Source organism: Peromyscus maniculatus, chromosome 6 (genome assembly GCF_049852395.1).
Source record: "Peromyscus maniculatus bairdii isolate BWxNUB_F1_BW_parent chromosome 6, HU_Pman_BW_mat_3.1, whole genome shotgun sequence".
NCBI lineage: Eukaryota > Metazoa > Chordata > Mammalia > Rodentia > Cricetidae > Peromyscus > Peromyscus maniculatus.
The window spans coordinates 68,548,793-68,618,609 of record NC_134857.1 but is presented as its reverse complement, the minus strand read 5'-3'; the positions used below and the strand labels follow the sequence as shown (position 1 = coordinate 68,618,609).

Here is a 69,817-nt window from a genome sequence, read left to right as displayed (position 1 = left end):
CATTTGACAAATGTTCGCTGGGTGCCTCCCTGTGTAAGGTAGTAAGGGATCAAAAAAAAAAAAAAATGGTCTGGGGATGTGTCATAAGTGAAGAGCAAAAACAGGGACATTGATTACTGCTCAGAAAATATAGGGAGAAATTCTAGCACATGTCTGTAAGTCCAGCACATGGGAGGCCATGGCAAAAGATGAAGAGTTTAAGGCCATCCTGGCTACAAGCTAGGGGAGAGAGAGAGAGAGAGAGAGAGAGAGAGAGAGAGAGAGAGAGAGAGAGAAAGAGAGAGAGAGAGAGAGAGAGAGAGAGAGCAGAATCAGGATGGCTTTGTCATAGGTGTGTGAGCCGGGTTGTGCCCGGAGGATGAGGGTGTCACAGAGCACACAGAGGGTGGGAGAAAGCAGGTAGTATGAGAGACCATGTTTAATGACGCAGGTCCCAAGATTTCAGATATCTAGGTACCCATTAGCCCATTGTGAGCCACTCCGTCATGTGACTGCTTGATGCTAAGGTGGTCCTTGGCTCCGTGAATGACCTTATCCAGACTAAAGGAGGTGACAAGAGCCGCTGAGACTAGCTCCATCTGAACAGAAGGCTGGCTCCTGAGACAGCCCCAGGAAGAGGACCAGTGGCATGCAGGGAAGTCCTTGCTGCGTGAGGTAGTGTGGGGCAGTGGGTAGCTGACTGCTTCACCTCACCCACCCCCTTGTCGACATCTTAGACTAGGGTTCATAGTGACCGTTAAGTGAGATGAGGGGACCTTGCAAAGTGCCTGGCATATGGGAGGAATACTTCAAATGACTCAGAAAAAGAGTGTCTCCTGAGGTGAAGGTTTGTGAGGAAGAAATGACTCCTAGAGGCCTGGTGTCTGGCTGTAGTTGTTAGTGGCTGTCTGGGCAGAAGAGGGTCAGACTTACTTACTAGTACAGGAGACCCTGGGACTAGGAACGGGAATGAGGGAGGTGAGGGCGAGGCGTGCAGAGCAAGCGGTTGGTGGTGCGCATCTGGGGTCTCCGCACTGGAGGGTGGAGGCCGGAAGAGCCTAAGTTCAGAGTCGTCCTCTGTGCTGGTTAGTTTTTATCAGCTTGACACAGATCCGGTTAGCTGGGAAGAGGGAACTTCCATTTAGAAAACGCCTCCATCAGACTGGCCTGTAGGTCGGTCTGTGCAGCATTATCTTAGTTAATGATTGATGTTGGAGGTCCCCGTCCGTCCGCTGTGGGCTCTGCCACCCCGGGGCAGGTGCCGTGGTAGAAAGCAGACCGGGCAAGTCATGGGGAGCAAGCCAGTGAGCAGCACTTCTCCGTGGTCTCTGCTTCAGTTCCTGCCTCCAGGTTCCTGCCTTGAGTTCTTGTCCTGACTTCTCTCAGTGAAGGACTGTGATGTGGATGTGTAAACCAAAAAAACTCTTTCCTCCCCAAGTTGCTTTTGGTCATGGTGTTTAGCAAAGCAACAGAAAGTAAAGTGGTGTATTGTGGTGATTTGAATAAGAATGGCCGCCGTGGGTTCATACAGGTGTGGCCTTGTTGGAGGAAGTGTGTCACTGGCCCAGGCTTGTTCTCTCTCTGCTTGTGAATTAGGAGGTAGTGCTCAGCTACTCCAACACCATGTCTGCCTGCTGCCTTGCTCTCTGCCACGGTGGTATTGGACTAAGCCTCAACAACTGTAAGCAAGCTCCCAACTAAATGCTTTCTTTTGTAAGAATTGCCTTGGTCATGGTGTCTCTGCACAGCAACAGGACGGTGATTAAGAAAGACAAGGCCAGCTGAGGGCTGTATGGGACCCTATCTAAAAAAACAACAAACAAAACCCATGGAAACTACCAGAAAAGACCATAAATGGCCAATCATGGTATGAAGAAGGAATTTCTCTTTGGGGTGGATGATTAAAAAACATGATTCTTTAGATGCAGAGTGTGGGCAGGTGTCATGTTCCCTTGTTCCATTCCTCTATCAAGTGGCTGATGCAGGGCTGACCACGTAGTGGCTGTTTGTAAAAGTCTGTATAATGGCTGGCTGGCTGGAGCAGGAAGGGGATGCTTTTATTTGGTGTCCCAAAGCCCATGGACAGTGAAGCCTCGGAGTGGTGGGCGGTGCTCTGTTGTAACAGAAGGCAAAGGTGGCTGGATCAACTCCCTGTAGCTGTCTGTAGCCAAGAGTGGCTTTTCAGAGTCTCCCGACCATGAGAGGTTTACTCAGTGGCCCCTGACTTCTGTCCTATAGCAAAGATCCACTATACGATGGGAAGAAAATGAAGTTCCCCAAAGAACACGGCGAGAGAAGCTATCTATGGTCACGCTATATGAAGAAATTAGAAAGGCTGTAAGGCGTGTGCCCTGAGGCAGGGTTGGCAAGGCAGCCCTCCCCCAGGGAGCCACTCCTGCGGCTCATTCTGCCCCTTCGGTGTAGATTAGGGTTCTATGTCTTCTTATTCCCATTCCTCATGCCAGGTCCGTGTTTTCCTTTTGAGAGCTGGAGAACTTTAATTTCAGGGGTTCTGAGAAGAACCCTAGGCGTTTGGCTCCTCCAGCCCCCCCCCCCGCCCCCGCCCCCGCCCCCGCCGCCGCTGGTTGTGGTGTCCTCACAGTGGAATGGAGCGAAAGACCTTCTGTGGGAAGAGAAAAGCAGGGCTCAGAGTCGGGATATAAATAAGGCTTCTTCTTGGGGCAGCCCTGGACCCTGGACCCTGGACCCTGGCAACCCTGGGTCAGCCTGGTTTCTTCTTCTGCTGCTTTGTGCTGCCACCTAGTGTTCCAAAAGTGAAACAGCGTTCTTAGGGAGGGACCACATTCCAATATTCCACACATTCGTTCACTCACATGCTCATTCACACTTATTAATTTTTTGAGAGGGATCTCATATAGTTTAGGCTGCCCTAGAGCTTACTTTGTAGTTAGCGATGACCTTAAACTCCTGTCTCTCTGCTAAGTATTGGGATTACAGGCTTATTCTGTCATGCCCAACTCCATTCATTATTTTATTTACCAAATCACTCAACTTTTCAGAAAAAAAAAAATAAAACTTCCCTCTGATCTGGTGGGACATTTCATGGCTCCAGATGTCTGGCTGTTTATGGTGTTTAAACAATTGTTGTCCGGCTGTTCTTGATAGCTCTGTGTAAAGAGGGCCCAGCCTGTCCTCAGAATGTCCCGACCTCCCGTGCTATGATCCATGCTCATTTCCTCCAGAAGTGGAGACAAGGGGTTCCGGGATCCCATCCAGTCCAGGGCACAGGCTTCTGGGCATGAGTGTACACTGAGAAGACATTGGGTAGGAGGAGGGCGCAGGGTGAGATCACATGAGTTTATCCTCTTGGTACTGTAGTTCACACAGTGATTTTGTTTGATTTCCTATCTATATCTATCACTTTATTTATTGTTGTTTGCCTGTTTGAGGCAGGGTCTCAGAATGACCTGGAACTAATGATGTAGCCCAAGCTGGCCTTAAGCTCTTGGCTATCCTCCCTCAGCTTCCTAAGTGCTGCATGCAGGTGTACACCAGAGCACCATGTCAGGGTATTTCATTTTTTTTAAAGGTTTATTTATTGTGTATGCAGTATGTCTGCAGGCCAGAAGAGGGCACCAGATCTCATTATAATGGTTGTGAGCCACCATGTGGGTGCTGGGAATTGAACTCAGGACCTCTGGAAGAACAGCCAGTGCTCTTAACCTCTGAGGCACCTCTCCAGCTGGCATTTCATTACTTACAGTGCCTAACTAAGCCTCATATGGGATGAATACCCCTCATAGGCAGAACAGGGGAGTCACCATCGCTGACTCACTAGAGAGCTCCACGCTGACAGGACCATAGTGGAGGAAGGGGCCGACGGTGTCATCCCGAAACGGAACATCACAAACTGGTCTCTCCAGAGGTGCAAGAGGTGGCCAGAGAACCGAGGCTGGCTTTTTGTTGTGGGACAGTTGAACTGCCTTCTGTGGCTCAAATGCTCCTCCGGGTGGCCATGAGCATCGTCCCCTGTAAGTGCGTGTGTGACCCAAGGAGGCAGTGACTGGGAAGCAGCCCCTTGACCGCATTGACACGGGATTCCAGGAAGGCAGACGACACACTGGGACTGAGGGGAAGGAAACAAAACCCACCCACTTCCATTTACTAACACCCTTTCTAAGAGTTTCCAAAACGCGTTGGCTTCCTGGGCATTGTTCTAACATTTTTATGTTTAATTCTTTCCACGCTGTGAAGTCCTTGTAGATTCCAAGGGCCTAAGGACCCCGTGGAGTCCTACAAGAAGTCATGGCGGAGCTAGGAATTTTATTCAGGGACTCAGAACAGAAGCGTCTGAGTTAAGTTAGGCAAGAATTAGGGCCTGAAGCAATGGCTCAGAGGTTAAGAACATTGCCTGGTCTTCCAGAGGACCCAGGTTTGGTTCCCAGGACCCACAACTGTCTGTAACTTCAATTCTAGGGGATCTGACACCCTCTGCGGGTCACCACAAGCACCGGACCCACAAGTGGTGCACAGACATATGTGCAGGAAAAACATTCATAAGATTTTTTTTTTTTAATGCATGTATGTATGCCTGCATGTATGCCTGCGCACCAGAAGAGGGCACCATATCTCATTATGGATTGTTTGGCGCCACCATGTGGTTGTTCAGGGAATTGAAGTCAGGACCTCTGGAAGAACAGCTTTAATCTCTTAACCTCTGAGCCATCTCTCCAGCCCCACATGTATAAGGTTTTAACACATAAAATTTAAAATGCGGTAGAATTAAAATTAAAAACCACAGGCAAGAGCTATTAACATCAGAGCCTAGGAGAAAAAGTATCCCCTCTTTTTTAGGGGTACCTCTGATGTATTCAAACACCCTGGGAAATAGCACCCCAGCTCCCCTTATGGAGCCCAGATGCGGATGTTAACAGGTTAATGGGAACTGGCAAACCTCTCCTTGAATAATTAAAATCTGTCAATATAAAAAAAGGTAGACATTACACACGGCTACATTTTTATTCTGTGTTTTGTGGGGGTTTGAATCCAGGACTTTGTGTACATTCATCGCTGGACTGTGCGTGCCCCAGGCCACCTCCAGTAAGCTCTGGATACTGTAGTTGGGAAGAGAATATTCTGGATTCAATTGTACTGAGTAGTGCCTGCCCTCTGAGAAGGCAGGAGACTACAGAGAGAAAGAACATTTACCAATTGCCCCAGAGAGGAGGAAAGATGGATGGGGGAGGCAGGAAGCACTAAGGGACTTTAACGGGCGGTTTCTGGGAAGGGGGCATCTGGACTGGACTTTTATTTAACTAACAGGACTGGTGAGGCAGCGCATCAGTTAAGAGCACCTGTTTCTCCTGCGCAGGACCAGGGTTTGGTTCCCAGCACCCATGTGACGACTTACAAACATCTGTAATTCCGGTTCTGGGGAGTTTGACACCCTCTTCTTGCCTGTGGACATTGCGTATATGTGGCACACAGACATGCATGCAGGGAAACACCAATACACATAAAAATAAATGAATCTTTTTTTTTTTTTTTAAATTGTAACATTAGGGGCCATGCGTGGTGATGCATACCTTTAATTCTGCCTTTAATCCCAGAACTCAGGAGGCAGAGGCAAGTGGATCTTGATGAGTTCAAGGCCATCCGGGTCTACATAGCAAGACCCTGTCTCAAAGAACAAAACAAAACTATAACATTTGTTTATTTACGTACTGTGTGTGTGCACACCCATATGCCACTTCATGCATGTAGCAATGAGAGGACAACTTGAGGGAGCCAGGTCTCCACCTCCACCATGGGTTCCAGGGACAGAACACAGGTTATCAGGCGTGTGGGATTTCAACAGATTGGTCTGACGGTGGGAGCTGGGTAGAGGAAGGAACGCCTTAAACAAGGGGACAGTGTTGAGAACAGAGGAGGACAGTGTGTTTGGTAAAGATGCATTTTCAGCTAAATGGACTTCAAATTCACAAAGACACTGTAGGATGTGTGGCTGGATGTTTTTTCTTTAAGATTTATCTATTTATTTTATATACAATGTTCTGCCTGCATATATTCCTACAGGCCAGAAGAGGACGCCAGATCTCATTACAGATGGTTGTGAGCCACCATGTGGTTGCTGGGAATTGAACTCAGGATCTCTGGAAGAACAGCCAGTGTTCTTAACCTCTGAGCCATCTCTCCAGCCCTGGATGTTTTTTCTTTGGGGCTGGAACTGAACTCAGGGCTTTGCACATGCCAGGCAAGTACTCACCCCTGAGCTACACTGAAATTAGAGGTTGCCATTAGAAGATGGTAAACACTGTCAGGAGGTAAGACTGGAACACTCTGGTGTTAGACTAAAAGGTTAGAAACTCATTCAACAAGAGTCATTTAGGATGTGATGCTTTACATGAGGACGGCCCACATAGGCTCATTGGTTCCCAGTTTATGGAACTGGTTAGGAAGGATTAGGAGGTGTGGCTGTGTTGGAGGAGGTGTGTCACTGACTTTGAGTTTCAAAAGTCCACAATAGGCTCAGTCTGTCTGTCTGTCTGTCTCTATGTCTCTTTCTCTCTGCCTCCTGACTGGAGATCATTCCTGCCCGCTGCCATCTCCCCGCCGTGATGATCATGGACTGACCCTCTGAAACTGTAAGCAAGCCCCCAATTCAATGCTTTCTTTTATGAGCTGCCTTGGTCATGGTGTCTCCTCACACCAATAGAACAGTGACCAAGACAGACTTTTACTAACAAGGAGTGATGTTCATCTATTGTCACTTCTTTCTTTCTTTCTTTCTTTCTTTCTTTCTTTCTTTCTTTCTTTCTTTCTTTCTTTCTTTCTTTCTTTCTTTCTTTCTCTTTCTTTCCTCTCTTTCTATCTTTCTTTCTTTCCTTTCTTATGTGTGTGTGTGTGTGTGTGTGTGTGTGTGTGTGTGTGTGTGTGTGTATGTATGTATGTGGTGGAGGCCGGAGGTCAATGTTGGGAATCTTCATCACTCTCAACCTTATTTTTTGAGACAGGATCTACTAAAGAATCTGAAGACTGAGTTTCAGCTAGACTGGCCAGTGGACCTCAGAGATCCCCACACTCCCAGCCCTGGGTTACAGATACCTGCTGCCATACCTGGCTCTTATGTGAATGTTGGTTAACCAAAACTCAAGTTTTCAGAGCACTCTTTGCAATGAGCTATCACCCAGCCTGTTTCTAAATATGTGTGTGGGTATTTTTTAGATATTTCATTATATATGTGTGCTGGATAGGTTTATGTTAACTTGACACAAACTAAAGTCATCTGAGAGGAGAGAACCTCAGTTGAGAAAATGTCTCCTTCAGATTGGGTTGTAGGGCCAGGCAGTGGTGGCACATGACTTTAATCCCAGCACTCGGGAGGCAGAGGCAGGTGGATCTCTGTGAGTTCGAGGCCAGCCTGGTCTACAGAGCAAGATCCAGGACAGGCACCAAAACTATACAGAGAAACCCTGTCTCAAAAAGCCAGTAAATAAATAAATAAATAAATAAATAAATAAATAAATAAATAAATAAATAAATAAATAGGCTGGAGAGATGGCTTAGAGGTTAAGAGCACCAAGTGCTCTTCCAGAGGTCCTGAGTTCAATTCCCAGCACCCACATGGTGACTCACAACCATCTGTAATGAGATCTGGCACCCTCTTCTGTATACATAATAAATAAACCTTAAAAAAAAAGATTGGGTTGTAGGACTGGTTGGTGGTGGTGCACACCTTTAATCCCAGCACGAAGGAGGCAGAGGCAGGCAGATCTCTGTGAGTTTGAGGCTAGCCTGATCTACAGAGTGAGTTCCAGGACAGCCTGGGCTGTTACAAAGAGAAATCCTGTCTCAAAAAGAAAAAAAAAAGAGCTGTAGGGAAAGCCTATAACGCATTTTCTTAATTAGTGATTGGTTGGGGGAGGGTCCAGCCCATTGTGGGTGGTGCCACCCCTGGGCTGGTGGTCCTGGTTCTGTAAGAAAGCAGGCTGAGCAAGCCAAAGAGAGCAAGCCAGTAAGCAGTACCTCTCCATGGCCTCTGTATCAGCTCTTGCCACCAGGTTCCTGCCCTGACTTCCTTGATGAACAGTGATATGCAAATGCAAGCCAAATAAACCCTTTCCTCCCCAACTTGCTTTTTGGTCATGGTGTTTTGTTGCAGCAATAGAAACCCTAACTAAGGTAATATGTATGTGCATTTTTAGATGTGTGTGTGTGTGTGTGTGTGTGTGTGTGTGTGTGTGTGTGTGTGCTCACATGTGAGTTCAGTGCCTATAGAGGCCAGAAAAGGGAACCAGCTTGCCTGAAGTTAGAGTTACAGGAGGTCGTGAACTATCCAATGGGGGTGTTGGGAACTGAACTTGGGTCCTTGGGAACTGAACTTGAGTCCTCTGCAAGAGCAGTAAAAACTCTCAACCACCAAGTCACCTCCCCAAACCCCTGTTGTTGGTGGTGGTTTTTGTCTGTTCTCAGAGATGTCTCACTCTTTAGCCCAGGTTTGCCTCAAACTCATAGCAACCCTGCATCAGCTTCCCAAGTGCTAGAATTATAGGCATGATTCACCACATGAAGAGTGATGCTTAAAACCATGCTTCAAGGTCTTTTCAGTTTAAACATGGCTGTCTCAACAGTGAGAGGGGTGCCATGACGCTGCATATCAGTTGCAGTTGGTTTATTGCTTTTATTAGAAAAATCCTTTGGACCCCGGCATCAAGTGAGCTGAGAGAACACTTTGTTCAGTGTGGCCAAATATGAGAATGCACTGTGCCTTTTGAGAGATACTGACTTGCACTGAGGCATGGTGGATTCAGTTTTCTTCACAAGAACTTCAGAATGCACTCCAACAGGAAAGTCACATTATTTATTGAAAGAGCAAAGATCCATGCTCAAGCTCAGAGGCCAAAGATTTTTGTTTGTTTGTTTTGCATTTTTGTTTTGTTTTGTTTGAGACAGGGTTTCTCTGTGTAGCCTTGGCTATCCTAGAACTCACTCTGTAGACCAGACTGGCTTTGAACTCAGAGTTCCACCTATCTCTGTCTCCTGGGTGCTGGGACTAAAGGCATTCACTACCACACTCTGCTGAGGCCAAAGGTTTTATGAAGGGATCAAATGTCTGATGAAGAGAGTACTGTCTATTAACTAAATATAACTGAACACATACCTTTAATCCCAGCACTTAGGAGGCAGGAGCAAAGCCAAATTCTCTGAGTTTGAGGATAGCCTCGTCTACACAGAGCAGGATCTACATAGAAAAAGACCCTATCTCAAAAAAGACCAAAAAGGGGACACACACACACACACACACACACACACACACACACACCATCACCACTACCACCACCACCAACAACAACAACAAAGCAAAATCCACAAAACTGAGGAGCGTGGAGGTGGGGTGGGGTGGGGGGTGGGTGGGGGGAAGTGGGAAACAAACAAACAAACTATGCTTTAAATAGAAAGCTTACCGATAATTAAGAAAGTAAATTTTGGAATTTTCATGAGAAATGACAGTGAAGCTGACCTAAAGAGCTGTGGTGATGGGTAGGGGAGGGACAGACTTACAGAGATCATCCCAAAGAAAGAAGAGGTCCTGGAGAGATGGTTCAGTGGTTAAGAGCACTGGCTGTTCTTGCCAAGGACCTGGGTTCAATTCCTAGCACCCACATGGATAACCTGAATCCCAGGGGATCCAAAGCCCCCCTCTGATTTCCCTGGGCACAAGACACCCATGCAGTGGACGAGCACACTTGCGGACGAAACACTCATACCTCTGAAATTAACAGATGCAGAATCGTACTCATTCACACGACAGGAGAAACCCGAATCAGGAAGTGAGAAGGTGACAGATGTTTGTTACTGCTCTATGTTTTAAATTCACTGTTACCGTGCCTGATTGTCTGTATGTGCACTACATGTATTTCATGCCCGAAGAGGCCAGGAGACAGCGTTTGATTCCCTGGAACCGGAGCTGGAGTTGGAGGCACTTGTCAGCTCCCTGATGTGGGTGCTAGGAACCAAACCTGCATCCTGGGTCCTCTGCAAGAGCAGCAAGTGTTCTTAATCACTGAGATGACCGGTGTATGTGTGTGTGTGCGTGTGTGTGTGTGTGTGTGTGTGTGTGTGTGTGTGTGTGCAGGTCTAAGGATGAATCTGGAGTGAGTTCTCTCCCTCCACTTTACATGGGCTCCAGGAATCGGCCTTAGGTCATCAGGCTTGCCCAGCAAATGCTTTTACCTCTCACCCCTCCGGTCCCTAGTCTTTTAAATACCTTCTTGCCTACTTGCACACTTCTGTGCACACTCACATTTGGAGAGAGAGATAGACAGACATAATGTGAGCACCTAAGACCGTAGTGTGACCCTTAGCTCTAACACAGTTTAGGAGAAATTGATGCCTTCAGTGCTGGAGCTGCATGTCTGTGTTAAACACACTGTGAACCAGCCTGGGGCACAACCCCAGTGGCTGGACACACAAGTGTGGACCAGGTAGACAAGACACCTGCTAGAAGGCTACAGTTTTGTGCCCTCACCCTGGTGGCAAACAAGGACTTTTGGTACAGCCAAGCTCCCCTGTGCCACTTACCCCAGCACTTTCTGTCCCCTGTTTATTTGGAGACAGGGTCTCTGTATGTAGTCCTGGCTGTCCTGAAACTCGATCTGTAGACCAGGCTGGCCTCGAACTTGAAGAGATCTGCCTGCCTCTGCCTCCCGAGTGCTGGGACTAAAGGTGTGTGCCATTATGCTGAGCTCATTTTCCAGTTTTAAAGTAGTATCTGGAAATCCAGATTATTTGAAATATTTTTATTTACTTTTAATTATGCGGATGCCAGTTTGTGGGGGGTTGTGCATGAGTTCACAAGCTGCAGAGTTCAGATGAGGTCAGAGGTATTGGATCACCTAGAGCTGGAGTTACAGGTGGTTGTGGGCTGCTGGAAATGGGTTCTGGGAACTGAACTCAGGTCCTCTGGAAGAGCAGCATGATCTCTTAACTGCTGAGCCATGTTTCCAGCCCTTGAAATATAATTTTTAAATGTTAGCAACCAATTTAGATAGATTCCTTTTTAGACAGGGTCTCACTATATGGTCCTGGCTGGCCTAGAATTCACTTTGTAGATCAGGCTGGCCTCAAAATCTGCCTGCCTCTGCCTCCTGCGTGTTGGGATTGAAGGTGTCTGCCACCTTGCCCCACTGAATTCAGACTGCTTAAAACTGTGCCAACACACCGCAGCTCTCGTTAGTGTGCGCTCTCTCCAGGTCCTGGAGAGTGAGGACATAGAACAGCTTACTCTGTGAACACCCATATTCAGTACCAATTCCAGCCCTTCTAGATCCTTCCAGGACTTGAGCCCATTGGTAACCCCTCACTCTACTGGTACCAACTTAACTGCACTTGCACCTTCCTTCAGTCAAGCAGCAAAGCATGGCAGCTTTAACTCAGCACATGGGAGGGAGAGGCAGTGGGATCTCTGTGAGTTTAAGGCCAGCCTTACATGGTAAGTTCCAGGACAGCCAGGACTACATAGAGAGACCCTAGTTTCAAAATACAAACAAAAAGAATCCATTGTTCTATATGCCCTGTAGGCACCCTTTAATTGCTACTGTCCCAGTGAACCCCTCTCCTCAGAGATCAATACTGTATCTCCCATATTTTAGCATCTAACTAAACTGGAAGATGGGGCAGAATGGAGGTGGGCTGCATGAGCTCCTTGAAGGGCACTTTTTGTATTTTTTTTTTTTTTTTTTTTTTTTTTTTTTTTTTTTGAGACAGGGTTTCTCTGTGTACTCCTGGCTGTCCTGGATCTGGCTCTGTAGACCAGGCTGGCCTCGAACTCACAGAGATCTGCTTGGCTCTGCCTCCCGAGTGCTGGGATTAAAGGCATGTGCTACCGCCGCCAGACCCTTGAAGGACACTTTGAAGGTATTCTCAGTGATGCATTTCAGCTCAGCTCCTTGTCATCTGTGAAGATGGCGGTCTTAAGCCTGATCATGAGCAGCACATCCGGGGAGGGCTGTAGCCTATGTCAGCGGCTACCTGCATCCCCAGCTGGTGCCCCTCCTCTGTCCCAGCCCATACCCCCCCCCCCCCCCCCGCCGCCTTTTTAAAGATCTGTCTATGGGCTGAAGAGATGGCTCAGTTTAGAGTATTTGTTGCTCTTGCAGAGGACCTGGGTTCCAAACCCAGAACCTACATAGTGGCTCACAACCTTCTCCACGCTAGTTCCAGGAGATCCAACACCCTCTTTTGACCTCCGTGGGCACCAGGCACACACATGGCTACACATATATACTTCCAGGAAAAAACGTTACTACACATAAAGTTAAATAAATCTAATACAGAAAGGTTTGTGTGTGTGAGGATCTTCTGACACAATGTAGAAACGCTTTATAAACAAAATGCAAGGCTCTTCTTGTCTCTAATTAAACACTCATGCGATGGTACTGCCTCCTTTTCTCCCTCTTCCTGGGGAGTAAATCCCAGAACAATGCGCATGCTTGACAAGCTCCCTGCCCCTTGGCCACACCAACAGAGTCCTGAGAACCTTGACAAACACCACACTGTGTGAGTCTTTAAGGGTGGAGAGGGCAGCACATCGCATCAGCACCTGATTTTACACTCAGCATCTTGCACTGTTTGTGTTTTATTTACTTAAACTCTTCTCTGGCTACTAATTTGTTCTATGTTGAAGTATTGTGAATTGAACCCTGGACTGACACATACCGAGTAAGCATAGTTCTCTCTCTTTTCTCCCTAATGTATGGATGTTTCGCCTGCATGTATGTCTATACACCATGCGCATGCCCAGTGCCCTCAGAGGTCAGAAGATGTCAAATCTTCTGAAACTGGATTTACAGATGGCCGTGAGTCACCATGTGGGTCCTGGGGATTGAACCTGATACCCCAGAAGAGCAGTCAACGCTCTTAACCTCTAAGACATCTCTCCAACCCTCTTCTTTTCTCAACAAGACTTGCTATGTAGCCCTGACTGGCCTTAGCCTCAGTTTCCTGCTGAGATTACAGGCGTGTGCCACCTTGTCTAGCTCACTGTGATCCTTTGAGACAGAGTCTTGATAAACTTCCTAGACTGGCCATGATGGCTAATCTTTGTTGTCAACTTGACACACCTGGGAAGAAGAATCCTCAGTTGAAGAACTGACTCCATCATACTGGCCTGTGGCCACGTCTGGGGGTATTTTCTTCTTTGCTAATTGACTTAGGAGGCCCAGCTACTGTGTCATCACTAGGCAGGCTGGCCTGGACTGTATAAAACAGATAGTTGGTGGCTGGGGATAGAATGCTTGTCTCGAAAGAATGAGGCCATGAGTTCTATTCCCAGCAGCACAACAAGTAAACACATTAACTAAGTAAGTTAAAAAAAAATTTTTTTTCTGAGACAGAGTTTCTCTGTGTAACATTCTTGGCTGTCCTGGAAGTCCCTTTGTAGACCAGGCTGGACTCAACTCACCTGCCTCTGCCTCCTGAGGGCTGGGATTAAAGGCGTGAGCCACCACCATCCAGATAGTTATATTTAAAAAGAACAAAAGAAAGAAGGAAGGAAGGAAGGAAGGAAGGAAGGAAGGAAGGAAGGAAGGAAGGAAGGAAGGAAGGAAGGAGACAAAAAAAAAAGCAGTTAGGGGTTGGAGAGAGGACTCAGGATTAAAAGTGCTGCTCTTGTACAGGACCCTGGCGAAGGACCCTAGCACTCACATCAGGTGGCTCACAACTGCCTGTAACTTCAGTTCCAGGTCCAATGGCCCCTTCTGGCCACCTGTACACACGTGGTACACATAAGCACACACATATACTAAATAAATCTTATTTTTCAGGTTTATCTATTTTGTGTGTGAGTGTATTGTATGTCTGTACACCACTTTTGTGCCTGCTGCCCATGGAGGTCATAAAAGGGTGTCAGATCTCCTGGGACTGGAGTTGGGAGGGTTGTGAGCCACCATGTGGGTGCTGGGAACTGAACCCAGGTCCCCTGAAAGAACAAGTGTGCTTAACCATTGGGCAATCTCTCCAGTTCCTAACTAAATCTTTAGGACAGTATAAAAACGTAGCTGAAAGGGAGCCCGGGATCAAGCCAGGAAGCAGTGTTTCCCCCATGGTTTCTGCTTCAGTTCCTGTTTCTGGGTGCCTGCCTTGAGCTCCTATCCTAGCTTCTTCTGATAATGGATGTTAACGCGTAAGCTGAAATAAACCCTTTCCTGCCCAAGTTGCTTTTGGTTAGAATGTTTTATCACGACTTTAGAAAGCAACTAGAGCCCTGGCCTTGACCTCACTCTGCAGTCCAGGCCAGCCTTGGACTTGCAGTCCTTAGTTTCCCAGCGGTTTTTGTCACTGGGTCATTTTACCATCACCCTGTATACTTCACACTCGCAAAATGAACCGCCAGAAACCCAGGGTTTAACCCAGTGACCAGGATATTGTCAGTAGCCTGTATCCACTTGTGTCTTTTCCATCTCTGCCTCTCTCTCTCTCTCCAGAGTAACTATCAACACATCCCATGCTTATCGTTCCTCTGCTCTCCCAAAGCTTTTGTTATTTTGTTATCTTTGAACTGCAAGAGCTGGTTTCAGGTGTTCTCAGTGCTCTGAGGTTTCCTGGGTCACTGAGCTTGACCCCTCCAGTTACAAGCTGTGCGCTCCGTCCTCATTTCCCACGCGTGCTTCTTAGACCACGGACGCTGCCATCTTCCCAGGGTTCTGACTACACCTGTGCTCTCCCTTGAAGGCTCACCACCCCAACTAGACACAGTTCCTGAGCAGGGAGGAATAGTAAAAGTTCCTAATAGTAAAAGAGCCCTGGGTGGGGAGATGGGGGCTCCAGGCTGCCTCACTTGGACAGTTTTGGGATGCCGACATCTTAATCCTAAACTTGTGATCTGGTTACCCACCTGTCTACAGGGGTTTGTTAGCCATTGTAGTCTGGGGATGGCACTCCTGCTAGGCAAGTGCCCTGCCACTAAACTACCTCCAATCCACTGGAGGGACTGTGAGGACTCTCTAAATCATTATTCTTACTATCACAGGGCTTCTGCAGATTCAGGCCAATAGCTCTCAGGCTATTAGCACTATAGTCTTACTCTCCGAGGACAGGAAAATACAGTCGGGGGTGTCCAGCCTGTGGCCCATTAAGGCGGAGAGTATCTATGAATACTATCCAAGACAAAATCGTTTGTGGCTTTTTTTTTTTAAAGGCAAGAGTGTCATATATTCCGGGATAGCCCTGCACTCTGTATGTAGTCTGGCCTTGAACTTCTAATCCTCCTCACTCCAGCTCCCAAGTGCCAGATTACAAGCATCCGCCACTATATCTGGTTTATGCAATACCAGCTCGAATCCCGGGCTCTGTGCATGCTAGGGGAGAACTCTACCAAATGAGCTACACCTCCAGCCCCGCGATGGTTTGTTTTGTTTTTCGTTCTTTTTGTAACTCAACCGCGCAGGTCTTCGGCGGCGTGAACTTTGTAGGTAACAACAACTTTGACCATGACAGACGGCTGCATTCGCCTCTCAGCTGCTCCTGGAACGCCCAGGCAATGCCAGACCTTACGCAGCGCGGACAAGCTCTAAAACTGCAAGAGGGCTGAGGGGCGCAGAGTCTCTCCCTCTGGGAAGGAAGTCGGCTGCGGCGATCTACACATGCGCACCTTCTCCAAGCCCCGGAGAGACTGCAGACAGCAGCGCCTTAACTCGAATTTTCGCGAGCGCTCATTCTTCGAGCACGCATGCGTCCTGGGCAGGCAGCGGTTGGCCGATGCTCCCATCACTCACCGGGAGGGCCAATGGCATGAGCCTCGGTACCCACTTCCCACTGAGCGGCAGGCCGTGCCGGGCGTGGCTCGGAGGCCTTTGTTCCACGCGCGGCGGGGTTTCGAGAGCGGCTGCGGGGCGCGTTCTGGCGCCCGTGAGCCCGGGAGCGGCAGCCACGCGCTCGGTGACGCCCATGGGGCCCAACGTACGGAGATGGATGTCAGGGGGCTCGGCGGCCTGCCTTCTATTCCCTCCCCCTTTCTCCTTAGAACGGAAGTTTGCTTTGGAACCCGGAAGCACTTCGTGGCCCGCCGGCACACAGCTCGGGTTCCGTGGGGGCGGCGCCGGGCGAGCGCGTGACCCGGCGATCATCAGGTCTTCCCCCTCGGCAGGGTCACCCGGCGTGCCTTGTGCACGTGGCAGCCGATGTCCTGAGCAGGAGTGGTCGTGGGTCCTGTGAGGGGGGAGACGCGGAGGGGTGGGGCCGAGCTAGGGCGGCGCGAAGAGGTGCAAACCGCCGAGCCTCGCCCGCCGGTGACCCTCGCCCGCCGGCCGGCAGCAGCGCACCGATCACGGAACTGCGCCCGTCTGTGCGGAAAGAACTCCGGAGGCTGCGTACGCACAGCCAGGCTGGCTCTTCCTTTTGAGACCCCGAACTGTGAACCAGGGCAGGAGAGTGGACTTGCTCTTTGTCCGTGCAGAGACACAGTGATTGCGGGCTGCAGACGTTCAAGCCGGGTCACTGGCTGCGCTGGGAGCCGTTTTTAGAGCTTGAGGTGGCATGGCCCTGGGTCCCTTCCACTTCGGCTGTTCCTTAAATAAGTTTCCACACACTCACAAGGCTGGAAAAGTCAGCCCACAGGACCTAAGGGGGAGTCAGAACATGACTGGACAGGCTCCCGTGGCCTGAACCAGTGGCTGCCTCCTGCCTCCTAAACCTCTGACCCAAGCTAAGAAACCCAGACCTTAGTCCCATTTTATATGGCAGTACTTAAAGAGCCCGCCCTTCAGCTTAAAAAGGAGAGAAGTGGCAAAAAGTTACAACTTGGAGTATTTTTAATTTCCTTAAAAAAAAAAAATGTGGGGGCTGGAGAGATGGCTCAGAGGTTAAGAGCACTGGCTGCTTTTCCAGTAGGACCCGAGTTCAATTCCCAGATAATTCGATCTGGTGCCCTCTTCTGGCATGTAGGCAGAATACTGTATACATAATAAATAAAAAGTATTTTAAAAAATGTGTGTGCGTGTATGTGTGGTCTGAGGAGGGCCAGAAGTGGGTGATGGATTATTAGTGTTTGCTACCTGAATTTCGTTTTCTCCTCCTCCTTCAGTTTCTCTGCATAGCTTTGGTGCCTGTCCTGGATCTCACTCTGTAGCCCAGGCTGGCCTTGAACTCACAGAGATCTGTCTGACTCTGCCTCCCAAGGGCTGGGATTAAAGGCATGCACCACCGCCACCCCACCGTTTCATCTTCTTTACTTCTTGGACGGAGTCTCATGTATTCCTTGTTATCCTGAACTCACTATATAGCAGAGGATAAACCTGAACTTCTGAAGCCTCCGTCTCTTGCTGGGATTTCAGGTGTGTGGCACCACCCTTGACGTATTTTGGTGCTGAGGTTTGAGCCCAGGGCTTCCTGTATACTGGGTAAGATCTCTGAGCCACGTCACTGTCCCAAAGGCCTGATTTTGAAAGCTGCTACTTGACTTGCTGATGTGTTCCATTTTAAAAGGTTAAATGAACTTTGGCTTGGTGGATGTGATGGTTTGCAACTCAAGAGGACCTAGAATCATGCAGGAAAGGATCCTCAGGGCATACCTGTGGGATTGGTCTTCATTAGGATAACTGAAGTAGGACCCAGGATGATAAGAGGAGAAAGTGACCTGAAGACTAGTGTGCATCTCGGCTTTCTCACTGCACGTGCAAGGTGAGGATCTGCCTCACGCTCGGATCCTGCGAGCCCAAACCATGCCTTCCACAGCCACACGAAACTACTAGTCTAGTACTGGTTAGGACAGACTGGCCACAGTTTCTGAAATAGGCCTCTTCCAGTTTGATCAGTTGCTGTGAGATAACATGACTAAAAGCAACTTAGGAAGGAAAGGTTTGTTTGGTTTACATTCTGTGTCACAGACCATCACAGGAAAGAGAGCAGGAACCGAGGCAGAAACCAGGAGCAATGCTGACGACGGGCTCCTCTCCTGGCTTATGCTCAGCTCCTTACAAAGCCCAGGAGCACCTGCCTGAACTGTCCTCGGTGGACCGCGCCTTCCTACATTAATTACTATCAAGACAGCTGTCCCACAGACATGACCACAGGCCAAGATGATAAAAGCAATTCTTTTATTTTTTGTCTTTTTGAGACAGGGTTTCTCCGTGTAGTTTTGGTGCCTGTCCTGGAACTCGCTTTGTAGACCAGGCTGGCCTCGAACTCACAGAGATCCGCCTGCCTCTGCCTCCCGAGTGCTGGGATTAAAGGCGTGTGCTACCACTGCCCGGTGTAGTTTTTTCAATTCTTCAAAAACATTTTTTTTTTTGAGATTTTATTTTTGTGTGTATGTTTGCCTGAATGTACATAGTGCACCACGTGTGCCGTCCCCACAGAGGCCAGACGAGGGCGCTAGATCCCTTGGGACTGGAGTTACAGCCAGTTGTGAGCGGCCATGGCGGGTGCTGGGAATCGAACCCACCCAGTTTCTCTGGGACAGCAGCCAGTGTCTGCACCACTGCCCCTCTGCAGCTGGGACGGCCGCTTCCAGGTGACTCTAGGTTGTGTCAAGTTGAGAAACTGACCAGGCTCCATCTGCCATTCTGTACTACATATTTATGTGAAGCAGTATACTCAGCATTGACGATTATGAAATCAAGACACTAATTCTGAAAAATACTGAAGAGGGTCTACATTGTAAACTATCAAATATCCAGCTAAGAAATATATAAAAATAAATCCATCTCATTGATAGGAAAAATTCTTTTTTTTTTTTTTTTTTTTTTTGAGACATGGTCTCATTATGTAGCCTTGGCTGGACTGGATGCCTCAATCTTTATTAAAGAATTTTAGGGCTGGAGAGATGACTCAGGGGTCAAGAGCACTGGCTGCTCTTCAGAGGTCCTGAATTCAATTCCCAGCAACCACATGGGGGCTCACAACCATCTGTAATGAGATCTGGCGCCCTCTTCTGGTGTGCAGGCATACATGCAGAACACTCATACATAAAATATAAATACATAAAATTAAAAAAGGAATTTTATTTAAAAGAAGTTTCTTGGGCTGTTGAGATGGCACACAAATGCATCCGGGTGCCCTGCACCAAAGCTGGGTGCAGTTATGAGGGCCTGTAACCCCACACTGGGGAGGCAGAGGCAGGGGAACGCCTGGACTTGCTGGCGGGCCTGTATGACTGAAATGGCAAACTCCAGGTTCTGTGGAGAGGGACTTAGATAAACACTCACCACTGAACCCTGGTTCACATGTACCTGGCACACACACATACACAGCTACAGATTTGTGATTTCCAGTAAATGCTTGATTTGCATCGTTCATGTTCTGTACATGCAGGCCATGAATTCAGCGGAAGAAGTTTGTGAGAAAGTTTAAGAAGCCCTGTGAGTTGTCATGGTGCGTGTATTTAATCCCAGCAGAGGCAGACAGATCTCTGTAAATCTGAGCCAGCCTGGTCTACATAGTGAGTTCCAGAACAGCCAGGGCTATGCAGAGAGACCCTGTCTCAAACAGCCTTAAAGGAGAAAAAAAAAAGCCCCGTGACAGGCTCCTGACTAGACTGGCCTCTTGTCTCTAGTCTGGTAATCCTTCCAATGCGCTACTGTCCAAAGTTTTTTTGCTAGCAAAAGCTTTCTTCTTTTATCTTAGTATTTTGAGAGTGTCTTTTGTAGACCAGACTGCCCTCCAGTTCACCCTATAGTCCAGGCTGGCCTTGAACTCCTGATCCTCCTGCCTCTACTCCTGCCCTGCTTTAGTTTTGTTTGTTCCTTCTGAGACAGGGTCTTACTGTGTAACCCAGGCTGGCCTTGAACTCCCCATCCTCCTGTCTATGCCCCTCCAGCTCCTGGCCGACCTGACTCGTTCCTTCACTTAAACCCTTTCGATGACTTACACTGTGTAGACTGAAGCCGGCCTTGCTGAGGCAGGCCTTCCACACGGCCTCTGCCTCCCCTCAGCTCCAAGTGCTTTTCCTTTCTGGCTTTCACTGGTGGTTGACTTCCTTAAGGCCCCATATGCCCAAGAAATTCCTACGTGTCTGCAAAAGTTCAGTTCCAATAACTCCTCTAAGACACTCCCAGACCACTAGTTTGGATTGGGTGTGCCCGGTCTCTCGTCTCAGAAGCCCAGTTTCTGCTGGCTCTTCTGTCTCCTGTTCCTAGGAGAAATAGGAACCAACTGATTCGGTTCTGTTCTTGTGTAGACCTAGACTCCAAGGAAGAGCATGGACTAAGCCTGGAAGGGGGCTTGTGTGGCCCTTTGAAGGCCTTTCTACTTTATGTGGTAAGCTGTGGGGGACCATCAAGGGGTCAGTCAGATCATCAGCAGGGCCCAAGATGGGAGGCTACTTTGGAGAAGGGCAGGCAGAAGCGAAAGGAGAGAGACTGACTCTGTTAGCACTGTTGCATAAGAACAGCCAGCAAGTGTCAGGAGTAACAGCACACTCTGGACCGTGCCGAGTCCAGAGGGCTCCGTGTGTGTCACACTATCATGCTTCAGTCGGGGCTCCATGACTGAGGGGAAAGTCACTGCACTGGTCAGGACAGGACACTGGCAGCGCGGGTTTCATTTCTATTCACATAAAGCTCCCCCTGGTGCTATCAGCACCCTGAGGTGACTTAGCAATCCAGGCTCTTCTACATATGTATGTGTATGGATGTTTCCCCTGCATTCCTGCCTGTGCACCACTGGCATGCAGTGTCTGTAGAGGCCAGGAGAGGGCGTCAGACCCCCAACCCAGGCTGCTTTGATCCGCGCGGCACTTCACACTGACATGCCTGCTCTTCCACAAGGCTCAAGACAGGGAAACAGCACTTGGAGGGGCGGGGATTACCTGTGCTTCAGAAGGGACACACATTACAGCTCATTAGTCCATTGGCCAGAACCAGCCCCAAGATCCCACTGAACCACACAGGGACTGAGGAAACACCAGGAGAGGAACAGGAAGTCTCTGTGAACAACAGGAAGGCTTATCCCGATACCTTCTAGGAAGGAAGAGCAGGCCAGTCTGAGGCAGATGGGAGAGGCACTGAGCAGAAAGATTCTGTGAAGCATTTGCCTTGTGAGGTCACCTCGGAGAAGAAGCCCTTCCCATGGCCATGGAGGAGCTGGGCAGTACATCTTACCCGTAGGTCCGTCCTTCCCTGGAGCAACTTCTGGAAAAGTTAGGCAGCTATACTGCTGGAGGAGATGACCTCATTCAAATGGCAGCTGGTAGGAGGTCATGAGTCCTTGGCATGTGGGCTTTTCACAGGGCTGGTGTAAGCTTAATACAAGGGCAGGTAACAGGAGCAGCAGAAGCCACACTTCCCATTCAAAAGGACATACCATTAACTGCCTTCCTCTATTGGTCTCTCAGTGTGGTAACAACAGCATGGATGCAGGGACAGTGGGAGGCCACTGTGGAAGCTGCTGGCAGCCTCTGGAGGACGGTGATATCTTTTTCTTTTAGATAGCGTCTCATAACCCTATGGAGCTGAGGATGACCTTGAACTTCTGATTCTCCTGCCCATACTTAAAATTACTAGTGTGTGCTACTATGCTTTTACGTGGTACTAGAGACTGAATTAGGCAAGCATTCAATCAACTGAGCTACAGCCCGAGCCTAGAGGACAATATCTTATTAACCCTTCCTTAGTCAGGACAGCATCTCTTTGCCACTGCTGAGGAAGATGTGAGGTGCAATCCAGTGACCTTGTGAGAAAGCCGGGGCCACCACAGATGGTAAGTATTTTGCAATATGGAAATCTGAGGCTCGGGGACACTCTGTGCCTTGCCTGACTTGACTCCTGTCCTCTCACAGCAACCCCGTCAGGAGACCGGACCAGTCTAGCCACCGAGCAAAGGCCCTCACTCACTCTGCTGCTTCAGCACATGACAAGGACCAGGTGCAGAGCAGTTTCTCAGGCTTCCACAGCTGCCGAATCTGCTGACGGCCTGGCGGTGCTGTGAGGAGGGGCACCGGAGGATTCTGAAGGTGGGCTCCACCTGGCTAACTGTACCAAGGGACGTCAGCTAAGAAAGACTTCCAGTGGGAAGCCTGGCCCGAACCCTAGGAACATTCATTTTTCCTGTTTGCCGGGTCCCTTTCAAGGCTTCTACCTGGCCCGCCTCTCCACAGTCCTGGGGCTGCCTCTACCTTAAGAGTGCCCGAGGAGCCTGGCATCACTCCCTCACAGCCTGTCCTCCGATAATCACTCGCTCTGCCAGGGACACCAGGTCTTCCTCCCCCTACTCGCCGCACCAAAGAAATCCAAACCCAAGCTGAGGTATCAGAAACGTGTTCCTTTTTCTTTTAATAGTAAACCTCTTTACAACAAATATAGTGAAAGACTTTTCAAACCAAACTCGTAAGAATCTCGAGGACTTTGTCTCTTCTTAATGTGCAGAATACTAGAAAGCATCACCGTACAGCACAGAAATAATGGAAACAATTCAACAGCCACACACTTGGACTCACCCTGCCCCAAGACCCAGGAGCCAGGAGTGTGGGTGATTGTCAAGTTTGGGGATGGGCCACCTCTTGGCTGGCCCCACCCCTCCTACTTCCCTCTGTCCGGGACGTGAACGGGGTAGAGAATTCAGATCCTCCTTGGGAATCTTGGCCCTCCTGCCCCATTACGTCCCATCCCTCTGCTAAAGCAGGAGGCGGAAGGGGGTAGAGCAAGGGGCGCCCAGCCTCCAGGAGAGCTACATTCCCCCACAGGGGGTTCCAGAGTCGGTTAAAAATAGAGAGAGAGAGAGAGATTCTGAGATACGTTTACATCATTTCTGTCTCTCCAAACAAATAAATAATCAGCAAGAGAAGGTGCATCTTTCTTCTTTCCTGTCCAAGGTGGGGAGGGGTGGTTGAGTGCACTGACGGGGGCTGAGGGAATGTGTTCCACTGAGGCATGTGGGGATGGCCCTCGGTCCCACTATCCCTGAAAGCTGAGGGAAACCTGGGTGGGAAGGGCACTGGATGACGCCAGAGGCTACTTTGGCAAATACCCAGTTTTGCGGAGGGAGTGGAAAGGAGGCAAATTTGGCTTGTGAGAGGAAGAAGAGAAGTCCTCATCTGAGGTCTGGGTTCCCAGGGATCCATTTACCTGGCCAGCCAGAAGCCCCTACATAGCCCCAGGAGAAACCCGGAGATACTGAACTGCAGAAACGCCACATACTCATTCACAGACTGTCCCTACTGTTAGGGACAGAGATGAGAACACACACACACACACACACACACACACACACACACACACACACACACACACGGCAATCAGAAGCCAGGCTTGCTTTCGGGAAGCAGATGGCAAACTGCTGAGTGGCACACTGTGAACTTCGGGGGCCTCACCCCAGCTGTGTGTCATGGCGGCCAAGCTCAGCCTAGAAAGGTGGGCCTGAGAAGAGGCCAGTGATTCCATATTTATTGAGCACCTATCATTCACCCACTCACCATTTACTGAGGGCCTACAATGTGCCAGCTGCTTTCAAAGGGGGTGTATGCGCACAGGACTACACCCTGGCTTCTTTCAAGGCCTTAAACAAGTCTTCAGACTCCCTCTAGGAACTGTGAGGAGGGGTGGGAAGACAAGGCATGTACGTGACACCCTTGCCTGGTCAGCTACTGGAGTAAGACTCCGGGTAAATATGGAAAGCAAAGCTCCCAGGAGGAAGAGGAACTTGAGTCTGCTCCACAAACAAGTCAGAACTCCAGGGCCAGAACTGGTCTGGGTGGGACTAGTGGACAGCCATATGGAGGCAGAGCTCCTAGAGTGAGGCCCTGGTGGAGGTAGGCTGTGGGGAGAAGCAGGATGGCCAACTAGCAACTCCCTATAACTTTAGTACAAATGTTTCAGGACTGAGAGCAGCCCAGGGAAGCGAGGAGTGAGAGCCACGGCTGGAAGCTACCTATCCCTGTGTGAACACACCCAGCCACCCAGACACAGAGGCCCTTGGAGCCTGAGTCACACAAGATCTGAGAACACACCCACTGGACTCAGAGGCACTCAAAGGTACACCCACACAGCTGCACACAAACACATAAACTCAGGGTGCACCCAGATCCGCCCGCATGAGCATGCTCACACCCTCTGCTGCTGGCTCCTTCCCTGCAGCAAGCATCAAAATACTTGGAAAGGCTGGGTCACAGGTGGGCCAAGACATCTTCCTACAGCACTGAGCCTTGTCTTACTCTACCCTCCAACTGGGAGGAAGCTCCAAGGGAGTGTGTGCTGTCTCCGTCCCCTTCCTGGGGGAGGAGGCAGAGGGAGGGTGGTGACAGAGAGCAGGCCGGAGAGCAGGCCGGGGGTGTTCTGTTCCCTCCAGTTTGATCTCAGATTCAGCAAGAGGCCCAAGGGCCCGATGCTTGCACTGCCCCGGTGCTTGCCTGAGGCCCCTGAGGAGGCGACAAAGCACAGGTCTGGAGAGGAAGGCAAGAAGAAGAGCAGAAGAATCCCATCTGTACAGTACGGGCCATTTGAGTCATTATTATTACAATATACTTTGACAAAAATAGAATCTCATTTCATATCAATACAACAACAACAACAACAACACAACAGTTTCCTGGACTGTTAACCACTAACATTTTGGAAGGTCGCTATTTACAATTACAGTAGCAAGAGGGCAGGTTTGGGGCGTGGCCTGGAGGTGGAGGGACAGGAGGTAGCGAGACAAGGAGCACGCGAAGAGCTGGGAGGTGGTCAGGGGCAGGAGCTGACTGGGGAGGGGCCGCAGGGGCCTCATCTATCGGGACCTCTAGCTCCACAGACCATGCTGTGTGCCCAGTGTGCACTTTTCTGGGTATGGGTACACAAAGCAGAGGTGCCCTCCCCATGCCCGCCCCTGACCGGCCTCCGGCCCTCAGTGCCCCAGGGAACCAAAGGCTGACTCTGGCCCACCCTGGGGCCACTTCTGAAGGTCCTCTCCCCAACTCTTCCAGTACATGGCCAGCTTTCTGGGGTTGGGGTAGGCTGAGGGGTGGGGAGCTATTGCACTGTACATCTTAAAGGGGAAGCCAGGGGTAGGGTCCCGAGTCACCACACAGTCCTGCCTGCATCCGCCCTCTTTCTACAGCTATCTCTCTCATGTCACTTCCAGAGAGGTTCCTACCTCAAGCCCCCGCCCTGGCCTCAGATTCCCAGGCAGCCTTCCTAGCACCCAGATCTTGGGGTGCAGCACACAGAATCAGAGAGTGTAGCGTGTCTGCAGGAAGCTGGAGGGACCGAGATGGGTATTTGCTGTGAACAGCCCAGAAGCAGAGTTTCTGCCTCTTCCTGTCCCTGAGACGCAAACCCATCCAGCCAGCTCCAGGGTCTCAGTCCACTGTCCGGGTTTTTGTTGTTGGATAGTTTTTGGTTCTTTATGTCTATCTGGGAATGGGATGGGAGGGCTCCACATGCAGGGCTCGGCACCTGTCCTTCTCCAAGGCCTACCGCCCCCCCTTCCTGCAGCATATGTGTACAACGTGCAAAGTGTCCCCCCCCCTTTCCCGCAATAAAGAGAGTTCCCCACCAGTGAAAATGGTGGGGCCAAGAAAGGGGCAAGAGCAACCCTCTCTCTAAAGCGAGAATTCGAATTTAAAAATATAATAATAATAATAATAATAATAATAATAATATAATTATACACAAATGTAACCATCAACAGGACATGGAGCAGAAGAAAGGAAGTGGGGGGTCGAGCGGGAGGAGCCCAGGGCAGGGAGGGGTGGGCGGTGAGATTGTCAACTCTTCATCAGGGAGGCTGAGAGGAGGGAGTGGGAACCGTCACTTTAATGTCTGTGAAGAGAGGAGATGGAGAAGGTGATGTGAGGGGCAGCGTGGCCTATAGGATGCACCCCAACCCTCTCCCAAGGGATTAAACTCTGGGGCAAGGCCAGCTGGAGGTCACTGAGCGGGGACAATGGTGCAGGGAGGGTCCAGGGCTGTGAGTACTGACCCAAAGGAATGCCTGGCCACAAGGCCTCTCAGGTGGGAAAGAAAGCAGGCTGAGTGCATGTGGGGCAGTCCCTGGGTGACTGACGCGGACACCGGCAGACAGAAGGGCAATACTACAGTACCCAAGTATCCAGCCGCATCCTCTTCACAGCTGAGCCGTCAGCCTCAGGCTCTGGGGCTGGGCGCAGCAGGCCCAGTGTGGGCCCAAAGTCCCCCCGTCCATCATCCCGGTCCCCGGTCTCATAGGGTCCTCCAGCTGGGCTGCTGAGACCTTCGCCAGGCTCAGGGCGGGCAGCTGGAAACACAGCTGGCGGAGGAGGTGCAGGGCTGCGCTCGCGGCTCGGGGACACTGGTTCTGACTTGATGCTGATGTGGGGGTGCGTGGTGACGGTGAGAGCAGCACCCACATGGGGCAAGGGGCTGCCTGGGCTGGAGTTCAGGGGTCAGAGACACAAGAGGCAGTAACAGAAAGAGTGGGCAGAAGTCACCAGACACAGGGTGAAAACAAAGAATGAGAGCAGGAAGTCGGGAGAAGAGGGAGACGGTGTCAAGGGGAAGAAGAGAAATGAGCGTTAGCTCCACTCTGTCCACACCGTCTTCCACAGCCCACACCCTCACTCAGCCCTGCTGCCACTTCCTGAACAACTCCAAGGAGACCTGCCCCTCGCCCCCCACCATGCCCGTGGGAAGCGCCCCAAAGACTCACATGAGGTTGCTGAGAGACACGGGGACCAAGTGGGGCTGTTGCTGAGGTGGCTGCTGTGGCTGTGGCGGCTGTGGCTGTGGCTGTGACTGTGGCGGCTGTGGCTGTTGTGGCTGCTGGGGCTGCTGGGGCTGTTGCCAGGCGGTGACATTGCCTAGTGCCAGCCCCGCAGGTGAGCTGAAGGCTGGTAAGGAGGATAGCTCTGCACTGGGCAGCTGGTAATCTGCAGAGAGAGCGAGGGAGGCACCTGATGGGGAGCACTTCACCCAGCCCTCTGGGGGAGGAGAGTGGTGTCTAACCACAGAAGGGAAGAGAGAAGACATTCAAGGCACCGCTTTCCCTAACAGGGTGAGAGGACAAGTGGGTTTTAAAACGGCATCTGTTTAAAGAAGCAATCAAGTACTGCTTTTACAAGGACAGTTACAAAAAGACATGGGGCAGGGCAATGAGAAGGCCTGGTTACAGCCTAACTGCAGTCTCTGCCTGCCCAGCATCGGCAGCGGAGAGGCAGCGGGGGGTTCTGGGAGCACACTGGCCACAGGTACCCCCCTCCGGCCCTGGTCCCACAAGTCTAGACTCTCCCAGCAGGGCTCAAGCTGCTGCTCACACAGACAGAAGAAACGGGTCTACAAAAAGGGGCTTCAGGGCTGACATTGCTGGGGACATTGCTTTGTCTGGCTCTGTACGAGCACTGATGTTAATTAAGGAAGACACTGTGACATCTGCCCTGTAAGTGACCAGTTAAGCACCTCACCTTTCCCACAGCTCTAGCGCCTCATGCTGCATCCTATCTGAGGTATTTAGAAATGCCTTCCATAGAGCCACAGGGATGTGTGCACAGTGGGAGGACATGCTAGGAAGAGATGGACTGTCCAGTCACCCCAACCTATGTTCCACAGCCCTGTTTGTGCAGGAAGATGGTTTGACCTCTGCAACATTCCCAGCTGGAGCCGAGGAGAGATTCTTGGCACCCGCCACTCACAGTGGTCAAATACTGTCTACAGCAGGGCAGCAATGGCCCTGGGTTCCTGTGAACACTCCACGATTCACCCAGCACCACTGCGCACAGGAGACAGGTGCAGCCTCAGCTTTGAGGAGCTGCCTTTCACAGGAACAGCTCGTGGCAGCACCTGTGAGAGCCCTGGCACTTCATTACTTCTATTTATTGTTCTCCCACAGTACAGGTCTTACACAGGCAAGCGTTCACCACTGATCTGATCTGCACCCCAGACCTCTCCACAGTTTTTTTTTTGAGACAAGGTCTCATTATGTAGCCACGGCTGACCTGGAACTCAATATGTAGGCCAGGTTGGCTTCTAACTCACAGATATCTACCTGCCTCTGCCTCCTGAGTACTAGGATTAAAGACGTGCACAGCACTACTATGCCCAGCTTTTTCTAGTACCTTTAAACCTCACTCTAGCCTGGTCAATGCTAGTTACTAGGTTTTTGGGTATTTTTACATTTTTGTTTTAAGTTTTTTTCCTATTATTTAAAAAAATTATTTTTATTTTAAGTGCATTTGGTGTTTTGACTGTATGTATATATGTTTGACTATGTCGTATCCCCTAGAACTGGAGTTAGAGACAGTTGTAAGATGCCATGTGGGTGCTGGGAATTGAAGCCAAGTCCTCTGAGGAGTAGCCAATACTCTTAACTTCTTCAGACACTTGATTACTGTTTTGTTTTGTTTTTTCCAATACAGGGTTTCTCTGTGTAGCTTTGCGCCTTTCCTGGATCTCGCTCTGTAGACCAGGCTGGCCTCGAACTCACAGAGATCCTCCTGGCTCTACCTCCCAAGTGTTGGGATTAAAGGCGTGTGCCATTACCTCCCGGCGATTACTGGTTTTAAAAAGCAATGTAAGAGAGCCAGGGGTGGTGCATGTTTTAATCCCAGCACTCAGGAGGCAGAGGCAGGAGGATCTCTGTGAGTTCCAGGCCAGCCTGGGCTATAGAGCGAGATCCAGGACAGCCAGGGCTACACAGAGAAACCCTGTCTCAAAACAAACAAACAAAATCAAAAACAAAAAAAGAGCAGTTTAAGAGCAAACAGTGGACCCAGTACACCTACCGCTTATTCTATAAACAAGGAAGCCAGGCGCAGAACCTCAGGGAGAGATCAGAACTATCGAGCTTAGTCCTGCCCCATCCCACCACCCTATCTTCCACCACACTTCCCCCACTGGGAAGCTTATTTCCTAAGGGCCAAGAGGTCACCCCCAGGCCACCTGGCAGCCTCCTCAAGTACTCTTGTAGTCACCACAGACTGACTTCTAAAGCTTGTCCCCACAAGGGCCAGGCCCATCTCTTACGCAGGCTATGACCAGAGCAGGTCAGCCGGCACCTGTTGGAGTTTGGCTAACACCATATGGGGCATCTACAAAGGAGTCTGTATAGCTACTCCTGTGGCGATAGGAGCTGGAGCCTTGCTCTCTCGGAGGCCAAAGCTACTGCACACCCCAGTGATACGCAGGAGTCCATGGCCAGCTCTGGTGAGAGTCAGCCTGTTTCACAAGACTGAGTGGGAAGAGCACAGAGAGCCACCATGGATTTCCAAACAAAGCTTCCAAGGAGACCTGAGCTGTGTTTAGCCCATTCCCCCATTAGGCTCAGGAAGAAGACTTCTCCTTAGCCTTGGGGGGGGGGGGGGGGGCCAGAAAAGCCTCATGGTCCTCTCATCTACCAATATTCCCTGACAGGAGATAGGCCCAGAGGGCACCATTTCTGAAGCAGCAGCCCTTCCCCAGCCTCAGGATACAATAACCTGGCAGTGGGTACGCATGTGAAGCATCCAATCTGCCCAGACTCCACAGCCTGCCCCCGGCAGAAGCATGAAAAAGCCTGCTGCCTGCCACTCAGGACTTCTCTCCCACTGCTGGGAAGGGGAGCAAAGGTGCGCTCTGTGGATACCTGTAGCGGAATCTGTATCTTCACATGCTTCGGCTCTATGAGAGCTTGGGGGTGGAAGGGTGTGGGGTCTTCTGGTCTAGTTTACTCTCCCCACAAGAGTCTGAGCACAGGTCACTCAACTGTGAGGGCCAGGGGTCGAGGGGGGAAAGGGATGACAACGGCCTCCTGATTGGGAAAGCGCCTACTGCCACACAGAAGCTCCGACACGAGGCGACAAGGCATTTCCCTATCAGCAGGTCCTTCCCGACAGACAGACGCAGCAGTGTGAGCCACAGGCACCGCACACCACCTGGGGAAGGTGTGAGTGGCTAACAAACCAGAACAAGCCTGAGACCCACCTCAGCCTGCCTGTGTCCCAGCAGAGTTCTTCTCCCCAGAGGCCTTTCCCATGCCCCAGGGACCTGGGCACCTTTAGACCCACCCAGCCCTCAGCAGCCGTATCCTGCCTCCCACTCACTGCTGCACTGAGCCAGGCCCTCAGGAAGGAGCAAACCCACTCTGCACTCCCAGCCCCCCCCCCCCCCACTTTCTTCCCCTGCAGGAAGAAGCTTTGCTGCACTAGCCATGTCCTCCTCCCCAGGCTCAAGGCTCAAGTCTATTAGCCTGGTGACCTGAATCATCTGCTCAGGCCACCTCTCTGTCCTGCCTGCCTCACACTGGACAGAAGTTACTCTTCCAGAAGGACCTATATTAAAGATAGATACTCAGTTAAAAGTACATTTCAGATAAACAATGCATTTAAAAAAACATAAGTATGTCTTTGGGATATACTTTAGCACAAAGCAAACAAACAAACAAACAAGCAAATAAATAAATAGCCGGGCAGTGGTGGCACACGCCTTTAATCCCAGCACTCAGGAGGCAGAGCCAGGTGGATCTCTGCGAGTTCAAGGCCAGCCTGGTCTACAGAGCGAGATCCAGGAAAGGCACAAAACTACACAGAGAAACCCTGTCTCGGAAAAACAACAACAACAACAACAACAACAACAAAAACCCAAAAATAAATAGATAACCAAACAAATAATGAATGAATAAAAAATACTTTAGCACAAAGAATGTCTTTGAGATATATTTAAGACTAAGAAATTACTTGTTTTATCTGAAGTTCAAATTTACCCAAGAATTTTGTTGTTTCTCTGTTTATAAACTTAAAAAAAAAATGTGTGTGTGTATGTGTGTGTGTGTGTATGTGTGGTGTGGTGTGTGTGTGTGTGTGTGTGTGTGTGTGTGTGTGTGTGTGTGGTGTGTATGTGTGTGTGTGTGTGTTTGTGTGCCACATGTGTGCAGGTACCTCCAGAGGCCAGAGAAGGGTCTTGGATTCCCTGGAGCTGGAGCTACAGGTTACAGGTAGTTGTGAGTAACCCAGTGTGTGTGCTAGGAATCAAACCTTGGCTTTCTGAAAGGGCAGTAAGTATTCCTAACTATTGAGCACTTCCTTCCTTCCTTCCTTTTTTTTTTAAGATTTATTTATTTATTATACATACAGTGTTGTTTGCATGTATCCCTGAAGGCCAGAAGAGGGAGCCAAATCTCATTACAGATGGTTGTGAGCCACCATGTGGGTGTTGGGAATTGAACTCAGGTCCTCTGGAAGAACAGCCAGTGCTCTTAACCTTTGAGCCATCTCTCCAGCCCCCTTGAGCACTTTCTTTAGCCCATTTCTTTGTTTGTTTGTTTTTGTTTTTGAAGACAGTTTCTCTGTGTTTTGGTAGCTGTCCTGGATCTCACTCTATAGACCAGGCTGGCCTTGAACTCACAGAGATCCGCCTGGCTCTGCCTCCCAAGTGCTGGGATTAAAGGCGTGCGCCACCACCGCCCGGCTCCATTTTATTCTTTTGAGATAAGGTCTCATGTAGCTCAAACTGACTTTAACCCCCTATGCAGCTGAGGGTGATGTTGAACTTCTGAGCCTCTGGTACCCACCTCCTGAGTGCTCGGATTACAGGCAGTGCTGCCACACCTGGCTTACGGAGTGCTAGAAACTGAACCCTAGGCTTCGTGCCTGCAAGGTAAACGCCTTACCAGCTGCGCTCCCCCGAGCCTGGCACTCTATCTGCATTTGTCTGCCACCTTCCTCGGATCGGGGCCCATCAGCATTCTAACCCTCCTCCTCTGGCGGCTCATCTGCCAAGTGCAAGTACACAGTACACCAAGTTACATGAGCACTCACCTGTATTGTAGGCAGTGGGCATGGAGGAGAAGGGGAGGCCCTGGCTGAGTAAACTTGGTGTTGCCACGGAAACCACTGGGGTGGTGAGCGAGTGGGTAGACTGGGAGACCCCAAGGCGCTGGGCATTGTTCTGTAGGAAAAAACTGTCTGTCAAGAGATGGCAAATGGGTGGGCTGCCTCAAGGTGGCCCACCACACTATACCTGAACTAGGTCCCTGAATTCCAAGGGAAGGTACCATACATGAAGGCCCACAGACACGAACACCAAGTTAGTGTGTTTGGAGGCCCAAAGACTCACAGAGAAAAACATGCACGCAGATTCACTTGCATCTGCACCCATGCAGAAAGGCAGGCACATGGGCAGCCTGGAGCTCAATATGAACCCTCCAATATGAACACTGCCCTGGTTCCTGAAAGGAAGAGATGTGGTCCTCCCTTGGGGAGGAAGACCACTGGGGTCTTCTCTACACCTGTTACAGTAGCAGATGCCCCAGGAGATGTATACTGACTGACATCTGTGAATGGGGTGTGGGATCTGGGGTGGCATGTGACTGCATGTATGCACACACGTGTGTAGGGCTGTCAGCTCCATCTGCTGCTGAGTCACTTGTTTATTCCAACTCCATGCTGGGGCCGAAACTGCCGCTGTGTTGGCCGCCAAAGCCTGCTTGCCTTTTCCAGCCTTTCTGGCCTCCTGTCAGCAAGCTGGGGGGGGGGGCACCCTCCTCTTTCCTGGCTGACGGTGGATATGTAAGCATGGGGAGGGGTTGTGGACGTCTCTAAGTGCCTATGAGATGGGCTCAGGGTAGGAGCAAGCAAACAGGCAGGCAGGGAAGTCCTTGCTAAAAACAACTCCAGTCCTGCCTCGGGCCTCAGCTTCCCCTGGAAAACGGACTTTCCTAGATTTTCTTGTAAGGATTAGGTCTGTGTCTTGGGTTCCAATGTTGCATGGACCTATGTGAAGTCAGGCTGCCAGTGAGATCCAAGGGCTCAATTCAGGCATTTGGCTGGGGCCTCAAAGGCCTGGGGATTGCCTCATGCTCTTTTCCAGATGCACACACACATACATATACACACACCTGTCTGAATAAATATAGTAATACATACACACATGCACACGCAGATCCACACGCATGCCATGTCCAGCCCTTCCCGCTGCCCTGTTCACCTCAGGATCCCACTCAGCTCTAAGCACAACTCTTGACAAACAACCAAGAACTAAACGTCACACATTAAACACAGATGGAGAAGACTGGGACACATACGCATGCTGTAGGCTGAATAACATGGGGCAAAGCTGGAACCCAAAGGCACTGCTAATGTCTCAGCCACACTTACCAAATCTAAATGGTCCTCAGTCTGGGAGCAGAAATAAAACCAAGAGGATGTTCAGGCTATGGCTTCTCCTTCCCACATAGCCACCCCATCCACCTGTCTGCCTGAGAGCAGACTGTTCTTTCTGACCCCAAAGGATAGCTAGGTATTCTGGCCATCTGATATCCACAAAACGCTCTATCCTGGTCTCCACCAGCCAGACACTGTGAGCTGGTCCTTATTCTCATGACACAGTGTGAATTCCTTCATCATCCTCTCCATCACAGAGCCTTCCCTCCTAGCTCTTGTTCGGTTCCCCTACCCTCTGGCCGGGACGACTGCATTCCAACCTCACAGAAGGCCCTCAGGGAAGACGAAGGTCACAAAAAAGCTATGTGCGCTCTTTCTCAAGAAGTCCTGCATGCCACTAACCTTCATCTCTCTTGCTAGAGGTCACTCTTCTCTTCCCACCTCCCAGCCCCTGCCATAGCCCAGAAACCCACTCACCAAATGATGCATTAACCCTTTGCCTCCCTGGGAAGTGATGACCCGCAGATCAGGCTTGCGGCTGGGGGCTCCAAGCTGGGTGTTGTGGGTGGGTGGGGGTGGAGACTTGGCAGGGATGACTTTGTTTAGGCTGTTGCCATTGGCCACAGGGAGGAGGCCAGGGGAAGCGCGGGCACTGACGTAGCCATTCCCTGGAGAAGTGAGATGAGGAAAGGAGAAATGCTGGCCTGCCTCCGTCCCTGCCAACTGCCCCAGACAGGCCTATCTGTCGCCTGGAGGCCCTCAAGAGGCACACCAGGGCTCCACATGGGCACTGAACTGCCTAAAGCCTTGGTCCCCAATCACTTAGCTCAGAGTCAGCTTCTAAGCCAAAGTGATGGGGCCAGGGGGAGCGTAGAGGTAGGCCAGAGGGAGAACTAACAAGCAGCCAGGGTCACTGGCAGCCCTGGGCACGAGAGAGCCCTACAGCCATGCCTTTGCCCGGCCTAGCACTCTGCACTTCTCACAGGGCATACAAGGACCAGAGTGGGGAAAGGTGGCAGACGATGACCTGGCCTTCACTGAAGAGCCCTGGTCACCGGGGCTAGCCAACCATTTAGACTGTTTCCTTGCCAGGAGCTAGAACTCTGTGCTTTTGATCAGTACAAGACAAGCCTGCAGCCTTGGGGAAGACAGACCACTGACTGCTGGTAATGGTGTTTCCGGCACCAGGGGCTGATGATACGGTCGCTGCCAGAACTAGACTGGGGATAAAGGCATCACAACCATCTTTTATATTTGCACTCTGCCAGGTCCAGGCCTTCCACACACAGTATCTCACACATGTTCACATCAGCCAGGTGAGATGCATAGAGGGGGAAACACGGCACTGGTTGAGAGAGGATTGATGCCTTGCCCAGGGCATCTCATTGAGTGCCCAACGCTGGACTCATGGGCCCATGAGCCAGGAAAGGAAGGGGTGTACCTCTAGTACATGTCTCATGACTCCAATGCACATCTTTTGCTGAGGAACCCTCACACCCACCCTTTACACAGAACCCATAGTGACCAAGACAGGAAAGGGGTGGCTGGCACCCTGGCTGCGACTGAGCTGGAGGAATCTAAGGGCCAGGAATGTAGGCAGTGACTCCAGTGTGAAATCCCACCTCGCTCTGTCCCCCGAGAGCACACAGTTACTCTCCAAGTGTGTTTGCTGTCTCTACCCCAACTCCAAGATCACTCTGGGAATGGCAAGAATGACAGGGTGACGTCAATGGTGACATGAGAAGGTCAGCAGCCTGACACCAGCAGAGGAAGAGTGACTCGAAGTGGCTGGGCACAGGAGCAGCAGCAGTCCTGACTCTGGTACATATCTGCACGGTGACTCCGCGGGAGCACAGAGGACTGTGTGCATGGGTGGTACATGTGTGCCTACCATTTGTCTAGGCAAGGCCTGATCCCAACTAGATGCCCCATTTAATCTGAAAATGCTGGACTATGGCCAGACATGGTGGCACACGCCTTTCATTCCAGCACTCAGGAGGCAGAGGCAGGGGGATTCTATGAATTTGAGGACATCTGGGTCCACATAGCAAGTTCCAGGCCAGCCAGGGCTCCACAGAGAGACCTGTCTCAAAAAAAAAAAAAAAAAAAAAAAAAAAAAAAAATCGGGGGAGGGGGAGGGGGAGGGGGATGCTGGACCTTCCACTTCATAACACTGTGGATCCATTCTTGGTTTGCCTGCCATTCTTCAGACCCACACCTCTGCTGACCAGTCACTGCGGTAGACACCAAAATAATCCAGGGGCCTAAAAATCTTCTGCTGCATCCTGCTCAGGCCCTGCCATTTTCCTCCCCTTCCCTCCAGGTCCCTGGCCACTCTGAGCCACCCCGTGGAAGGCAGCTACACTCACCAACGGGACTGGGGCAGGCTCCATTAGCACTGTTGAGGTCTCCACCCAGCATGGCTCCTGGGAGAAAAGCAGAGCTACCGTGAGCTTTGTCTTGGGACTACACAAGAAGAGGGGCCCTGAGGAGTCCTAGGCTTCCCCCTCAAGAGTCACCCACATGCAGGAAAAGGGAAGCTCAGAGGCTCTCCCACACCTCGCGTCCACCTCAGCAACCCCCGCCCCCCAGCCTGCTTACCTGCACTAGCAGGTCGCTGAGGCAGGCCCGGAGAGACGCTGTTTCTCTGCAGTGCTGGCTGCTGGGGGGACAGGAGCCGGGGGTCCGTAAGGGACGACGTCACCAGGGAAGGAGTGACCAGAGAGCCGCTAGGATTGCTGAACTGCATGGAGCTCTGGCTGGACACGGGCACTGTGACAGGCATGGCAAAGTTGGGGGCCGGAACAGATGACTAGACAGAAAGACGGAGGGCCGCGTCACACCAGGTGGACCTCTCACCGGGACCCACTTTGCCCAAGAGGGTAGGCACAAGGGTTCTCTGGTTCCTGGACTCTATCTCCAAGGGCCAGCAGCTTGGGTCCCCTGCCTTCCTCCCGTCAGAAAGGTGGGAGCACCTTACAGTACAGCACGGCACTGGGCCAAGGCAGGAGAGCGAGGCTCTGTCCACTGCAGATGGGACTGGACACCTCCAGTGGAGGTGGGTTAGTCCTCAGCCAGGCAGGACACACCGGGAGCAAGTTAGTGCCCTGGGGACACACCCACACTCACACGCTGCTGAGACTATGGCTTCACTCAGTGGCCACCCACCACCTGGCCTGCTTCAGGAGCAGCTCCAGCCTCTCCCTGTCTCCCCTTTAGCAGTCTGGCTTCCTTTAAACAAAGCTGAGGGCCTTAGGCACGGGCACCAAGCAGCCCAAGGAGGGCCTCTCCCCAAAATAAGAGGACAAAGAACATACTCTTCCTTGCCCTCTGAAGACTCATGGCATTTGCCCTCTTTTTGCTGGTGAAGGGACACTGTCTGTCTCTCTAGCTTATGCAAGGACTTTACAAGAGGGTTGTCGAGACCAAGGTCAGGAGTTCCTCAGTGGTCAGTGCCAGCTCAGAGATGGCTCAGCCGAGTACACCCAGCGGAGGCAGCCGAGGCCGGGCAAGGCTGGGTAAAGCCACACCATGCAGCACAGGAGGCTTCTCCTCCATGCGACTACTCACGGCCAGTCTATAACTCTGCATCATCTTATCAAATTCCTCGTCTATCTTTTTATACTTCTCCTCCGTCTGGGGGGTCAGGGCAAACGCCTCGTCCACCTCAGGGCTCTCACATTCCCTGTGCTTCTTGTGCAGCGCCTGGGGGAGGGGCCGAAGGGGACCAGAGAAAACGTGAGGAGAGCTCACCCCATAGCGCCGGAAGAGCCCGTCCAGCTCCTCACTGGCCCGCCGGTACTTGTCCTCCAGAAGGGGGCTTTGCTCCAGGGAGTCCTCCCCATCCGGCTCTGGGCTGTCACAGCCGTTGAAACCCTTCTTCCTCAGGGTCTGCAACCGCACCACTCAGTCAGCCAGCCAGCCATGGTCCTCCTGCCTCCTCCAACCTTCTCTCCCACGAAGCTCCAGCCCCTCCCTCAGAGCCATCCTTCCCCGCAGACATACACCATGTTCCCTTGGGGCCCTGAGTGAAGTGGGACCTGACCTAGGCAGTGCACTGGCATGGATGGGGCAGGTGTGCTCCACGGCTCCATCTAGGGAGCAGCCAACCCCAGCCTGCTCCCCAAGGATGTGCTGGGGGGTGGGGGCTCTGCCGTCCAAACCCCTAGGTTCTACTTAGGTGAGAGAACTGGATGGGGGAGACAGGAGAGGGTGATCCAGGAAAGCACAAAGGACCTGCACTTACTGAGCTTTTTGCTCTGTACCACCCCAGACTCCACCCATGGCCAAAGCCTTGCACATGACCTTAAAGTGCATCTGTGGCAGACCCAAGTACCTGTGGTCGCTCAAAACTTTAAAGATACTTGCTTCATGTTGTTTTTAAATCACATTTATTCATGTACTTGTGTGAGCTCACATGCCACAGCACACTGAGTGCATGTCAGAGGACGAGCTGCAGGCGCTGGCTCCCTTCCCTCCACCACGGGGATCCTGGGAATTAAACTCAGGTTCATCAGGTTCAGCAATAAGTGCTTTTACCTGGGAAGCCATCAACAGCCCTTGCTTCATTTTTACTTTTATTTATTTATCTTTTCTTTAAAAAAAAAAAAAAGATTTATTTACTTATTATGTATACAGAAGAGGGTACCAGATCTCATTACAGATGGTTGTGAGCTACCATGTGGGTGCTGGGAATTGAATTCAGGACCTCTGGAAGAGCAGTCAGTGCTCTTAACCTCTGAGCCATCTCTCCAGCCCCTTATCTTTTCAAGACAGGGTTTCACTGTGTATTCCTGTCTGTCCTCGAACTCACAGTGATCCGCCTGCCTCTGTCTCCCAAGTGCTGAGATTAAAGGTGTGCACCACCACCTGGCTTATTTTTATTTATTTTTTAGTTTATTTCATGTGTATGTGTGTTTTGCCTGCATGTATGTGTACAATAGTGCCTGGTGCCTGTGGGGTCAGAAGAAGGTGGATGTCATATCCCCGGAACTGGAGTTACAGGCAGTTGTGAGCTGCCATGTGGGTACTGGGAATCCAACTGAGGTCCTCTGGAAGAGCAGCCAGTGCTCTTAACCTCTGTGTCCCAAGTTGGCACCCTAGAGTGAGAAGCATGAGCTGGCTGTCTTGTGTGTTCTTCACAGAACAACCTAGTAACCCAGTACTGCTCAGTCTGTGGAGGAGACCATGGCCCAGAGAAGCCAAACCACCTGCCTAAGGCCACGTGGCCAGTCAAGACCAGAGATGAATCCCAAAGCTCACGTCCTTCCACATTTCACATTTTGACTCTGAAACAGAAGGCAAGAGCCACAGACTCATAAAGGAACAGGACAGAAAGAACAAAGAGGGAGACACAAAAGGAGTATCCCAGAGGATGAAGGAAGGAGGCGCTAAGAGAGAGCAGAGGACAGCGGGATGCTCCTCAGACCTGGCAGACCACAGACTGCCTAAGCGAGCTGTGGCCTGGTACTGGCCACGTCTCATGCCTTCGCTGCCACGCCCCTCCTTCCTTGGGGCCTGGGCTCAGGAGAAGAGACGGGTCTACACACAGGCAGAGGTGGGCACAGGCGCACCTCAATGATGTCAGCATTGGTGCGGCTCTCGTGCGGCTCGTTGTACTCCGTGTACTTGAGCAGCACCTTGTCCATGTCGGTGCTGGCGTACTGGAACAGCTTGTTGGAGTGGTTGAAGATGATCAGCGCGATCTCACAGTCGCACAGCACACTCAGTTCGTAAGCCTTCTTCATCAGCCCGAACTTCCGCTTGGTGAAGGTCACCTGCAGGAGTGGTGGGTGGCCAGGTCTGACCAGAGTCCCTCTGCCTATAGACAGCTGGACATAGCCCTTACCCTAGAGTTCCACTGTCTATGGAAATCCCTGGTCTAGAAAGGAACAAAATGGCACCCCTTAGCCAGACCACAGCCAAGACACACCAGAGCCAGCCTCAGACGGGAGAAGGATTCAGATGGCCAGGAGGCCACATCTCTGTGCAGTGGGCTGAGAAGGGCAGCTCCCAGGTGAGGAGAGGAAGATTCCTGCTGGGATGAGGGAGCTGTGGTGTGGCAATGGTGTAGGCCCTGGCCCATCTCAGCGTTAATGAGGTACACAAAGGTGCTCCTCTCCCCACACAGACCCACTCCATTTACAACCTCCAGTGAGTCCCTGGGCTTCCAAGAATCCCTCTTCTAGAACTGGTCATGGGTGACGGAAGCTGGCTCCCTGCCCTTGCTCTCCTACCACATGGGGCTCTGGGACCTCCTCACCTGGCGGTTCCGCTCATCAGTGATTCGCTGGATCTGAATCTTTTTCCTCCCCATCTTCTCCGGGGGTCCTTAGTGCCAGAGAGGAAGGGGCTGCTGGGTGTTGGTCAGGAGCCTCACACTGTGCTCATGAATGTCTGGGACTAGCGTTCAGTTCATGGTCTGCAGAACACCTATGCACAGCCTCCTGGGAGGGGAGGATCATAATAGGACTGTTAGACCCCAGCTTTGTTACTTGAGATGTGGGCTAGGCTCACTACAGCTGTAAGAGACTAGTGGCATTTCTGCCCCACCCCCAAATTGTGGCAATATTGGCTCTAGAGGAGATGCACGCCCCTGCCCCCCCAATACCAAGTGTAAGTTGGGCTCCCCCTGGGACCAGTACTTGGTCTAGGCTGATAGCCCAAGTCACTGCTCTCCGTGGGCTTAAGGCCACACAGAAGGCACAGGGCTCTTGGGTCTGCTTCTTGGACAGCACCATGCCCTGCTCTCTGTAGTGCTTGTCTGTACGACGTGTTGTGTCACCCCCCCTCACCCACCACCACCTGGACCAGTGGAGGCTCTGATGCTGGAGCCATAGTGAGAACATGTTGAGCTAATGCCTACCCAGACTGAAAGCAGCAGGCAGAGAGAGAGAGGATGTCTGATGCCCCAGTCCAGGGTGGCAGCAGGGCCCTGACATGGACTAACAGAGCCGGGGGACAGTGAGGGCTGGGGTTTTAGAATGCCTGCCCCAGTCAGAGCTTGTGTACATCGGTCTGCTTCATTCGCTCAGCCCAAGCACGGTTTTTGTTTGAAGGAAGGGTGTCCTGCCGCTTAGACACAGACAAGCGACTCTAGGTCGGAGGGCAGCGGATCTCTTTTCCCTAACTCCTCACCTCATACTGGGGACTGAACCCAGTGGTCCTGCCCTTGCTGGGAAAGTGCTCTGCCTAGCTGCATCCTCAACTCCCACTTTTATTTCTTGAGCTAAGGTCTTGCTGAGTTCCCCAGACTGGCCTTTAAATGTGTGATCATCCTGCCTCAACCTCCCGAGAAGCTATGGTGAAGGAAGGCCTGCACCACAGTCTGGCTTTTCTCTGATGACTGTGGTGTCAAGTATGGAACCTAAGGGTTTCACACTCCCTAGGTAAGTGCTCCATCACTAAATTCACTCTAATCCAGGCCAGTGTTTCTGTAAAGGGCCAGAGAATCAGCACTGCCATAAATTCTGTAGCAATGTTTAGCTCTGCTGTAGCAGCCTGGCTGACAAGACAAATGAAGGAGACGTTGTGGTGGTGGTGGTGGTGGTGGCGGCGGCGGCAGCGGCGGCAGCGGCGGCGGCGGCGGCAGCAGCGGCCCACATCTTTGATCCCAGCACCCGGGAGTCCCACACCTCTAATCCCAGCATTGGGAAGCAGAGGCAGGCGGATCTCAGTGAGTTGAGACCAGCTTGGTCTACATAGTGATATCCCTGCTGGGGGGCACAACAAAAAACATAAAAATAAATAAATGGAGGTGGGGCAGGAGATATGCAAAGAAGGTGCTCTGGGGAACTAAGAGATGGCTTAGCATTTAAGAGCCCTTGCTGGTCTCGAAAAGGACCTGGGTTCAGTTCCTAATACCCATTTGGAGAGTTACAAATATTTATTTATTTTTTATTTATTTTGTGGGGGCTGAGGGGATATGTGTGGGGGAGCAGGGTTTTTTCTGTGTAACATGTCTGGCTGTCCTGGAACTTTCTTTGTAGACCAGGCTAGCCTCGAATTCAGAGAGATCCGCCTGCATCTGTCTCCCAAGTGTTGGCATTAAAGGTGTGCCCCACCGCCACCGCCCGGCCTGCAAATGTTTAACCTCAGTTGTGGGGATCTAATGTCCGCTGGTCTCACAGGCACTACACAAATATGGTGGCAGGCAGACTCACAGCAGGGAGGCGCAGGGCTCCTCAGCGACAGCTGGGTGCCGTTTCCACAAGGCTGGAAGGTTACGGATTAGGTGAAGAAGTTGACAGGCACCTGACTATGATGGGGTGGGGGGAGGAACGGTTTCTACCTGCTCAGGACCATCACAGATCACATGACTGACCCTCAGGATTCATTGTCTAGCTTCCACTCTGCTTAAGTATCTACAGAGAATATCCCAGCTCCTTTTCTTCCCCTGAAAGGAAGTGTTTTGTCTGCACGTATGTAAGGTCACCAAAAGAGGGAACCAGCGCCCTGTTCCCTTACTCTGATAGCTGAGGATCTCCACAGTCCCTGGCCTCTACTGCCCACCCTCTCTATCCCAGACCACCAGCAGCCTAGATAGCCCTGTGTGACCCAAATAAGCAGCAGTCACTTCTGGCCTGTGACACCAACTCCCTGCAGAGGCTCCAGCCGGAACATCTAGCTTTACCCCGCCTCTTAGGGCTATCCACACTGCCTCCCCATTGGTCTGGGCAGGTGGGAAGGCACACTGGGGCAAGGGCTAGGACAGTTGACCTTTTTAGGGTTTCTCTGGCCCAGCCTCGGGAACTCCAATCCAAACCACAGTGCAGGGACTCCTGAGCCCACTGGCCATGCGGCTGCCTTCCTTCTTGTCCCCTTTCCCATCTCCTGCCCACAACACGCAGTCCATGAACAGACTCTTGATGACAGAACCTCTCCCCTGCTTGTGGCCAGTGCTGTCTCCTCAGGCAGGGTGGCGTGAACTGTCTCAGTGTTTTCAGTTTTCCAAACAGCTAGTCTAACAATCTTTCTAGCATTACAATCTCTAAATAACTCTGCTTCTCTTCTGTGCCTGGTTCCCCCAAGGTTGGAGCTTCATGAAGACAGGAACCACACTTGTCTCTTTACTATGCTATTGCCTGTAGGAAAGAGCCCAGGAAATACCTATGCAAAGAAAATATGAGCCTGTGAGAAGTCCTTCCTGCAGTCTAATCTCTGTCTGTCCTGCTGTTCTCACTGTCCTCTGCAGAGCTGAATCCTTCTACCAGCTGCCCTCAAAGCCTATCAGCTTGGACACCACCAACCCTCCAACCAACCCTGACACCCTCACCCTCATCCCTCTCTACACTCAGCTCGACTGGTGCAGAGGGTGAGACTCTAAGTCTTCTAAGGAGCAGCCCTGAGCACATGGAGATGGAGAGGATGGGGTTGCTTAGGCAACTGTCGCCTGGCAACCAGCTCCCTGGCTGATCTCCTACACTGCCCCCCCACATCCCTGCCGCATGCTGGGGGAGCTAGGATATGAGAGAGATCATGGCTGAGAAGGCAGGGAAGCCAGAGAGACCCAGTGAGTATCCTTTAGCAGAGGGAATCTGTCTGTTTAAGAGGTCAGGCCCCAGCAACCCTGACTCCCTCTACACTAGCTCAGCCATTTATAATAAGCCATGCCTCCCAGGTCTTGCTCACTGCTGTTCTTCCTCTGCCAGAGGACAGACCCTGCCTTGGGCAGTCCTTCCTCCTAGCTAACCACAAGTTCTTTTACAAAGCAGGCTCTGTCCCCTCCGCTGCCCGCTCCACACTGCTTCAAATTCTTTGGAAGCCCTGGGGCAAGAATATGAACTTGGTCTTGGTTCTGGAAGAGTGGTGTCTGGGCAGAGACGGTCACAAAGGACCTCAGACTGACCCAACTCCCCTACTCCATCAGGAGATTTTAACGAACACCTGGGCCTGCTTAATTAGTCCTCTGTTCAGCAATCTAACTGCCAGGAGCCAGAGACCTGGGCTTCTGCTCTCCAGATGCATGCTCTGCTCCTGCATGGCCTGGACAGTGTCCAGTCCCCTCTTCTCTCATGCCCTGGCTTTTGGGCTGCTTTTTTCCTTCTTTTTCTTTTTTTGCAGGGGACGGGGGTGGGGGCTGAGAAAGGGTCTGTGTAGCAATGGCTGTCCTGGAACTCACCCTGTAGCCCAGACTGGCCTCGAACTCAGAGATCTGCCTGCCTCTGCCTCCCAAGTGCTGGGATTAAAGGTGCATGCCGCCACCACCACTGGGCTGCTGCTCTTCTAAGCCTAGTCTGCAGCTCTTGGCAGACATGCTGAGGTGCTAGGCCCCAGGCCTTCCCATCCTGACCTCAGACCACAGCTGTGTCACAGCGGTGGCCCTCAGCAGGCTCTAGCTGGGCAGGGTGGTGTTCCCAGCAGGCCGTGACAGGAGCGGCAGAAAGAAGGCACTGGCTGGTGGTATCTGTAGAGAAGCCGACAGCAGGGAGGCGGTGGGGGGGGGGGGCAGGAAAGCCTAGGATCCAGGATCCCATGGCAACGTGCACTGTTCACACGCAAAAGAGGGACAGGTGAAAAGCAAAGGGGCACTGGTTTGAAGGATCATGGGAGAATAGGTCCTTGTCTCCCTAACGCCTCGTCACACCTCTTGGTACCTGAGCAATAGTCAAATCACTCTGGGGTTTCAGAATGAGGCATCTCAGTTCCTGTGTGAAGGGCCTGGGTGGAGATGGAGTGGGGTCAGGACTGGTTCCTGTAGCCATTACTGAAGGGCCAGGCAGGAACATCCTTTCTTCGGCAGTCTCCAGAGTTCCTCTCAGCTCTTTAGCAATGCACCCCTATTTTCTGCTCCCTCATAGCCTTCTCCTCTGAGTACTGTGTCCTGGTTGCCTGAGGCTCTAAAAAGCTGCATGCATCTGACTCTGGAGCCCTATACCAACAGGCTCCAATGGAGCAGAGGCCAAAAAGGCCAAGCCCTGGGCTCTTCCTGAAGGGAGAGGGAGACAAGGAGGTATCTGCTCTCATTAGGCACTCCCCCTCCCTTCTAGGCCGCTGGGGGGCCTCAGGCTGGGACTCGGGAAAGCAGGCTGCACTGAAGACAGCTGTCACCCTCCTCCACCCTCTCCCCGGCAGGGCTGCAGGGCATGAAATAAGCAGCCGGCGCTGGGGGAGGGGGCGACAATCCAATCCACCTGTCACCCCCACAGTCGGGCAGCCTGCTTGCTAGTGGGAGGAGGCGTGGGCAAGGTGGGGACAGATGCACAGACACAGGAAGGAGACAGAAAGGGGCCAGTGAGGATGGGAGAGCAGCTGGGCTGGGCAGCCGAGGGGTGCCCCGGCAGCCTGCCCTGGGGGCACCCTTCAGGGCCTCTCCTTTCCTCCCTGCCCCAAGCTAGCTCTCTTCTCCAGAGTTCCCAACAGCATATGAAAGCGCAGGTCCTGAGCCTTCTAAGTCCTGCCAGGCTGACTACCTAAAACCCCGGTTCCCACCATGTCCCACCATCCCCTCCCCCAGCCAGCGCTTGGGGTTGGGCAGGGCCTATTTTTAGCCTGGGCAGTGAGCTAATTATAACTCACCAACAGGGGACCTGAGGGCGGGCTAGGGGGCAGTCCAGGAAAGCAGGGCGAGGGAGGGGTGGTCCCAGGCATTGTGACCTGTAGAGACAGAAGCTGACTTGAGGAGCACCCAGTGGGGCTGGAAACCTTTCCCTAGCGTCCATTGGGCAATTCTCCCGTACTCCACCCTTGGCTTCCCACCTCTCCTGTCTGGCAAACCTCTTGGGAAAGTGTCATCCTGTTTTCTCCACGAGGGACTGTCAACTGTGTCCCACTCCCTGTCCTTCCTGTAGCAGCTGAGGCCTTGAGGCTCCTAGGCCTCCTCCCACCCACAGGAAAGTTCCTAGAGCCACCGGCTGAGCCTTGGGAACCATTACAGGCCACTGGAGACCCATCCTGGCAGCAAAGGGGTGAATACAGTTAGGCAGTGAAGGAAGAGTCTGCAGGGTCTGGCTGGGCTTCTCTAGCCCGTACCGAGATCCTGCTGTGTGCCCAAATCAGTCATTGGCCCTCCAGCTTCACCCCGGTAGCATTACAGATGGGTAGAAGGGTGAGGTTTCCCCAAGGGCCCCTCCACCCCACTACTCTGCTCCTGGGCTTCGTGGAAGTGCCCATCAGGAAGAAAGTCAGCCATGCAGTTCCAAAGAGAAGTGCCAGTCTAGGTCCCCTTCAGCCCAGGATGTGCTTTCTGGACTGTCACCCCTTAGCAGATGAAGGAGAGCTGGCTCTGGGCCACTATGTTGGGGCCAGGGCCAGGTAGAGCACAGGAGGCCCTGGTACCAGTTGCAGCTCTCAGGATCCTGTCCAACTCGTGGTACACCTATGGGACCCAGAATTTGGGGCCTCCAAGGCCCCTGGTCTTGGTTAGGCCCAGTCACTGTCATTGGCCTGGCCCATTTTCGAAACCCAAGCTTGTGCTTTGCTTTAGCTCTGCCTAACAGGCCAAGTAGCCATGACTCACTGCTGCTCATTTGCATGGCGATTTGCATAGTGTCTCCACCCTTATTTCTCCAAATTCAACTTCCCACTCCAGAGCGTAGGCCACCCACGTCCAGCACCCGTGGCACTCAGGACTTCAGAGCTGGCTCTAGCTTCTCTGTCGGAACGCACCCCTCAATGCACAAACAGTACAGAGCCTGCAGCACCCTGTCCCGCCTGTCCAGGGAGAGGGACAGGAGGGCACGGCCCAGCTGGGAGCGTCTGGAACAGGGCTCAAGGCGGGAGAGCAGCAGGAGGTGTTCCTAGCCTACCTCTGGAGTCCACTCTCCACTGTTCAGAGTGAGGCCAACACTGTGGACATGAGTTAGATCACGGAGAGGACTTTGAAGACTGGGTCCTACTCAGAGCCGACTCTGGGGGTTAAGCTCACCTTGTCAGAAGCTAGCCAACCAAGACAGGCAGCCGGGGACACACGGGGGACGTGAAGGTGCTGTGCTCCTACCACAGCGGTGGGCGGACAACCAGGCCCTTGAGAACCTGGAAGTCTAACCTTCATCTGTCCAGTTACAGCACCTACGTATTAGCCATACCCTCTGAACTGAGGCCCAGCTGAGACTGCCTACTCTGGGAAGTCCTTCCTGGTATCTAACTACTCTCACAGCCAATCCTGCCATGGCATCTAAGCCTCCTTCAGTCATCCAGACAAGAATACTGTATGAGGGACCTTGGTTGAGGAGAGGTGGGGGCAGTTGGGACCGTTGAGTGTGTCACCTTCCACCTCCCTACCCTACTTCCCCCTGGGGTCTCAGGAGACAGAAGTGAAAGTTGCAGCTGGGCCTTGAGGACAGATCATCTTGATGGGCGGGCGGGCGTTGGGACGAGCATAAATAATGCCACTATTGCAACAAGTGGATGCTGGCTGGAGGGGTGGAGAGACTGCCCACTGAAATGAAAACTGGGGAATTCTGAGCATGGCCTGGGCCACAGAGCAGGCTGGAGAGTCTCACAAAGGCTCTCTCCTAGGGCACCACTTTTTGTTCAAGCATCCAGGAACAGACCAAGAGCTGAGCCCTAAACGCTGGGCTTCTGGCATAGGGGGAACGGGAGGCAGTGCACAGAGTGAAGGAAGGGCCACCCACACTCAGATGGGGCAGGCCAGAAAGAGGCCAATCCAATCAGGGAAGGCAAATCCTCCTGGCATTGTGACCTCAAGGAGCACCAAGGATTTAAAGGGGCCTTGGGCGGTGCCTGGGTCTCTAAGCCCTAGGCAGAAGGTGGCAGGGTGGCTCTTATGGGGATTAGCCTACTGCTTTTAAGAAAAGACATCAGGCTGGGCGCCTAGGCGGTGGGTCCTGAGCAGCCTGGGGAAAACTATATGTGGTCTCATCAAAGCACGCCTTCATCAAACAGGGTCCACTGCTTCATCAGAACACAGCAGAGATCCTCCGACTTTGTCAACAATGACTGCTGTCTGTCTATGCATGACCCAGAGGGTTCCTTCCTCTGTGGGGAAGCTCTCAGGGGCTTTTACAAGCAAGGCCGGTCCCTGGGAACAGGTGAGGGCTCCCTTTCCCCTCAGCTCCCCACCCCCAACTGCAGGCTGACAGGTGGGGGAGAAGAGCAGGAACAGCTGGGCCACCACACCTGTTTTCCACTCCACGCCTGGCCAAGGGTCTGCTCGGGGACCACACAGGCAAGTCTGCCAAGAGGCAGGCAGGTGTGGGGGCAAAAAGAGAGGGGTCCAGATGTCAAGGGGAGACAGGGCAAGAAGAACCACCCTGACCCAAGGTACGCGCCAGAGGAGAGCAGCCAGGCCCAAGGTCAGCCTCCAGCCCCTCACTCACAGGCCCTGCTTCCCACTTCCCGGAACAGGAAGAGCCCAGAAAAGAAGCCTATTCCCCTTGCCATCGGCCCCACCCCCGCCCCAGTGACCCTCTTGTCTTAGTCTATTCTCCCAAAGGCTTCAAACCCAGGCTGGGGGGAGGAGGACATCACTAGCTAAGGACCTGGGATGTCTGCAGGGCAGGTTTGGAGGCCAGGAGGCAGCTGGCTTGGCATGGGGAAGGAGAGCCTCTGTTTCTCCTGCCACCCTAGGGTCTGGTGGCCCCTTCAAAGCCTTCTCAAGTTCTTGTCCCTACACCCTCGGTCTTAGCTGAAGGTCCTGAGGGAGGGTGCAGCTGTGACACTTCCCACTGAACCTACTTCCTCCAGGAAAGGCAGGGGTCGGGGAGGAAGACAAGGCTGCCCTGCCCCCTCGCCACCTTCAATCTCTTTCCTGTCTGCTCCAAGCAGAGTTCCAGGGGCCTCTGTGTGTTGCTGGCTCCTGCTCCAGATCCTTGCTTTGGGGCTTCTTCTGTTGAATGGCGGGGGGGGGGGGGGGGGGGGGGTCCTGAAGGAATTACTGTCTCAGGAGTCAGAGCAATGAACCCCCAAACTACCACCAAACCCTCCCCTGAGAACTGTGGTCAAGAGTGGCCTAGGGCCTCACTCCTGCAGACAGGTGCTTTCTTAGACAAGAGCTCTCAACCCTCACAATGGACTTCACTGAATAAATCCTTAGTCTTTCAGCCTCAGTTTGCCCAATACCAAAGACCAGTAGCAGACAGATCCCTGCCTATCTTAGGACCCTTCACAACAAATGGTACTCCCTTCATCCAGTTCTGGGGATCTCAGAAGTCTTCATTTTTGACTCTGAACCATGCACCCTGCTAAACTGGGTGTGCATGGGTGATGCCGGAGGGAAGAGCTAGGGACAGGCAGAACACGCCTTCCCTGTGGCATGTTGTCTGCCCAATGCTAGGGGAGCGGCCCCAGAACAGCCAGGGGCACCACGCCAAGGTCAGTGACCAGGCCTAGAGCTCAGGGCCTCCTGGGAGGGTAAGTTTAAATGAGTAAATATGGTCCCGCCTGGGTGTGGTTTGCCACAGGCCAGAGCTTGGGGCAGGTCACTCCCTCCAGTACCCTTACACAGAAGGGGCTGTCGGTCACAGTCAGCCCCCTCAATCCAGGCCACACTAGCAGTCCTGCCTAATTCTGCCAGGGACACCCGGAGTAGGGGTGGCACGTGAGCTGGGCCTCCACAAAGGAAAGGTGGATCTGGAGAGCTTCGGGGACCTCCTAGACCAAGGATTTGTCCCCAGATGCAGCCCGGTAGCCTCATTCATGGGAGATGGGGACAAAGACCAGCATGGACCATCCATCAGACACACAGGTGCCTCTGCCACCAAAAGGGAGGCCCCTGCACACCTGGAGGGCTGAGGCTGAGCGGGGAGAGGGGCAACTTACCCAAGGCTCAGGCCAGGGTGGGGGGCAGAGGCTAGCCAGGGGAGGGTGGAAGTCAGCCAGTGCTCCCTGACTCACAAAGCATGCTCTCCACAGACAGGCCCTGCCTGCCCATCTGTGCTCTGACCTCAACCCTGCTCCAGCCCAGGCTCTCTGGGTCCTGTGCGCGTTCGTTCGCCTTCCTGCCTGGCCTCCAGTCCCTCCCTCACCACCCCCCACTCTCCAATCCTTTAATCATCTTTACCACTGCTGCCCCCACCCCCGCAGCACAACAGCTGCTCTGTGGGTGTCACACCCCCAAGGGTGCGCTGTACACCTTCCCGCGTGTCCCGTGACCTGCTGCAGGCTGCCAGGTGCAGCGGGGCCTGCAGGGGACCCCCGGCCTGCTCTCTGGGGAAAGGGCTCGGAGGCCAGGCTTCCCACAGCTCCAGGACAGCTCCTCAGAATATGTTTTGTCCTCGGCAGGGAGAGATGAGAAAATATTCTAGGAGCCAAACTGCACCAGCCCCACTGGGCCAAAGGTCAGAGCCTTTTTAGCAGAGTCACTGGAGAATGCCTGAGAGTCCCCTCTTTCCCCTGGCCAAGTTAAGAGCCATCTTTCCCCCAACCTAGCTTCACAGGGAAGTTCTTTCTGATATCCAAGCTCTATCCAGCCTTAACTGTGTAGAGGGCAATGTCAGCCACAACACAGCCAGATGTCCGCTTCTATAACACGGCTCCTAGCAGCTAATGCCACCTCTCCCCCATGAGTAAGTCACCAAACTGGGACGGAAGGACAGAGAGGGTTGGCTGGACTCTGGCCCCATGACGACCTCGTAAAAGCCACCAGTGATTGCTGGTGCGGAGGCCGTGCGGCATGCGACCATCCCTCCTTCCCGCTTCCCTGTGAAGGAGATCATTTTCTCAGGCCAGCTGGCTTCAGAGAGCCTACAAATCCCAGGCGTGGTCCCCAGGGGTGGGAAGAGCCCACCACCACAGAGTCTCAGCCCTACGTCTGGCCCTTGCCAATGGGCTCTCAGGGAACTGTCTATGGGACTCACAGTGTCCCCCTTGCCTGCAGCTCTTCTGTGGGCCGTGTACACTGTCTGGGCGGGGGTGGGGTGGGGGCAGAGAAGTGGACACAACAGAGAAAAGCCAGCCTACCCACTCAACCCCAGTGTGGGTGGCAAATTGTCCAACAAGGACCGGGGCCAGGCCGGGGGGCTCAGTTGGCAAGGAAGACAGAGCTGGGAAGATGGGCAGAGGTCCAGGCCAAGGACACGAGAGCAAAGGATGCTGCGGCAGAGGCCTCCTTCCTGAGCAGGGTCAGAGTGGGGGGCTCAGGGAGCCTAGCCCCATGCCCTGGGCCCAGCTCCCAACTCGGGAGATCTCCTCTACCTTCCCCACCCTACCACCCAGGAAGACCAGGAGAAGAGAGAGAAAAAAACCTGCTGGAGAGAGATTATATAACGGCAGCCAGCCAGCCTGTCACATCGCCCAGCCTATTAGCACTAGGAGCCAGAGGGCCGGAGCAGGGTCCTCCAGCCCAGTGTCACCACACGGAGGGGGATGGGCAACCTGCACCTGCCTCCTGTCCAAGTCCCCCACACTCTGTTCCAGGCCCTGGGCTTTTAGCAGAGGCAGCACCTGCCCTGTGCCCATCCCCCCCACACAAGGCTTCCCATACTTTCTGACTGGGTCCTGCTGCTTCTGTAGGCCAATGGCTGCAAGAGCAAGGCATGTATGTCTTCGTTCTTAATCTCAAGAGTCTCTCCCTGCATGAAATCTGTGGCGGAAAGAGGGGGACACTAACCTCTGATACAGATTTGCTGTGTGATCTCAGGTGAAATGCTTGACCACTCTGGTAGGTATGGGAATGAATGAAGGGAAGGCTCCTGCCTTCCAAGTGACTCTTCTTACAAAAGTACATGCAGCAAGCACACACAGCAAACGTGTGAAGGGCACAGGAATCACAACAAAGAATAGGACTACTGAGATGCCAAGGTCCCAGCGTCCGTTTCTGGGGTAAATGGGAAAAAGTGCTCTACAGAAGCTCCTGTATTTCCCCAACCACCCCACATAACAAGGTTCTCAGCCACTCCCACAATCATCCCACCCCACCCCCATCCTGGAAGACGCAGGAAGGAAATTCATTCACAGGCAAGGCCATGGGAGCCGGGACAGCCAGGCTGAGCAGTGGGGCTTGGTGGCCGGTGGCCAGAGGCCAGAAGCTGGGTGTCTGGGAACACTGACAGGTACCTCGTCAACGCTCCCCTCCGCGGATACCTCCGCGAGCTCTGGGAGGGGAGCAGAAGGTGGACAGCTCCCAAGGCCAAGTGCACTCAGTAGGCTCCCCTCCGAGATCCGGCCAGAGCAGCCCAAGGTCACCGTCCCAGACGGCAAACTTCCCACAGTCAGGCAGGCAGGCAGCTCAGACCCACCGAGGGCCAGGGGGAGGGGGGAGATCGGCCACTCACTCAGCCAAAGCAGCTAGGCCTCGGAGGGAAACTCACACGGGGGAGGGCAGGGTACCGGATCCACCCACCGTACTCCCCTCGCCCGGCCCTGATGCGCCGGTCAGTCTCAGGCAGAGCTGGCACTCGGGACAAGCTGGGTAGCCCAGGGCCACTGGAAACCCCAAGGGCTCGGTGGAATCTCTAGGAGGCCTCGCTGCCCCCTCTCTGCCATGGGAGGCCGGGAGCATCGCAGTCCCTTGGGCCAGCCTCACCACTCGAACCCTACTCGCACCAGCTCGGCCAGCACCGGCCACGGGAGGCTCCCCCACCCCCCGCCCCGAGAGGTCCTGTCCGATGCGAGCAGCGGCAAACTCCTGGCCAGGGGGCTCTCCAGCGAGCGTCGCTGACACACCCGACCCGGGGGCCCCACGGGTACGAGATCGCGGCCGGAGCCACGTGCGTTGCGCCCGCCGGAGCGCGGGGCGGCGGGGGCTCGGGTGCCAGGCGCGGCTGTCACAGCAGACGCCCCGGCGGCGGCACCACCACCGCCACCGCCACCACCGCCGCCGCCGCCGCCGCCGCCCCGCCCGGCCCGGGACGCTCGTGCCTGGGCGCCCTGGCACCCCTCGCACTCCAGACCACCCTGCGCCCGGCCGCGCGGCGTGGGGGAGGGGCTCTTAAAGGGGCCGGCGCGCGTCGCGACTCACCAGCCCGCAGGGGAACGGGGTTGTCACGGCGCCCGGAGCCTCGGCCCGGCCCACGGTCTCCTCGGCTGCGCGAAGCCGGAGCTCCGGCGGGGGAACAGCGAAGGCGCCGCGTCCACGCGGCCTGGGCGGCGCCGCAGGACCCGGACCCCCTGGTGCGCGCGGGGGCGGCGGGCGGCGGGCGGCGGGCGGCGGGGACGCGGCCGAGCGCCCAAGCCGCCTCGACGGTTGTTGATATTTTGCTTCCTTCCTCCTTTCGGGCTCTAAAGGCAACTCCTCCAGCCCTAGACTCGAGGCCGACGTAGGCACCGCGCAGCCTAGCTTGCGGGATGGGAGGGGGGGGAAGACGAGGGTGACGGACAAGCGGGGGGCCAATGGGAGGGCCCTGCGGGGCAGGGGGCGGGGCCTGGCAGGGCGGCCTCGGGCGCAGCCCCGCCCCCTGCCCTCGCCCGCGCCCCACCCCGCCGGGGCGCGCGACCGCGGCGCGTGGAGCCCGGATCCCTCCGCCTGCGGGACGGAGCGAGGCCGCGGGGACCTCAGCGCCCCGACCCCAGAGTTGGCAGAGGTCTAAGTAGATAAGTTCTGCGGAGACTGGAGTGTTGGGAGGCCCCAGCTCCTCCACTTACTGTGTGACAAAGCTCCGAAGCCAGATCGCGGTCTCTCCTCGGGGGTTACCTGGGGAGCTCCGCTGCTCCCTCTACCTGTGACAGGTCCCCTCCTTTCCCCTGGCCGGCTCGGTTGACGCCCAGACATTTAAAGCAACAGTGCATAATTCTCGGGTGACCTAATCTTCAGTGCCTGCGGCCCCAGCGCACTTAACTACCAAGGGGCAATTTAAAGGGGCGGGACCCCAACCACCACCTCCCTTGCCTTACAGGAAACATCCAGGAGCCACCTCGTCTTAAAGAAGAAATAGTCACTCTCTTTTGAAAAAACAAACAACAACAGCAAAACCTTTTAAAATCCCTGGTGGCTTCTGGGCGTGGCGAATTTTTAAGTGCTTCACAACAAGATTGTGCGCGCCACTGCTTCTGAACACTGACCCGTCAGACTTCCTGTCCGGCATCCTGTCACTTCCAAGTCCTCGGCTGGCTCTACCTGGAGCTTGAGGAAATGAGTCTGGCTTGGACTTCAAAGCCTTGTAGAACAGAGGTTCTTCACAAACCGGGGTCTGGTTTACTGGACCAAGTCCTTGTTCTGGGTTTTGGTAGGAGAGGCAACACGTGGCGGGTTAGAAACATCAGTCTTGGGGTCAGGCTGTCTTGGTTCAAATCCGTCTACTGTTTATGAGGAGCAGAGCACATTTCTCGGGTAAAATGAAGGTGATAAGGACAGTATCTAACTTGTGAATCTGGTGTGAGTTTGGTTCCCGGTAGACTAGGACAGTACCTTATGTTACACTGTCATGACCCTCGGGCTGCTCAGCTGGAAATGAGAGCCCTTGAGGCCAGGATGGGTCCAGACAAGGCTGGCTCATGGGGGAAGTTCAATAGGACGGTTCTGCAAAGAGCTTGGAGACGTACATGTACCTCCTTAAACAGGAAGCTAGCAGGCTCCTATCTATCCCCTTGGCCTCCCTTTCCAGCCCTTCTACTTGGCCCCTCCCTCCCGAAGCCCGATTTATACAGTATCACACATGGTCCCCAAATGTTGCTCTTTAGTTTCCCTAGTAGTATGGGGGGTGGGGCGCCCAGCGCAGAGATGCCAGTACTCTGGAGCAGGCTGGTTTGCCCCCAGTACTTCAGGGAGGGCATCTGTTCTTCCCCCAAGCACTTGGAGAACGCAGCCTTGTTCGGGCTCTTGAAGCAGTGGTGGGAGCAGGATGGGAAAGTGCCCTCCCAGTGGGGAACCTCCCCTCACTGTGGCCTCTATTTTTAGTGCTTCCCCAGGCTCGAGCTGGAGAAAGCGTTTAGTCATCAGGGTGTTTATTTTCCGGCTGTTTCCGACGTCGGGAAAAGCAGAATGTTGAGACTGGAGAGATCCAGGGCTGCTGTGAAAGACTTCTTAGGAAGAGGCCTGGGAACACGGCCTTCAGACCGTTGGGTCCCAGCTCATAGGAAAACAAACCAGGATGGGCCCGGGACAGCTAAGCCCTCAGGAGTGTTCAACCTGCCTCAACCTTGGAGGCTATCCAAGCCAGAGAACCCTCTGGCCCAACTCCATCTGAAGATTGTGTCTCAAAATACCACCAAGCCCAGGAGAAATCCTTTCCCAGAATCCCCCTCCCCAACCTCTCCCAGAACTGCCTGGTGAGCCTCCCGCCAACCGCAACCCCAGCCAATCTCCAGTCTGAGGCGGGCCTTCCAGAGCTATGATTGGCTGGCTGGGCATTCTAGACCTGGAATGTTGAGTCCTTAACAAAGGAATGAGGAAGGAAGGTGAGTCACCTGGGGGAAGGTATTAAAGGACTAGCTAGGAGGGGAAGAAGAGGGCAGAGCTGCGGGGAGGTGGGGGCCCTGGACGCTGCCATGCTGACTTCACAGCTCACACAGAGTAGGGAGGCAGTAACACTCCAAGCGGGGCAAAATCCAGAGTCTGAAAACGTCTTGGAAGAGAAGAGAAAAGGTAAAGATCGTGAGGTCTTGATTTCCACAGAGGACCGAAAAGGGCCAAGGTAATGTTGGCGGCTGGATGAAAATTGGACTTCCTGAATTCTTTTTTTCTGGCCCCAGGACTTCCCATCCCAGAATCCTCTGGGTGGCAAATGACTGTGTCTCACGTTTCCTCTCCCATCTCTGACTGTGCACCTATCTCTTATTATTTTTTTGTGTTTGTTAGTGTGCCATGGTGCGTGCTTAGAGGTCAGGGGACGATTCTGTGGAGTCGATCTCTCCTTCCACCTCTCCATAGGTTGGGGGCTCAAACTCACGTTGCCAGGCCTGCTCGGCATCTCCCGGCTTCCACCCATCTATTCTAAAGAAAAGTCACCTTCCAGCCCAAAGCTGCTGTAAAATCCCCCGTGGGCCCTTGGAACACTTAGCTGCCCACCGAAGTCCTGATAAGAATGCCGTCTAAACTCAACCTGCAATGCCATCTTCACAAGGCTCCCTGGCAAACCAAACTTATCCCTCCTTTACCCGCCCCTTCTCAGGCTTCTCTAATTCACCTGCGCTTGGAAAGGTCTTTCCCGCAGGTCCCCATCCCTCTCTGCACCCTCCTCCACCTGGCAGTCCTTCCCCAGCCTAGGAGAAGTGCTCCTGCGGTCCCTTCTAGTCTGGTGAGCTGCTTGGCAGGCCCTCCTCACCTTCCTTCCCCTGCGCCATCTGGACAGTTCTCAGTCCCCACCTCCACCCGCAACTCAGCCACCCTCAGCCACCTAGCTCGTTCTTCTTCCAGTTTTTGGATGATCCCAGCAAAGACACCCCCACCCCACCTCCCCATCTCTCCCCGCATCTACCACCACGCTAGCGACCCGGACCCTCAGCAGGTGGGCGTGGGTGCTCTCAGCGCGAAGGTGGGACGCTGCCCCCGTCCCCGTCTCCTCAGGACGCACTAGCTGGCTGGGTTTGGTTCCTAAGGTACTTTTCCTCCCCAGCTCCTGAGTTCCTGCGGGGATGCAGAGCTTTGCAGAGCTGGCGTGGAACGCGCTCAGCAAATGTGTGTGCGTAGCTGTGTGAGTTAGGGTTGTGCAAACTCTTCTACTCAACACCTCGTTTCTGCATCGATAATCGTGGGCGCCTACGACTCCGCTTCAGGGCAGAGCTGAGGTGAGGGATAGGTAGCCGAGTCCGCCGGAGTCAAGTTCCGTGTGACACAGTTGTGCCCTACAGTAGTGCCGAGAGTCGGGGTGTCTGGGACCAGACGTGAGGACAAGAGCGGAGGCCCCCGGAGCCGAGAGGGAGAGGTGCCAGAGCGGGTCCCGGGTCCGTGTACCCCCACAGGAGCTCCCTGCCCCCGGCTGGGCAGGATGTGGTGGCAGCTGCAGTTGGGTGGGCAGGATGTGGGGGTGGGGGCAGGCGAACACAGCCCGACAGTAGTCTCCCCCCCAGCTCCTGCCTCCACCCCCTCCGGGTCACGTGCTCTCGGCTTGGGCACCGACGGACTATTTCCCATTTTCCGCGGAAGGACATCTCAAGCCCGCCGTCACGGACCTTAGTTGTTCCACGCCATTTTCTTGCCCCCATCTCCAGCCTAGGACAGAAAGTTTGCCCAGTACACGTTTCTGTAAAGCGCGGATTAAGTCGGAAGAGGCCCCTTTAAATGCAAATGATCGCCTTCTTGCTCCGCTCCCCCCCCCAACCCCCATCCCAACTTCTCTCCTCGTGCCCAAACTCCACCAGCTGCTATTGACGTCAATCGTGCGTCAGCATCGCCAGCCCAACCAGACAGCACGTGGGGGGAAGAAGGCAATCTTAAAGGGCCAGTCGCTCCGGGCCTGTTGGGTTACCGGAGAAAGGAAAAGCGAAGTGGAATGCTGGAAACTGTTGGAGCAGGAAGACATGCAGGGGAGACTTTGAGAAGGACTGCATAAGGCCGGCGAAGGGGCTCAGCGGATAAAGGTGCTTCTGTGCAAGCCCGCGATTCTTCATTTCCCCAGTTAGCTAACTCTGACCTTCACGTACATCATTTTCTCCCCCCCACACACCGGCACACGTACTGTACTAATAAACTTTTTAAAAAGACTTCTCAGCATAGGGGAGTATATTCTTTTGTTCTTTTTTATTTTACTCTATTGTGCGTGTGGTGTGAACGAGTGTGGAGATCAGACGACAGTCATCTGCCGTACTTGGTTCTCTCCTCTCACCTTTGGGTTCCCGAGTCTGAAATCATTAAGTTGGGCGATTTGGGGCGGTCAGCGCTCTTCACAGCGGAGCCCGATGCCCCCCTTTTAACCCTCTCCTCCCTCGTCCTCCCCTTTAGGGCTTGAACCTGACACACAGCCAGCCCACATTCTACCACTGAGCTCCGTGCCCCAGCTCAAGAGGGCGAATGCTAAACCAAGCTTTTCCTTTGGATCCCTGAGACGTTTGGGTTTGTTTACCTGGGAAAGAAACCCAGGAACTGGAGACGCAGGCTGAGTCTAAAGGCAAAGGAGCCTTGCCTTTAAGAATCATGAGTTGCCAGGCAGATCTAAGTGTTCAAGGCCAGCCTGGTCTATAGAGCAAGTTCCAAGACAGCCGAGTCTACAGAGAGAAACGCTGTCTTGAAAAACTAATCAAACAAACAAACCCAAGAACCATGAGTTTTAGCTGTGTGGAAGCACTGCCAGGGCCGGCGGATCTCTCTGAGTTCCAACTTGGTCTGCAGAGTGAGTTCCAGGACAGACATAGTGTGAGCATTCAATAGGGCAATTTCAGCGGAAGCTTTTGGCTTGTTGGTTTGACAACATCTCACTGTGGAGCCCTGACTGGCCTGGGACTCACTGAAATCCCGCTGCCCCTGCCTCCAGAGTGTGGGGTTTAGAGTGTGTGCCACCATGCCTAGCTAAGCTCCTTTTTTGTTGTTCATTACCTCTACGTCAGTTTCTCTGTTCGTGAGCAGTACACACACAGCAAGCATGCATGCAGAGGTAAGAGGACACGACCTGTGGACCTGTGGGGGTTCAGATTCGTCAGCCTTGATGGTAAGCACCTTTTACCCAGAAAAGCCGTCTCACACAACCCTTTAAAAATCGTTCATTAGCCGGGCGGTGGTGGCGCACGCCTTTAATCCCAGCACTCGGGAGGCAGAGGCAGGCGGATCTCTGTAAGTTCGAGGCCAGACTGGTCTACAGAGAGAGTTCCAGGAAAGCCAGGGCTATTTCACAGAGAAACCCTGTCTCAAAAAAAACACAAAAATTAATTAATTAATTAATTAATAAAAATTAAAAAAATATTGTGAGTGTGTGCGCACATAGGCTACAGTGCCGGTGTGACAATCAGGGCAGGTCACCAAGCTTCTCAAGAGCTCTGGGAAGGACTTGGATGGCACTTGGCTTGGGGCAGACACCCAGGAGGAGAGCAGCGCATGCGTGGGGTTGTCAATCTTTTTCAGCACAGAGTCTCATTGGGCAGCAGTACCCAGACTGAAAGCCTGGCTTCTGCAATGACCTTCTCTCTCCCCTCCTAAACTGCGAGCTTCTCGAGAATAAGGCAATAAAATTTATTTCCAGCACCAAATGCAAGACGGAGCCTATGGCTGGTGCTTTAAGGAATGTTTGTTGAGAGTGAGCAAGGTGGCTCAGTGGGTAGGGGCTTGCTGTCAACCCTGTAATCTGAGTTCCATCCCCAAACCCCACATGGAAGGAAAGAACTGATCCCTGAAAGTGGTCCTCTGACCTTCACAAGAGTGCTTGCGCACGCATGCCCGCACACACGCTCACACACACCCCTGTAATAAATTATTGTTTGCTGGGGCTGGAGGAATGGTTCAGTAGTTGAAGTAGATGGCTCAGTGCTTCTGAAGAAGACTCAAGTCCAGCTTCCACACCCATGTGACAACAGCCTGTACCTCCAGCGCCAGGGGACCGAATGCCAGCTCTTCAGGTACCCATATGCGCCCCCACACACATATATCAAAATAAAAGTAAATCATGGTGCTGGAGAGGTGTTAAAAAACACTTGTGCTGGGCGGTGGTGGTGCACTCGGGAGGCAGAGGCAGGCGGATCTCTGTGAGTCCGAGGCCAGCCTGGTCTACAGAGTGAGTTCCAGGACAGCCAGGGCTGTTACACAGAGAAACCCTGTCTAAAAAAAAGAAAGGGAGGAAGGAAGGAAGGAAGGAGAGGAAAGGAAGGAAGGGAGGAAGGAAGGAAGGAGAGGAAAGGAAGGAAGGAACAAAGGAAGGAAGGAAGGAAGAAAACATTTACTGTTCTTGCAGAGGACCTGCGTTCATTTCCCAGCACCCACATCAGGTGACTCACATGTTACCCACACACAGACATATAACTAAAATTCATTCTAAAAAACATCAGGCTAGGTATGGTGGTATATGCCTTTAACCCGAGTACTTGGGAGGCAGAGGCAGGTATATCTTTGTGAGTTCAAGGCCAGCCTGGGCTACATGGTGAGAAGTTGTCTCCAAATGAGGAAGGGCTGGGTAGACGGCTCAGCTCTTCCAGAGGACCAGAGGGTCTAGGGTCCTCCCTGGAGGCTCACAACTGTCTGTAATTCCAGTTCCAGTAGATCTGACGTCTTCTGTCCTCCTTTGGCACCAGGCATGCAGACAGTACATAGGCATGCCTTAGGCAAAATAATAAAATTATAAAAATAAAACAACACGATACATTTTGATTAAAAGTTTGTTGCATGAAGGCTGAGGATGTAGCTTAGTGATATAACTGATGAGAGGCCCTTGTCTTTCCTCCCCAGCACACACAAAAATTCATTAAAAATAAACTTTATTTTTCTTTCTGTTTTTTTGAGGCAAGGTCTCACTCTGTAGATCAGGCTAGCATTGAACTCACAGAGGGAGGCAATGTTTCCTGCCTCTGCCTCCTAAGTGCTGGGATTAAAGGAGTGCACCACCATACCTACCTAAAGATTTCTTGTTAGCTTAGTTTTAGAGTGTTTGGCTAGATGCCCAAAGCCCGGGTTCAATGTCTCATAAACCAAGTGTGGTAGTGCTCACCTGTAATAAATACTAGCACCGGAAGGATCAAGCATTCAGTCATTGTGGGGGTTTAAATAAGAATGGCCCTTTAGGCTCATATGTTTGAATGACCGGTCCCCAGTTAGTGGAACTATGTGGGAAGAATTAGGAGGTGTGGCCTTGTTGAAGTAGATGTTGCCTTGTGGGAGGAGGCGTGGCACTGAGCTTTCAAAAGTCCACCCCGGGCCCAGACCCAGTCGCTCTCTCTCTCTCTTTCTGCCTCCATCCTGTGGATCTGGAGGTAAGCTCTGATCTGCTCCTGCACTGTGCCCGCCTGCTGCCACGCTCCCTGCCATGATAACAGTGGACTCACCATCTGAAACTGTACGCAAGCCCCCAAATAAATGCTTTCTTCTAGAAGTTGCCTTGGTCATGGTGTTTCGTCACAGCACCAAAGTGACACCACATCACAGTGACGAGGAGGACAGTCATCCTTGGACTGCATAAAGAGTGCGCTCCAAGCCAGTCTATGCTACAGGAGACACCATCTAAAGCGAAACAATACACACCTTGTTAAATGAATAAAAAGAAAAAGTTAATGACTTCAGAGTCTCCCAGGTCTGGACTACATTCCCACGCTGAAATTATCCCGAGGGAGAGAGTAGTATGATCCTGGCAGGTTTTAACTCTCAAGAGCTAAAGTTCAGCTCTGTAGCTAAAAGGTGCCTCAGCTAGCCATGAGAAACATGGGAGGCTGTACCTGCTTCCTGCCAGGAGACTCACAGCCTTCATTCTCATTCTGTAGCCCAGGATAGCCCGAATCTGCCATCTGACTTCAGCAGAGAGGGTAATTACAGATATACAATGCAATGTCTCAGGCAGAATCGTCTTGGCCGGATACTAACTCAGCTTGGGTGTTCTCCCCCTGCTCTCCCCCTCCCCTGTTCTCTCCCACCCCTGCTCTCCCCCACCCCTACCCCCAGCTGCCATTCTTTCCCCCATCTCTGCCTCTGCTCCCCCCCCCCTTCGCTCCCTGTGGTGAGGGAACAGAGCCTCCTGCCACCTGGTTCCAGGTTCTTGTGGTTAGAGACCACCTCCTAGTCCTTGTCCAGCCTGTCTCACTGAGCTCCTTGTCAGTTTCTGTCACCCTCTCCAAGACTGAAGGCCTGACAGACACCAGAGGGCACTTCCTGCCTGGGAATAACTGAGACCGGGAGGCAGTGGTACCAACCCATCTTTGAAAAAGAGGCCCAAGGAGAGCTGAGACTCTCCTCTGGCTCAGAGCAGCCCTAACGACCCATGGAGCCCCAAAGAGTGAGGTGGGTTTCCCCACAGGAATCTCCCAGCAGCCTTGGCGCTGACTCCGCCCTCTGTAGAGGTTGGGTGGCACCAGGAGCAGTGTGATCCAGAAAACCCCAAAATAACCCATCTCCACTGTCCAGCTGCTATTTCTGTCCACTCTGTTTAATTATTCAAGCCTAAGTTGGGGAGTGAGCTAAATTAAGCCCTTCTACTTGGGGACCCAGGAGAGCTGGGAAACTCGCCAGGTTGCAACAGCATCAGGCAGTGGGGTTTGGTGAGATCCCTTGGCCCGGGACTAAAAGTACCTGCTGTCTACTATCTGCTGGCCTCCTCAGCTAGAAGAAGGCAGCCTGCAGGCAACCCACTACAGTTCACCCCTCCAGCCTGCTGGGAGCGAACTGCCCCACCCCACTGAACGTCCCTTCAGCCCGCCAGTGTCTTGTCTCAGCTGGCTCTGGACTAACCTCTCGGTCCAGCTTTTTTATTTGGTAGGGGGGAAGGTAAGCAGTGGTTTTTCAAGACAAGGTTTCTCTGTGTAGCCCTGGCTGTCTTGGAACTTGCTCTGTAGACCAGGGTGGCCTCAAACTCCAGATCCTCCTGCCTCTGCCTCCTGAGTGCTGGGACTAGGCACGTGTGCCACCACCACCCGGCTCTGTCCAGCTCCTTAACTCACAAAAAATATTGTCAAGTCCAGTATCAGTGACCCAGGAAGGCTGGATGGCAGAGGACAGCCAGGTGAATCTAGACAAGCACCATGCCTATGGAGGGTACTTGCTATTGGTTGGTGGAAGGTCTGGGTGGAGAGATCTTGGCCGGCACAGACACTGAACCCCCCAGGACTGCCCACATAAAGGAATGAGTGAGGGTGCAAGCCTTTCTAGTCAGGGCCCAGCCCTGGTCTGCTTGGCCCTAAGGCCAGTGTGGTTTCTCTGGGAGCCCACTGCCGGCTGAGAAAACAATGCTCCTGAGTCTTCCTCCTGGGATTCTCCCACCATGGCCCAGGAGCTGTAGTCCTCATGTTGAGACATCACCGACTGGCTACCGTGGCTGGTCCTTGGTGGGAAGTGGCGTGAGGGCTAGCTACTACATGCTTGGCAGGTGGGGCCTTGGAAATGTGGGTGTGTTGACAAGAGCCAGCCAAAATGACAGAGTGCAGCCTGAGCTAGTGAAGAAGAGTCCCCAGGTACAGACCCAGAAATGCAGGCCAAGATGTGAAAGTACCAGAGATATGGGCTGGAGAGATGGCTCAGAGGTCAAGAGCACTGACTGCTCTTCCAGAGGTCATGAGTTCAGTTCCCAGCAACCACATGGTGGCTCACAACCATCTGTAATGAGACCTGGCGCCCTCTTCTGGCCTGCAGTCACATATGCTGTATACATAATAAATAAATAAATCTTTTTTTTTTTTTTTTTTTTTTTTTTTTTTTTTTTTTAAAAAAGTACCAGAGGTGACATGCCCACACAGGCTAAGCGCCAGAGGTGGTATGGGGCCTGGATGTGAAGCAGCCCCGTTCACACCGAGGCCTTTTTGGATCATGTTTCCACATACCGACTACTAGTAGCTCATCAGGTCCTGCGGGGTCCAGCAAGGCTCTCTCCTGCATCACCACCAGAGTTTCCAGGGCACTGCTGTAGGATGGGGAGGATGCATGGTTACCAAGCAACAGAAGGCATATAGGAGGGGTCCTGGCACTGCTGGTGAGCAAGGAGACTGCAAAGAGCTGGGTGAGCCAAGTTTATAGCGCTCTCCTGCCTCCCCATAGCTACAGAGCGAGGATGACCACAGCTCATCGAGCATTGAGAAAGAAGTGTGCCAGCCCTCTCTAGCTTGGTGACGGTGGGTGGTGCCTTAGACACTCACAGGACTGAGAGCCTAGGGCTGTGTGAGGAAGGCTAGGACAGGAACTACAAGGTTAAGCACAGACCTGGGCTTCAGTGTCGCCCAGGATGGAGTGCTTGCTTGTTGAAAAGGCGGGGAGGGGTTCTGTTTAAAGGGCCAAAGGGTGACTCCTGCAGAAAAGGGGGTAGAAGCGGGTGGGGGCTGGAAGCAGCTGGACGTGTCCCCTGAGTGGTACAGCATACACTGCGTCTCTAGTACTCTTCAGATCTGGCTTCCCTACCACACCACTACCTTCTCTAGTTTACTTATTATTTTACTAGCTTACTTACTTAGGGTCTCTTATGGTGAAGACTGGTACCCAAACTCAATATGTAGCTAAGGATGACCTTGAACTTCTGATTCTCCTACTTTCCAAGAGTGCTGGAATTCCAGCACTATGCCCAGCCCTCCTCTCAGTTGTGAGTCTCTGTGTAGGGGGTGGGGTGGGGTGGGGTCTTATTTTGAGATAGGATCTCAAATCTGTAGCTCAGACTTGCCTTGAACTCCTAGTTATCCTTCTGCCTCAGGCTTTCGAGTACTGGGATTACAGATGTACGTGACTGTGGCCAGCTTTGTTGCTGTTCTAAGGGACGGGGTCTTACCCTGTCACCGGGCCTGGGATCCGAGGCTATGCCACTGTGCCACCTCGTATTTTCAGGCTGGCCGCACTGTGGCACAGATGGGCAGGGCCCATCAGCTGGAGGGCCCATGGAACCAACCCAAGACAGAGTGCTCTTCCTCGCCCGGCCTTCACTCAAGTGAAGGCTGTGTCTTCAGCAAGATTTATGCCACAAAGCCTCTCCATGCTGAAACAGGGCCAGTGCCATTCTCTTGCTGTCTTTTACTGACTCAGTTTCTCTCCTGATGAGAATGTCTCTCTTCAACAGGCCTTTACTAAGCAGCTAGAATCCACTGGTCAAAGTATGGGAGAACCCTGAGGGGTAGTGGGTACGCATACCCAGTGGTTTATTGTGACAATGAGTTCCCCCATGGGGCACCTGCTAGCTACCAGTCTTCTGCCATTCATCCTGGTATGGCCCCCGCCTCCTGTGGTCCTGTCCTCTAAGAGGAGATGGAAGCTGAGGTCATGGTCTCACACGTTCCAGACCTAAGCCAGGGCTAATTGCTGAGGGGACATGAGGCAGTGACAGAGCCTCTTATGTAGAGAAAGAGTTGGGGACAAAATGGGTCTAAGTGTTTTTTCCTTTCCATTCCTGCTCTGTACCAGCCACCCTGCTTTATACCACCTCGTTGTTCACCAAGGCTTGGAGGCTTCTCGGACAAGGAAACTGGAAGGTCACAGAGGCCAGTGAGTAAATTCACGTCCACCCAGCAGCAAGGGGCTGTGGGGCCAGACGGCCCCTGGTGCCTAGAATCCCAGCTTTCCCAGGGCTGGAGCAGGAGGATGGTTGAGAAGCCAAAGCTAGTGAGGCCCTGTCTCAAAAAAAACAAAACAAGACTCAGAAAGTAGCTGTGGGATTGCAGTTCAGTACTGCATGGGCCCAGACAAGAGTAAAGGGTAGGGATCAGGGGAAAACCAGCTTGGGTCGTACCATTGCCGGGGAAGACAGCCAGCACCCCACGACCACAGTGGCAAGCTGCTGGTGGAGAAGTACTGAAGTGTAACGAGTCTTTCACCAGCTCCCAAATAATGACATGGAGACTTCTTATGAATTATGAAAGCTCAGCCTATAGCTTAGGCTTATTTCTAACTAGTTCTTACAACTTAAATTAACCCATTTCTATTCATCTACACTCTGCCATATGGCTCGTGGCTGTTACCTCTCCTCTTGTATATCCTGTTTACTCTACTTCTCCATCTTTCTCTTCCCAGAGTCCTCTCTGTCTCCAAAATTCTCACCTATACCTCCTGTCTAGGTATTGGCCATTCTGCTTTTTCTTGCACCAGCAATACATCCTCACACAGTACACAAACACCCCACAAACACTGAAGCACACTTAGAACAAGACCTTACAAGCACCATGGTGAAGGTGTCACCAAAATAATGATGATGATGATGATGATGATGATAGAGGCAGAAAGCTTGCTGCTCTTCCAGAGGACTGGAGTAGTTCAGTTCCCAGTAGCCAGGTCATATGTAGTGGTTTGAATGAGAATGGTCCCTATAGGATCATACATTTGACTGCTTGTCCCCCCGTTGGTGGAACTGTTTGGGAAGGATTAGGAGATGGAGGTGTGCCCTTGTTGGAGGAGGTGTGTCACTGGGGGTGGACTTTGAGGTTCGGAAGCCTACATCATTCCCAGTTAGCGCTCTCTGCCTGGATCAAGATGTAAGCTCTCAGCTACTGCCACAGCACCACGCCTGCCTGCATGCTGCCATGATGGTCATGGACTCACCCTCTGAAACTGTAAGCCCAATAAACTCTTTCTCCTGTAAGTTTCCTTGGTCGTGGTGTCTTCACAGCAATAGAAAAGTAAGACATTGGGGTTGGAGAGATGGCTCAGAGGTTAAGAGCGCTGGCTGCTCTTTCAGAGGTCCTGAGTTCAATTCCCAGCAGCCATGAGGTGGCTCACAACCATCTGTAATGAGACCTGGCTCCCTCTTCTGATGTGTATGCATCTATGCAGGCTGTATACATAATAAATAAATCTTTAAAAAAAAAAAAAGAAAAGTAAGACATCAGGTGACTCAAAATCACCTAGGACTCCGGCTCCAAGGGATCCCATGCCTTCTTCCATCTCTGAGGACACATACACATGCACACACACAAATAATAAACATATTTAATTTAAAAGTAATATTTTATATCTATATGTGTATGCCTTCATGAATGCCATGCATGCAGGAGTCCACAGAGGTTAGGAGAGGCATCTGATCTCCCACCCCTGGAGTTACAGGCAGTTGTTAGTCACCATGTAGGTGGTGAGAACCAAACCCAAGTCCTCTGCAGGAGCAGCAAGAGCTCTTAACTGCTGAGACATCTCTTTGGCCTCTAAATAATAAATCTTAAAAGAAGAAATGAAGCCAGGTGGTGGTGTCACACATCTTTAATCCCAGTACTCGGAAGGCAGAGCCAGGTGGATCTCTGTGAGTTCAAGGCCAGCCTGGTCTAGTCTACAGAGAGAGTTCCAGGACAGCCAGGTCTACACAGAGAAACCCTGTCTCAAAAAAACAAAACAAAAGCTGGGCAGTGGTGATGCACGCCTTTAATCCCAGCACTCAGAAGGCAGAGCCAGGTGGATCTCTGTGAGTTCAAGGCCAGCCTGGTCTACAGAGTGAGTTCCAGGAAAGGTGCAAAGCTACACAGAGAAACCCTGTCTCGAAAAACCAAACAAACAAACAAAAAAGAAAGGAAGGAAGGAAGAATGCACACACACACACACACACACACACACACACACACACACACACACACACCACAGATCCAGTCTGGGCACATAGGGATCTCAGATTTAGAAAAGGCTAGGTGAGAAGGCTGGGTCAGCGCCCTCTGGAATCCAATCCCTGCTGCATCATTTTTAGCTGTGTGACATGGGTGAATCATTGACCCTCTCTGAGCCACGACTTCGTTAGTGCTTTGATCATGTGAGGGTTACTCACAAAGGGCTGCAAAAATAACAATTGTAAACAAAGCAGAATGCCCACCCTTGTCTGGAAACGATGGATGGGGCTTCTGCTTGTAGCCCCTGCAGAAGACATTTCACTAGAGTCAAATTCAAGAGGGGGGCTGCAAATGTGTTAGTGGAGTGCCAGGACTGTAGCAAAACACCCTCCTCAGTGGTAGGCAAGGGGCAGAGTCGGGGTCATGTTTGGAGCAAAGGTACCCAGGGTGGCCAGACGCTGACCTCATGCTGGTGCGGGTGGACACTGGTGAGCGAGGGTGAGACCAAACCTCCTGCTCCTCTAAGGCAGATGCTGAGAAAAGTCAGAGAAACCCAAAGTTCTCGAAGGAAGAGGATGGAATCTACAGCCCCATTAGCTCCACAACTTCCTGGTCCCACCCTGTGCGGTTCACCACCTGCAGTGAGGGACCCATACAGACAGCCATGTTGGCAAGCTCTTCTCTCTCCTCCTCTCCTCTGCCTTCCCCTTCCCTTTCTCTACCCTCCTTCCCTCTACCTTCTTCCTCTGCCTCTCCTATCCCCCCCTCTCCCTTTTCCCTTTCTATCTCTCCCCCCACTTAATTGAGATTTCCTTTCCTTTGTGTGTGTGGCACTGGGAATAGAACCCAGAGTCTTGTGTATGCTAAGCAAATGCTTGACCACTGAGCTATAGATGTCCAGCAGGTTTTTATTGTTTGTCTGTTTGTTTTTCGAGATAGGGTTTCTCTGTGTAATTCTAGCTGTCCTGAAACTCACTCTGTAGACCACACTGGCCTTGAACTCAGATTCGTTTGTGTCTGCCTCCCAAGTGCTGGATTAAAGGCACTGTGCCTAGCACAGTGTTATGTTAATTCATTTTCTCTTTAAAAAATGTATGCAGTGCTGGGCACAGTGGCATATGCTTTTTACCCCAGAACCCAGGAGGCAGAGGCAGGTGGGTCTCTGAGTTTGAGGCCAGCTTGTTCTGCACAGTAAGTTCCAGGACAGCCAGAGCTATAGAGAGAGACCCTGTCTCAAAAATTTTTTAAATTATTTTTATGTGTATGGGTGTTTTGTCCACATGTATGTCTGTGTACCACATGAGGGCCTGGTGTCCAGGAGTCCTGAAGATGGCCTCAGATCCCCTGAGGCTAGAGCTACAGAGAGTTGTGGGCTGTCATGTGGGTGCTGGGAGTCAACCCTGGGTTCTCTGGAAGATCAACCGGTTCTCTTAACAGCTGAGCCATCTCTCCAGACCCTTGTTTTGTGACAATCGGGCTGGCCTGGAGCTTCTGACTTCTTGTCCCAACAGCTTTTCTCAGTAGCCAGAGTTATAGGACTCAATCACTAGTCCTGCCTTCAATTTTACTTTAATATTTAAAATTTTTTGTTTGTTTGTTTGTTTTTCGAGACAGGGTTTCTCTGTGTAGCTTTGGAGCCTGTCCTGGATCTCACTTTGTAGACCAGGCTGGACTCGAACTCACAGAGATTCACCTGGCTCTGCGCCCCCCCCCCCCCAGTGCTGGGATTAAAGGCGTGCATCACAACCGCCTGGCCAAAATTTTTTATTTTATGTGCATGGGTGTTTTTCCTGCATGTCTGTATGTATGTACAACATGTGCATGCAGTGCCCTCAGGGGCCAGAAGTGGATCTTCTGGTTGTGAGCTGCCCCGTGGGTCCTCTGCAAGAGCAGTCAGAGTTCTTAACTTTTAGCATTTTTGCTGTTGTTTGTTTTTCAAAGTGTAGCCCTGGCTGCCCTGGAACTCACTCTGTAGCCCAGGCTGGCCTCGAACTCACAGAAGCTCACCAGCCTCTGCCTCCCAGGTCCTGGGATTAGAGACTTATGCCACTGTGGCCAGCACTAAACACATTTTTAAAGAGAAGATTTGATTTAGAACGCTCTATCATTCTTAACGTTCTCTAGCTCCGCGCTGTTGCTTTTGATGACGGCGTCAGCCTGTTTTCTGTTGCTAATAACACAATATCAATGGGACACAATGACTCACTCCTGTAAGCCCAGCACTTGGGAGGAGGCCAAGGCAAGCGGCACAGTGAGTTTCAGGCCAGCTTGATCTTCATAGTGAGAACTTGTCAAAAATACAAACAAAATGATGACACAATACCACAAGATTATAACTCGTAAACAGTAACAGGCCTGTTGGTTTTCAGCTCACAGTTTTGGACATCTTGTCCACATTTCATGGTGGTCTTCTTGCTAGGGATGTCCCAGCGTAACCCGGGGCATCAGATGGCAATAATAGGAACTTGGCATTTGTGTTTCCTGGAAAGTCACTCATGGGGCTCCACTCAAGAGTCCCTTTCTAACCCCAGGCACTTCCCAAAGGCTCCCCCCAAAAAACACAGTCATTGTAGATTTTGCCCTCTTCTCTGTTTCTTTGGGGGCCTTGGATTGAACCTGGAGTCTCCCATTCTTCCTATCACTGAGCTATGTATGCTTCCAGTCCAGTGTCCACCCTTTTAACACCACACAGCAGGGATTAAATTGGGGCACAGAAACCCTAGCAGGATGCAGGCCAGATCTAAACCATAGCGATGACTGGCCTTGGGGGGACACAGCATTACCAGGGGGTGCTAGGCCGTCTAGCTTCTCGAGTGGAGGCCAGAGCCACTGCCTCAAGCAGAAGGTATGAGTAGGTAAAAGAGAAAATACAGCCATTTGGGAACTACAGTTAGCCATGATCTGAGCATGCACATGAAGGCAAGCGTGTGGAAGGAAGACCTTGAAAGGTTTGTCCCAGGCTGCCCACAGTGTCACCTGTAAGGAGGATGGGGGCGGGGAGATTGAACTTTACTTTTGCATGAATTGCTGGAGTTCTCTGTGCTGAGACAGCATGTGTACTAGCTCATTTGTTTGAAGTGAAACAAAAGAAGAAAAGAGAAAGTACCTTTGGGTTGGAGGGGCTGGGGACAGCTGCTCAATTGGAGACGGCGTCCTTAGCAGGAAGACCTGTGTGCAGGCCTCGGAACACGGAAATAAAAGAATAAAGGGTTTCCTATTTCTAGGGCCAGAATTTCTGGGAAATGCTGCATAATGCATCTGAATTTAAGAAGAGCATTCACATAGGTTTGATTGTGATATCTTTGTTTTGTATTTTTTGAGAAAGGGTCTTCCTGGGTAGCTGGGGAGAAGGCTCAGTGGGTAGCCTAGCCACTGAGTTGCATCCCCGGAATCCACGTCATGGGAGAGAAGAATTGAAAGTTGTCCTTTAACCTTCAAGTGATCACCATAGCATGCACGTACCCCCCTACAAAAATAAATAAATATAGAAAAAAGGATTTTGTGGGGCGGGGGACAGAGCCCCAATGTGTAGTCCTGGCTCTTTTACCATGTAGACTGGGCTGGCCTCAAATTCTCAGAGATCCGTCTGCCTCTGCCTCCTGAGTGCTGGGATTAAAGGTGTGTGCCACCACTGTTTGGTGCTAATTTTTATGTATTTTTTACATACGGAATGTTTCATGAATTTGCGTATCATCCTTGCACAGGGGTCATGCTAATCTTCTCTGTATCGTTCCAATTTTAGTATATGTGCTGTCAAAGTGAGCACTTTATTTTTTTAATTAAAAGAAAAAAATTTTTGAGGCAGATATCTCTGTGTAGCCCGAACTGACCTGGAATTCTCTCTGAAGACCAGGCTGACCTCAAACTCAAAGATTTGCCTTTCTCTTTCTCCTGAGTGCTGGAATTAAAGGCGTGTACACCAGCCTGTTGTCAAGCTTTGTCTGCATTTCAGGCCCCTGCTGCTTTTAATGG

General features: G+C 52.4%; 1 protein-coding gene, 1 long non-coding RNA gene and 1 other non-coding gene across 15 annotated transcripts; 1 reads left to right on the top strand and 2 right to left on the bottom strand.

Moving 5' to 3' along the window:
* Positions 1 to 22,174: 22,174 nt before the first annotated feature.
* On the bottom strand, positions 22,175 to 52,714 carry Mef2d (myocyte enhancer factor 2D). Of its 13 annotated transcripts, none has more exons than XR_013052153.1 (12): positions 51,816 to 51,953; positions 39,219 to 39,402; positions 38,530 to 38,733; positions 36,710 to 36,847; positions 35,558 to 35,768; positions 35,326 to 35,382; positions 33,434 to 33,624; positions 32,951 to 32,971; positions 31,613 to 31,742; positions 26,536 to 26,755; positions 25,831 to 26,258; positions 22,175 to 25,670 (listed from the first exon to the last, which is right to left on the bottom strand). XR_013052153.1 is itself a non-coding variant. In XM_006976395.4 (12 exons), exons 2-12 carry the CDS (start codon positions 39,270 to 39,272, stop codon positions 25,659 to 25,661), a joined length of 1,545 nt encoding a protein of 514 aa, XP_006976457.1. In that variant the 5' UTR covers positions 39,273 to 39,402; positions 52,439 to 52,714; the 3' UTR covers positions 22,175 to 25,658. The 13 variants fall into 13 exon arrangements, 12 of the variants coding, with proteins under 12 accessions (XP_006976457.1, XP_076430524.1, XP_076430517.1 ...); XM_006976395.4 differs by lacking the exon at positions 51,816 to 51,953 and adding an exon at positions 52,439 to 52,714 and having other exon boundaries at positions 25,952 to 26,258; XM_076574409.1 differs by lacking the exon at positions 32,951 to 32,971 and adding an exon at positions 36,527 to 36,661 and having other exon boundaries at positions 25,952 to 26,258.
* Positions 50,806 to 56,435, top strand: LOC143273892 (uncharacterized). The gene is made up of 2 exons (XR_013052154.1): positions 50,806 to 50,907; positions 52,690 to 56,435. It is a non-coding gene; the product is annotated as an uncharacterized LOC143273892 (long non-coding RNA).
* Positions 56,436 to 69,504: 13,069 nt separating this feature from the next.
* Positions 69,505 to 69,611, bottom strand: LOC121830578 (U6 spliceosomal RNA). The gene has a single exon (XR_006073795.1). It is a non-coding gene; the product is annotated as a U6 spliceosomal RNA (small nuclear RNA).
* Between the last annotated feature and the right edge of the window lie 206 nt (positions 69,612 to 69,817).

Bases quoted from the DNA above. Each gene is read 5' to 3' on its own strand.
- Mef2d (XM_076574409.1), bottom strand. From the start codon at position 39,272: ATGGGGAGGAAAAAGATTCAGATCCAGCGAATCACTGATGAGCGGAAC. The intron at 35,769-36,526 runs GTGAGTAGTCGC...CTTTCTGTCTAG, and splicing joins TGCAGAGTTATAGACTGGCC to TCATCTGTTCCGGCCCCCAA. The intron at 26,756-31,612 runs GTGAGTGCTCAT...CTCTCTCTGCAG, and splicing joins GCCCACTGCCTACAATACAG to ATTACCAGCTGCCCAGTGCA.